Genomic DNA, 72,089 nt, shown 5'->3' with positions numbered 1-72,089 from the left:
AGCCTATTCAACTATTCATTTATCCAAGCATTAACTTTTCCAATCAGCAAGTTATAGTAAATCAACATGCAAGCATGACACATAAGAAATCAACACATGACATAGTGATTTACGTGGAAACCCAATTTGAGAAAAACCACCACTAACATGCTACTCAATTTTCACTCTTTTGAAGTGATGCCCTGTGAAAGGCCTATCCTATTAAAGTCTTACAACACACTATTGAATGTGACCTTGTTAGAGGATTCAACCACCATGTTAGAAGTGGGCCTTGTTATAGGACTTAAGAGCATTCACTTAGAATGCCACCCTATTAAAGGATTTACAAATGGCTATTAGGCAAACCTATATCCATAGGATTTTCCCTTCTATCCTAACTGATACAATTGCTAAAGAGTAACAATTAGGGATTTTGACCTAATTACAGTAAACAACTTAACTTGTAGATCTTAGATCATGCTTCAGCTCTTCTCATTACCTAGCCTTCAATCTCTACAACTCTTGATAGCTTTCCCTCCTTTCAAGCTTAGTCTCCTTGAGTCTCCATGCTCAATGTACTAGTGCAATCATCTCTTATTGACCAATTGTAGAAGCAGAACCTCTGTGCTCTTCCTTCTCCTAGATGCCTTCATTTCTATCTACTTCTCCCTCTATCTTCATTTGATTAATTTCTACATTTTCTTGACATTTCTCCCCCATACTTTTGATCATCAACTTTTGATCAGTTTCTCACAACTTCTCCCTCTTTGACAACAATGCCAAAGACATATTAGCATTTTAAATATGCAAGTTTAGCTTTTGCAAGTTCATTCAATTTCTCCCTCTATCACCTTGCTTGTAACTAATTTGGAACTTCAACACTTTAATTACTTTAGGCATGAATCCTAAAGTGAACATCCTCTACATCAATGTGTAAAATCTTCAACATTTAGCTCATTTGATGTAGGGTAGTCTTTTTTATTCTTAAGTAGCCTTGGTTAGGGTTTTCACTCGTAACTTACCTCTAAGATACTCAAAAGCATCTTTAGGTAGTTCTTTTGTGAAGATGTCAACAATCTATTCTTTTGAGCTAACATATTCTATCCTTACTTGCTTATCTTCCACCAATTCTCTTACATAGTGATACTTGATTACAATATGATTAGTTTTAGCATGCATTATAGGGTTATTTGATATGTTGATGGCACTTGCATTATCACAATAAAGTATCAAAGGCTCATTTACTTCTTCCTCCATACCTTGTAGCAAATGTTTGATCCATATAATATTGGTGCAATTTATAGGAGCTACAACATATTCAGCTTTAGCAATGGACTACGAGGTATACCTTTGCTTTTTGTTGGTCCATGTAATCAATCTTTTTCCGAAGAAAAGTGCTCCTCCACTAGTGCTTTTTCTGTCATCAATCTTACCTCCCCAATCTACTTCAATGTAGGCTCTCAGCTCAAACTTTTCACTCCTCTTGTAGTACAGACCAAAGTTATTAGTTCCTTTAAGATACCTCAGTATTATCTTCATTTCCATTAAATGATTTTCTCTTGAATTTGCAAAAAATTTTGCCACTATTCCAACGGCTAATACAATGTCTGGTCTACTGTGTACAATATATTGCAACTTTCCAATCATTAATCTATACAATGTCTTATTTACTTCAGCAGACTCATCATTATTGGATAGCTTATGTCCTATTGCCATTGGAGTACTGACTAGTTTTGAATCTTCTAATCCAAATTTCTAGAGTATCTCCTTGATGTATTTGTATTGGGTCAAAAATATGCCATGCTTCAATTGATACACTTGTAATCCAACAAAGAATTTGATTTCTCCAAACATTGACATCTCAAACTCATGCTTCATTTGATTATCAAAATCTTTGCATAGAGCATCTTTTCCTCCAAATATTATATCATCAACAAAGATTTCTAATATCAAAATGTATTTACCTTTTTTAGCTTTGATGTACAAGTTGTTTTTGTCATATATTCTGTCAAATCCTATCTTCACAAGATATCTGTGTAATCTTTCATACCATTCTCTAGGTGCTTGCTTCAAACCATAAAGTGCCTTGTGCAGTTTGTAGACCATGTCCTTGTTCTTGTCATTAAAAAATCCCTTAGGTTGTTCTATGTAGACTTCCTCTTCTAGTATACCATACAGAAAAGAAGACTTCACATCCATTTGGTAGACTTTGAAACTTTTTTATGTAGCATATGCAAGCAATGTTCTTACTCCTTCGATTCTTGCAATAGGGGAAAATGTTTCCCATAATCCAATCCTTCTTCTTGTGCATAGCCTTTACAAACTATCTCGCTTTGTTTCTTGTTATCTCACCATTCTCATCAAGTTTGTTTCTAAACACCCATTTGGTACCAATTACATTCTCATCAACTGGTCTAGGAACTAGGGTCCAAGTTTTGTTCTTCTCAATCTGATCTATCTCCTCTTCAATAGCTTTATAGTAGTCATCATCTTGTACTGCATCCTTCACTATTTTGGGTTCAACCTTGCTCAGCAGAAATGATTCATTCCTAAGTCTATTCCTTTTCATTGGTGTAGCATCCTTGTCACCAATGATTTGATCAGCAGGGTGATGTCTTCTCACATATTTGGCTAATCTTGGTTTTGTCCTTCTTTCTATATTTGATCCTTCAGTTTTAGAGTTATTTTGATCTTCTCCATTTGGTACTTCATCATTTCTCTCATGTGTACTATCTTCAGAATCAGAATGTGCATTTTCTACATTTTCTAGCTTATCTTCTAAATGCAATTCGACATTCACTGGCTATGACTCAGCTAATACTAAAATTTGTTGCTAATTCCCAAATTGATTTGCATCATTTTCTTCAAAAATCATTCCTTTATAGAAGTATACAAAGGATCTCTAATCCTCTGATTGCTTGGACTCATCAACCTGAACTTCTGCATGCTCATCAAAATTTACATTTGCACTCTCCACAATCTTGTTAATGTTAGTGTTCAAACACTTATATGCCTTCATCACTCTTTGCATCAAACTTTCCATTTCTAGTATCTTTAAGAATATAGCATTTACAACCAAATAATTTGAAATAGTTTGCATTAGGCGAATGACCATACCATAGTTCAAAAGGTGTTGCATTTGTACCTTTCTTGACATGAACTCTATTTAGTGTGTAGACTACAGTGGTTACAACTTCTCTCCAGTACTTTAGTGCAAAATTTTTCTCCATCATCAAGGTTCTGGCATAGTCAATCACTAATCTATTTCTTCTTTCAACAATTCTATTCTATGGTGGAGTCCTTGGTGTTGATGTTTGCCATTTGATGGCTTTATCATTGCAGAACATTTCAAACTCCTTTGATGTAAACTCACCTCCTCTGTTTGACCTTAAGCATTTTAGATTCTTCCCTGTTTCCTACTCAACTCTAGCCAAATACCACTTGAATATTTGAAATGCATCAGATTTTATTTTTAAAAATATAGAAGTCATCATCATTGATCGTCATCTACAAATAGCATTATGTATCCATCTCCTAGGTAGCTTTGCACTTCTATCGGACCACCTAAGTTTGTATGGACTATCTCGAGTACTTCATTGGAAGTTTATTTTTTCTTTTGAAACTAAACTTAGTCATCTTCCCCAGTTGACATTGTTTTCACATTGTGTTTTTAGGTTTCTTCAATTTGGGCAACCCTCTGAACTTCTTCTTTTTGCTGATACTAATCAGATTATCAAAATTTACATGACACTATCTTTTATGCCACAACCACACATTATTAAGTCTAACAACAAGATAGCTTGCATCTTCCATATCTATGTAAATCAAATTACTCTTAGTTTTTTCACCTTTTCCTATAAAATTTCCATCAGTGTCATAGATCTTGGCAGTTTTGTTTCCAAATTCAACTTTGCAACCTACATTGCCTAACTGTGATACACTCAACAAGTTGTAGTTCAATTCTTCAACATAGTATGCATTATCACATGAAATTTTCTCTCTGATTTCAATGGAAACTTTTCTTTTGATTTGACATTGAGCATCATTACCAAATCTAACACTATTTCCATCATATTGAGTAAAGGTAATGAACTTACTTTTATCTACTATCATGTGATGTGAGCATCCACTATCTATGATCCACTTGTCATTCTTGTGCACATAGGTAACCAATGGTGTTGCTTCATCTTCATCTTTATTTGATTCATCCTTCATGGCCACATAGACTACTTCATCATCATTCTCATCAAAATCTTCTTCAACAATGTAACATCATTTGCCTTTTTCCTTGTAGTCCTTGCTATCATCTTCTCTATTGTTCTTGTACTTGTTTCCTTCTTTTTAGTTCTTCTTTATTGTACACCTTCTAATAATATGACCTAATTTATTACAATTGAAACATATGATAGGGAGCTTACCTATGAATTTACCTTTGCCTTTATGGAATCTCATAGCTAGTAGTGCTTCTAACTGTTCCACATCTTCCTCATTTGTGTTGCTATCACTGGATGCATGCTTTCATTTTCTTCTCTTCTTGCTTGATGTCTCCTCCTTAGTTTATTTTATTATCATCTTGGCCTTGAAAGTAGATTCAAGGTTCTCAGGTCTATAGTTATCAAAATTGGATAGCTCAAATGCAGTAAGTCTTCCCACAATTCCTTCAAAGGTTAGTGTATTTCCTTGTACACAGCTTAGCTCTTGGATGGTTGAAACTCTAATAGCATAAATAGATAGTAGAGTTCTTAAGTATTTTCTAATGATAGTTTCTCCTTCCAATTGACCACCTAGAATTCTTATTACACTTACCACTTCTTTTATTCTAGCAGCATATTGAGCAACATGTTGTCCTTCCTCCATTTTCATGTCATCAAACTTTCCTCTTAGGCTTTCTCTCTTTGCTTTCTATACATTTTGATCTCCTCCATAGATATTTGATAGGGATTTTCACATCTTGAATGTAGTATCACAATCTTTGATATCATCATATTCTACATAGTTCAGTGCAGAGGCAATCTCCAGCATTGCTTGATTATGCTCCTTCCTTTTGCTCAAATCATCGGTAGTAAGAGGTCCAGCTTGATTTACATGTTCTGTTCCAATTGAGGTTTGTGTAGAGTCATCTATTGATCCAAGATGTAATTTCATCAGACTCTACCATTTAGCAAAGTTGTCTTTGTTGAGCTTGGGAATTTTGCTCTTAGACATCTTGATCTTCCTTCTTCTAGTACCTTGAAACTAAATCAATAGATGGCTCTGATACCAATTGTTAGAAGTGCTTTAAAAATAACTGAGAGGGGGGGTGAATTAGTTATTCAATGTCCAAATGTCCTATTCAAACTTTTTCACTAAGTGTAGTGAGCCCATTCAACCATTCATTCATCCAAGAATTAACTTTTCTAATCAATAAGTTACTATAAATCAACATGCAAGCATAACACATAAGAAATCAACACATAAAACATTGATTTACATTGAAACTCAATTTGAGAAAAACCACTAGTAACATGCTACTCAATTCTCGCTCTTCTAAAGTGATGCCCTATTAAAGGCTTACAACACGCTATTAAATGTGACCTTGTTAGAGGATTTAACCACCCTATTAGAAGAAGGCCTTGTTAGAGTACTTAAGAATATTCACTTGGAATGCCACCCTATTAAAGGATTTACAATTGGTTGTTAGGCCAACCTAAATCTATAGGATTTTCCCTTCTATATTAACTAATACAATTGCTAGAGAGTAAAAAATAGGGATTTTCACCTGATTACAACATACAACTTAACTTGCAAATCTCATATCACTCTTCAGCTCTTCTCATTATCTAGCTTTCAATCTCTACAACTGTTGGCAGCTTGCCCTCCTTTTAAGCTTAGTCTCCTTGAGTCTCCATTCTTAATGTACTAGTGCAATCATCTCTTCTTGACCACTTGTAGAAGCAAAGCCTCTATGCCCTTCCTTGTCCTAGATGCCTTCTTCTTGACACCCTTCTAACCACTTCACAATTTGGCTCTTTAGCAACAACAGCATCAATAGCATTTGCTTCTTGGCCTATGACTCCTTAAATAGAAGTTTTGGAGCTCCTTTTGCTGCTCGATTCTTCCATTTTTTAATTTCAATTTGTATGGATTAGGTAGGATTCATTGTATCTAACCCATATGTTGTTTCCCCTAGAAACTTCTTGAATAATTATTTTTGAATTCACCCAAAAATGGTTTACATAGAATTCTATGCCACCAGCTCATCATCCTTATCCTCCAAATGGTTCACAAAATTCAAGGTAACCATTAAGTTGGTTCAGATTTGGTGAATCTTTGTCATTTAAAATAATGTAGCAGCTCGACACTATTGAAAGACTAGTGCTCAACACATACTATGTTACTCAACACCTATGATGCTCGGCACCTGAAGATCACTCAGCACCAACTAGGATTTTCTAATGCTCAGCAACTGAACTTCACTTGACACCTAAAGATCACTTGGCACACACTAGAATTTTATGTTGCTTGGCTCCAACTGAGAATTTTCTCAGCTTCAACTAGCCTACTTGACACCCACTAATGAACTTAGTTTAAGCTTTGTAGTCAACTTTGTTACAACTTCTTCCTCCAATGTTTCTAAGTGTGACCTACCTCTGTATCTTTAAGTATGTTATCAATACATCATTTAACCATTGTCTTAATTGATCCTTGCACTTCATTACAACATCATAACTCAACCTTTCCCTTAGGTACTCTTGTTACATCTTGTTGATCAAATCCTCTTCATCAATCAACTAAGTGATAGTACTTGGATCTTATAAGCAAATGTCATTCCTACAAATAGCATGTTTGACATCAATGATAACACAATGGTTGAAGACATTCTATTAACAACAATATCTCTCTTTGATCTTCAACAATGAGCTTTTCAATCAGACTTCAAGCAAAAACAACTATCTTAATAGGTCATAACATACTATCAACCCATCAACATAGTTTTCTAAGTTATAACATCTCGAGTCTTTATTCCATAGGGTCTTAGCTTACCAACCTAATAAAATTTTGGATACAATACGTATGACAATAATGACTTCAATGTATATCAATTTTAATAAGATCTTAGGTCCAATATTAATAAGAAGGATCCCAATCATGACATACCTAAGTCTTAGAACCTACTTATCATCATTCTATCTATAATGCACATACCTTGCATGAGAGACAAAGACATGACATCTCACCTTGTTATGCTCCCTAGTTCTGACCATATATGTGTTATCTAAGGTTTATAATAAGGTACTAGGGAAGGGACCTTACAGTATAGATAAAACCTTTGAAGTAATAGAAAAATAAAAATTTACAACCATAGTCCTCTTTCATGCCCATGATCTGCATATTAATGGATTGAATGGGATCTTAGTTTCTCATGTATATCTATGGCATTTTCAGTAGATTGTTGAATAGAAATTTTGTTTCTTGATCACAAGGTTAGATAGGAGTTTCTAAATTTTTTTTGAACTTTCTTGTACACTGCCATAACTAGAGTAGTGAGCAAAGAAATGGCCCTCTCTTGATTTCTACTAGACAAACTCTCATGGCACTTCAAAATAAAGGACAAAAATGCATATACCTTATCCCTATTCAATTTGGAATCATGTTGTAGAGATTTTCTATTTTTAATATGAGAATGCAATTAGTTTTTCTAAATTAGATTTGAGTTTAGTAATTTTATTCAAAAGTGTGTGCGATACTTTTTTTAAATGATTATTTAAATCTATAAAATTTGATTTATGTTCTTTATTTATGTGGAAATATTGCATCCCAAATACAAATTCAAGAACTGGTTCATATTAATGAAGTTTAAGAAACTCTTAGAATTAGATAAGATAAAGTATCAAACATGCTTATGGAGATCAATTCGTGTCTCCAAGAATTGTTTTGTGATTACAATTATATATCATTTAATTTATGACTAGAATTTCCAATTCTAAAAGACATGTTTATCATGTTTATGATAGACATTTTTGAATTCAAACCAATTTAATATCATCTTATACTTGGTAATTCAAACACCAATTCAAAAAGGAAAGACCCAAGATTGGTTAATCAAATTATGTTAATCGAATCTTTTTTGAAAATTAATGAAGTTTGGAGACCAATGGATTATTCATTTGAATGACTAAAATACTTGAATGTAGATGAATAAATATATGATAAAATGCAAAATGAAAGAACTTATTATAGGAACAAGCAAATCAATAGTGTTAGACTATGTTTCTATTGTTGTACTCATATTTGCAAAGGATCTTGAATTTAGAGTTGTCCAATTTTGATGGTAATATAATTTAATAATGAGAAATCTATTTGATGAGAGTGAAGTCAAAATTATAACATATTTGGTTTTTGAGTATAGTGGATAGCAGCTAGTTGGTGTGAAACTTTGAGTGCACAAATTTAGTAAATTTTAAGTTACTCTTCTTCAAAAAGTTCGATAAACAGAAATAAAACCATCCCAAAGGCAATTTTGTGGTCATGTGATATTGCACATGCAAATTTCTAGTGAGGATTTTTGGAATGTGAATTGCTTTTCACATCACTATCTCTGTGCCATTTAGAGGGCTTCCACTTTATGTCCACTCTAAAGAAATTTATCCTTCTATTTATCTAGATAGACAAAGATTCCTCCTCCAAATCTTTATCTTTAAAGCTCATATTTTTCATTACAAAAGCTTTCATGTCATTCCAACACCTCTATAGAACCCAAACATCTAGCACTATATTTTGATAAATCTCTATAAAAAATATTACAATAGATTCTTTCCTTCTCATTTCCTCTAGGAAAGTTGATTTGACTACTTGATCCTATAAATAGAGAACATATTGAACCATGCTTTTTGAATATTGGGACAATAGAAGTTGGGAGATCTCTTCCTTAGTGCCCCCCCACCCCCTCCTTCTAGGAAGATGATGAAAAAATGGGTCAACTATATTTTCCACCATCACCACATTAATTGACTTCGACAAAGAAGAATTATCTTGATTTTTTTTCTCTATATTTGTCACAAAAGCCTTATTAACTTCATCTACAAGTTTATATTGTTCCATTGGAGAATCATAGATATGGGCTTCTAAATCCTCCTTAACTTGCTTCTGTTCATCTCCTTGAGGTTGGATTGTCTTCTAAGGAGCTTCCCATATTGAGTTCTTACAGTCCTTTGGAACCTTCTTAGGGTTTCAAATGTTAATCTTCCTAGAATAAGGATTTTGTGGTTTGTTGGATTTAATGGGATAATTTTTGTCCTAGTTCTCTAATTTCTTTGAATTAAAATATTAAAAAATGGTCTAGGTTCTTATTCAATAGAATGCATCCATTTGTTGAAAATTCAAAGATAGCTTAGTCAAGGTAGGTCTATTAATAGATTGAACTACAACCACATAGAGCTTAGCATGACATTTTTTCTTGTTTTTGTTGAGGGATCAATAGAACAAAGTTCCCCAAAAGAGCTCACAATTCCTCCAAAGACATCTTCATTCCACTCTTTTAAATATTTCTCTAAGAGCCAAAATTAAACACAATTAACACTAGAGAAATGACCATAGAAATCTAGTGTAGAAGTCCATTTTTTAGGGCAATGAATATTTTTTTATATCCTAGGGACCTCCATATACCACATGGGACATATAGTCTCTTTGAAAAAAAGGAAAAGGAAAAACATCCTCTAGGAAGAGCATAAACTTCCAAGTGACCCTTACACTTTTCCACTTTTTCACCATAAAATCCCTAACAATCTTAATTTTGTGTCTAGTTGTCACCAATTTCCGTACTAGGGAAAGAGCAATAACATAAATATTATAGTCAATGATTTAATCAAGGATCTTGGTAATAATGTTTTCTTCATATTTCTCATAGATTATATTAATGGGAGGGAATGTAGATTTTTTGGTGCACTTGACTCTAAAAAAGATAAACCTAGTCGATATTCTTAATCCTTTCAGCTGACCTAAACCTAGATTGACCTAAAGATAGGATCTTCAATTTAGGGGTAGTAGTCAAACTTTTGAGAGAATTAGTGTCATCTTTTTTACCTTCAATGTGATGTGAGGAAGCATTATCTCCAAGAAAAATTTAACATAAATCTTACCTCGCAAGCTCATATGGCCCCCCTCTTAGAATAAGGAATCATAATATCTTTGTCTAATAAATCCATATTCAAGTGTACATGACCATAGTTCTTGTCTTGATGTCCCTTTTTATAATTTGTAACCACGCCCATTGCTAGAGAACCATAGAAAGCCTAACATGTTGATTCCTATTCTCCATATTGAACCATCACTAAGAACACTTCCCACTCTTCTCCATTCAAAAATACATTACTTTAAATTTCTAAATTTGTGTAACAGGTTACTAAGACTTTAACAATCAATAAGTATTACACAATTTCTTAATTATAACAAGACACAAACACATCACTAGGTCACTTTAATAATTCTATAATATGATAAAAATGTTGAAAATAACACAACCAAGTCATTAAGATAAATTTTTTTAATAACTCTTAATAATTAAGCTAATAGGCTTCACTCAGTGGGAATCCTTGACCGGTTTATCCAAATTTCCTAGTAGTCTTATGCTGATAAAAAGAATTGTGTTGCCAGAATTTTCCAAGGAGGGATTCAAATAATTAGTTGATCCAATAGCAAATCCTTTACTGCCATTTTGTCACACCTCTGTAGATATGTTTTCGACTAGCTCTAAATCAATGGCTAAATTTTGTACAATGCATTTGGATTTTTTGGTAGTCTTATGCCTTTAAATACATAGAGGTTGTCATGACAGATAGGCTAGTTATGAATGGAAGAAAAATTGTGCTAGATTCTAGACTGTACATGACATGTCAAGTATTGACGTGGATTGTGTACTCTTATCCATTGTGATTTTATGTGCATGTGATTTTCAAAAAAAAATAAAGCCTTAAAACAATTGCAATCGCCTAGTAGACAACATGATTCCTTGTGAAAATGGAAGCAAACACCACCAAATAGATGCAATTTTATGCAATCGCAATGTTTGAAGAATGAGAAAAGAAATGATTTTATAAGGATGTGTCAAAATTTCTAAAATAAAAATGGGTGTTGGGCTGCATCATTCTTTTTTTTTTATGATTCCAAGATCAGTGACTGCTTTCAAATTTTATGTTGAATCTATAAGACTTATATTGATTTGAGTGTATGAATAATTTAGTGCATTTCTCAATTGACTATGTCATTGTCCATCTCGCTTTTGCAATTTTTGTCTTTGCATATGAAAGGGCTTCTACATTTGTTTGAGAATATAAATAGAAACCATTAAAACTTCAAATCTGTCATATATATTATTTTCCAAAATGATAAAGATTTGATTGCCCTTTTTTTGAAAAAGCTCATTTGCTTGTAGCTAGTTATTGTCTTGGGTGTATACATGCCAAAGACTTTACAATTTTTTGCCAATAGTGGCATGTTGTGATGGTTAAGTTGTTGTGTTGTTATCCTTGCCATCAAGGTTCAAATCTAATGGGGATGAGGTCCCTCGTTTTTGGCCTCACTGGTTCATAGCTCCAGGTCAAAACGTTTACCCCTCTTTTTTTTTAAAAAAAAAAAAAAGACTTTACAATTTTTTCTAAGTTTCCTAGAATAGTTAGAATGAGAATTTTATCATACATTTAAAACAATCTATATAGTTAGGTCACTAAACATTTTTCCATGGTTTGGAAACAATTAATAGCTCCTTCAAATTAGATAAATTGCCTAGGAAATCCAATAGATTTAATGTAGTATGATAGCTGGAAACCATTCACACTTTCATATTCTACATTTTATTTCATGATCTTCAATATGATACAAGTGTTCCATAAGTCAATCAACTTTCATGATTTAATTAGATAAGAGATGTCTTGATTTTAAATTTTATGTCATTGAAGAGACTTTTTCCACACTTTTTCCAGCCTCATGGGTCACATATTTGTAGGATCTTCTAATATGGCACTCATTTTATTAAGGTAATGAGAAAAGGTTAGATTTGCATATTGGAAAACATCATGGCATAAGGGTTTCTAAAGCAATGAATTTTGAATCACGATTTTAATGATTTTATACTAGAGATAAATTGATTAGGGGGTAAATAAAACATACCACTATTTCAAACAAAATCTTATAAAACTTTTTCAAAGATTTTTTAGCAAACAAATATATTGAAAAGAATGTTGGTGGAAAGAGTAGCATCTCTCACTGGTTGGTTATGAATTATATTGTGTAAACAATTTTATTCTAGAAATTCTCTTAATAATTCATCAACCTTTTATATTCTAATAATTTTTAAATTTGATTTTTAAACAATTTTATTTTATAGATTTTAAATCATACTTCATGATGTATAAATAGAATAAACTCAGCCTTCCAAAACAAATCCAATTTAGTATTCTTGCTTCAAAATTATAATAAATTCATATCATTCATGAAAAATGAATTTCATAATTATAATACAGTAAAAAAATCTTATACAAGTCTGCTTTCTTATTTGGTACTTAAAAAGCAATTTTTTTATGGATTGGACCCATTTTATAATCAACACATTTTAATTTACAAAATGGGATGAGCTCTGATCTAGTTAAAATAAAATGATTTTCCCGAGTGACTTTGCATTGATTTTGTCATATCATGCTCACTATATTATCATCCAAAAATTCCTCCAAAAACATGGTAGGCATCACATCAAGTTTGAGTTAATAAATATCTTAGAACCAACTCATATTTAATGTTAAGGTAAGAAATTTTTTTATAATTATGCTAAGTGTTAGAGTTTAATGTTAAGATATCAGACTATATTTAGGATTATTTCTAAGGAGAGGTTTTAAATTATGGATATCATTATAGTTAGGGTTTAGTTTTGGTTTAGCTTTATCATTAAATTAGTTTATATAGTAGAACTTTTATTCATTACCTTTAATAATATCAACCTTAGTAAACAAAATTTAATTCTTTATTTTGAATTATAAAGATTTAGATTTATCATAAAATAATATTGAGAATAAACTTGAGAATATTTAAAGTTCTCCAAAAGCTAATCAAGTTTAATAAAACTAAAAACTTATTCAAAACTTGGTTAGGTTGTGAAGAACTAATACATCTTTTGAAGGGTTGTGGGTTTGGCCATTTCCAACACCGAAATTTTCAGAGGAATAACTTTTCTACCCAATATCTTATAGTAGATTCATGTCAGATGAAATGAGATATGCATCCCAATAAGAATAGTAAAAGATTCCACACAGAGAAACACAAGTTTAAAGGCATCAAGTACATCAACATGGCACCATTTCACAATATGTTCACATGCACGAAAACATGATTGTCACTACGATGATGGAAGTGACCTTATATATATGTTCCAATTCATATTTCCCCACCACTTCTCCTTGGTTCCATTGTGAGAAACACATTGTTAGCAAATCTACTTTGTCCACCCAACCACATTTGCCACACCAATAAGTGCCACTTTCTTCTTACTAAGTCTATTGCAAGCCAATTTTCTTTGTTTCTAGACATATCATGTTTTTCGTACTAATTAGTTGTTTTAATTTGGAAGAGCTCGACATGTGCATTGTTTGTGACTATTCTTTTCTTGGTTTAGGGTTTAGGTGGTATAAATGTATATCATTTTTTTACTTCTAGCCATGAATATAGTGAGAGTTTGAAATAAAATTGTTTTGGAAGGTTCCATATTAAAGTTTTTGAGTGAATTTCATAATGTCATGAATTATATTTCTAATGTTTAACTAGTTTTTGGTTCAGTTGAAATGAATTTTCATTATGTTCAAAATGGGCCATGTAAAAGGAGAAGAATCATTTCCTACAATTATTTGAATGAAATTCTTTTGATATCAATTAAGCACTGATTTATGTTCAAATTGGATAGTTTGTTTGGGAAGTTTAAGACAATCAACCCTTATAGAATATTGGCATTTTCAAACAATGATTTGAAGCATTGGGTATGCAGCAAACTATTTAAGATTAAAGGATTTTTTTATAGAACCCCATGTCTATTGAAAAATTCCTAGTACAATTTCAATTACTTAAGACAAATTTGTACTTTGTAATTGGTTTAGAAGTTCTGGTTTGTAATCATTTTATCTTTTTGCAAATTCATCATATTGGTTACATTCTTGGTGGGTAGTGGAGTGGAATCTAAAACTGATTTTAATATCATTTCTTTTTTAAAAACAAATTATTATGTTGCTTTGTGGTTTCTTATTGGAACCAATTTGTTACTCCTTATTTCCACATGAATGCAAATTGTGTTTTGATCAAAGCTTAGTGCAGATTTGGAGCAGCAAATTTTTATTTTTGTATGATTTTGGGGGACCAAATATTATCAAAAAAAAAAAATTTTAAATTTAATTTTGTTGTCTGAAACTTACAAAATTTGACTATTGCTAGGCAACAGTAACGTTGGTAATGTCAAAGGCCAGGTTGATTTGACTCAACCACTACCAACTTTTTTGCCTTTGTTGCCCCTTGTAGTCTATTTGTTTCTGCAAAAGAAGGTTTACATTGGAATGCATGTAGATAAACTTCTCTAGCTTTTTGAGGTTAATATGTTGCATTTTACTAAGCGGTATAGAATTTAATCCATTTTTTAAAAAAAAATTTAAAAATTAGAATTTTTTTTTAATTACAAATTTAAATAATTCTAATAAAAAGTAAAGGAATTTATAATAAAATTTTAATGGGAATAAACTTTAAGAGATAATAATTATTTGTATGTAGAAGCATTTTTAAAAGAGATATGAGCTTCAAAAATAGAATTAAAGTAAATAGAGAATGATTCAATTTAACAATGTGAAAGAAAGACAAAATTACAAAATAAAAAGATTTAGTGTCATTTTTTTTATGTTAGATGATTTATCTTTAGTATTCACTCATACATTTGTTATGAAGATTTGATTCCAAAGTTTCAAAAGTTTATGATCATCTGAAATCAAAATGTAGTTTTAGATGACTTAAATGCTGATTTTTGTATCATTTTGGGAGACCAAATCTTATCAAAGTTTTTTTTTATTTTGGAATTTAACATTTGAGTTGTTTTAATAGTTTTATTTAATGGCTTGATGCACATCTACATGAGCTCGTGTTTATAGAAGCCTACTATAGGAGGAATACTAGGAAATTGAAGTAATACAATGTTTGTGATCATTTCAACATATAGTTTACCTTGATGTAATTCAATTTGAAGATTAATACAAATACTGCTATCTCTGTTAATTATCTTATATTTGCTAACAACTGATTTAAAATTATATCTTTCTTTAGACTCATATCAAATAGAAAAGTATGGATGTCCAAGTGGGAATGAAGGTAGAAGTAAGATGTGACGAAGAAGGGCTCGAGGGTGTGTGGCTTCCTAGAACTGTCATAAGAATAATTACTAATACAAAAAGAATTCAATATCACATATGCTATGATCACTTGATCATGGACAATGTGTACTACCAACCTCTTGTAGAGGATGTGTTTTAAAAGAATATAAGCCCTGATCCCCCTATTATCACACTCTCTCAAGAAATACATGTTATGTCTATTATTGAAGCATTTGATTCTATTGGTTGGTGGAAAGGTATCATATATGATAGATTTGTTTCACCTCTTAGTTGTAAGGAGTTCTATGAAGTATATTTTTCTAATAGTTGTACTCTAAAGCCATTTCTATATGCCCAGCTATGCCCACAAAGGCTTGGATGAGAGGAGAATGGTTAATTATAGAGTAAAACTTAGTCACTTGTTCATAGTTGTACACTTTTTATCTATGAACTATCGTATTCCTCACAAAACTGGAATTGTAGTTCACTCTTGATCATAATGTAGCCAAGATTGTATAAATGTCTACTTTTGTAAAAAACATTAGTACTTTTGTAAAAAAAATTAGTATTTTTGTGATCTTTTAACTTACTACATTGGATATTACTATCATTTTCAAACAAAAAAGTTATGACAATGTAGGCATCTTAGTTTTATAAATTGTAGTGCAAATAATTGGTTTTAATTCTCTAGCATTATTAAAACCCACTATCATAGATGATATGATATTGGAAAAATGTTTTAATATTCTAAGATTCACATGCTTAGTCTATAGGTTCACATGGAATCACTTGGAGATTTAGTTGAGATTTTGTGTTCTTCTGTTAGTACAACTTCAAACACACCATCAACTCCTACTTATTCTATCTCTAATAATTATTGAAGTCTTCAACATTAGTAACCTCAGCTAATAACATAGGTGCCAGTCTTGATTTTCTTATGGATGAGATGCTAGCCATATCTGAGGATATTGTACAACAACTTTGGGATGAAATTAACAAGCTTGAATGCATTGAAATAGAGAAGGTAGAACAATTCCAATATGTTAAACAGAGGTTTGGTATATCGGCTACTATAGTAGAAGAGTATTATAGTACACTTAAAGAATATCGATATGCAAAACACTATGGATATGAAAATACTCAATACCCAAAGGTTCTTTTCACCAATCATATAGAGTGACTCTGGTGACCACATGCAATGTAAAAAATGCAAATGTAATGGTGTAGTAACTAAGATGGTTTTCCCTAAGTCTCATTTCTAAAGACAAAAAATGTTGACTCTATAATGGTGTAGTACTGAAGATGGTTTTCCCTAATTCTTATTTGTAGAGACAAAACTGTCAACTCAATAATATCTTAATTCAATCTTCTCTCATACATTGTACATATTCTTCATAAGTAAGTATTCATCATAATTAGGGGCTTCAATAGTCAAAACTGCTTGTGCACATAAATACAACATTGTATTAAAGTAATATATGTTTTCATTGAAGTAATTATAGAGGTGAATGATGTTGTATCACCTACTATGCAGAGTCCCAACATTGAAATAATTCTATATTAGACCTACGATTTGTGACCTACTTCTTAAAGTTTGAAAAGGGTAGGTTCTAATTTGTATTGCTTAGCAAGTAATAATAGATTTCACACATTTTTTAGAGATATATACAAAAATATCCTCATGGAATCATTAATCATACACGTGGTGAAACTCCTTTATGACGGCAATGCATGCTTAGCTCCTCAAGTACAGGTATTCTCCATAGAAAGCTTTGGTGGTGGGACAAACCAAAATCAATGATGTAAGTTGGAGCTATCTGATGGTGTTCATAAACATATGGAAATACTAAGAATGAAGTATAACCATTATATCACAAACCATGATATCAAGATAGGGAAAATTGTATGCTTAACAAAATATAGCTGCTCTAAAACAAGTAAAGCAAGGTTAGTGACCATCTCTAAAATCATATTTTAATAAAATTCATACTTTGTGCTTCTGTGGCAGATTTTCTTGCTGACAAGTACTTATCCTATGCTAGTATGGATGGATTATCATAATGAATTTAGATATCATTCATACAAAGCACCTAATACTTGGAAATCCCAAATCTTTATGTCAAGAATGTGTAGATTTAAAATCATCAATTGTATAGAAGTTTGAATCTTTCAAAGAAGAGGTCAGAAGAAGCAATAAGATGAAAACTACACCATGTCATAAAATCATGTTTGGTTTACAAAAAATGACCAAGAAAAAACATCAACCACTATATTGATGTATATTAAAAGGTTGAACCCATATCAACCAAGATGGAATATAAAAGCACGTGTTACATCAGAAAAAGAGATGCACCATTTTCAAAAGCATAGTGGGAGTGCAAAAGTCTTTAGTTTTGATGTAATAGATGTTGAAGGGATGGAAACACATATCACTTGCTTTAATTACATTGCAAATATGCATTATAAGAATGTACAAGTTGGGGTTGTTTATTGCATATCTCATGGAGTGGTAAAAGGTGCCAATAAATTTTACAATAAACTTAATAGTGGTTTGGAAATAACCCTGACTAAGGCTTCTAGAGTCATATCATGTGAGGATGACTCCTATATTCCTAAGCATTTATTTAGTTTCACTCCAATTGATGAAGTAAAAAATAATCCAAACAAGACTAAAATTGATATTTTTGGTATTGTTGTTTATGTACAAGAAATAGAAGCAATAAAATGGAAAGATGGTACAAAGGTCTCAAGGTGTTCTATTAAGTTGGTGGATGCATTTTGCAGTACTATTGATGTCACTCTTTGGGGGGCACCTATGGAGCTTGAAGGGGTAGATCTCCAGCAAAAGTATTATCTCCAAGAAACAACCATACTTCTATCAAGGCTGTGCATGTCTTTGAATTACATGGAATGGTAATAACTACATCAAATACAAAAAATTTGATGATAGAACCCAATATAGAGGAAACCAACTAATTGAAGGATTGATATACAAAAATTAGTGGCAATCTAGAGGGTATAGCAATACAATAATTGGGTGTATTGTTTCCAACCACAAGGATGACAATCAATGATATATAGGAATGACCCTCCCACACATCCCAAGACTTTGATTGTGTTATGAAAGCAACAATGGTATACTTTAAATGTGAAAAATTATACTACACAGCTTGTACAAATACAATAAATGGGAAGCAATGCAAGAAAAGATTAGAGAAAGGTGATGGTGATAGCCAGTTTTACTCTAAATGTGACTTGATAGTTACTAAATACAATTGTCGATATATTATACAAATAAAATTATGGGACCACACAAGGACAATTTGGGCTATTGTATTCGATGAAGCTGCATTAGACTTTATAGGGATGCCCTTTCAAGCATTGTATAACTTGCAATTTGATGATGATTTTGAAAGGCCATATGAGTAGGTAATCAAAGATCTATAACACAAGAAATACCTATTTAGATTAACATGCAATAGTGAAATGTATAACAATGAAGAATTTGTGGAGGCAACTATTAGCAAGATATCACACATAGATTTTAGTTCGAAAAGTATTGTTTTGCTTGAGCATATTAAGGACGTGTAATGCTAAAAATTAAGTGCAATAGTGGGTATCAGTATACAATTTACATTCACATGCACTAGAGATCCAAATAGATGTCCACAATGAATAATGTAATGTGATGAAACAATATGAATGAATGTTTTAGTATGAGTAAAATGTTATCAAGCATTGATAAGTCTATTACTTTACTATGCACACATTATTTACTATACAATTCATGGACCCTTAAAAAATTCCACCTGTCTCAAATATCATCTAAAAATATCTTGTGGTCCTAATTAAACGTACTAAACATTTCAATTCAAAGTTAAAAACACAATATTGCAGCCATGGAGTTTCTATGACTATGCTTTGAATTTCCAAGACTTTATTTACTTTTCAACTATAAGTATTGGGGTTATTGCCTCTTTAGATGTTAAATGAGATTTTGACAAGTTCTTGTACACAATTTTTCTTTTAGTTTATGCGGGTGGTGTAGATAATGCAGTAAATCACTTGTTTTTTCTCTAATTCAAACGGATGAATGTTAATTCCTAAGCTAACTTAGAATGATCATACACAAAGTTACCCAATCTAACTCGAATCATTCTAAATAAAGGTGGCTTGCAAATGTCAATTTTTTTAATATGAAATGACATAACTATCAAACATAAGAATGTATTCATATTGTAAAAATAAATACATAGTTCTAACAATTATCAATAAGTGTGTTGACAATATATAAGACTTAAAACACCATTCAATTAATGTGAAAAGAAGCTACTTCTTGTTTGGAATAGTACATTAACAAATGTTGTTTGATGCACTCATAGATGGAAGACACAAATGTTTCAAATAAGCATAAAGAGCCAACTTCTTAAGAGATCACTACACAAAAAGCTCAAGATAGAAATTGAGCCTATTATGCTCAACATAAGGATGCAATAGTAGCTCCCAGAAAGCAAACAAGAGAAGAGAAAAACTAGATACATGGGAAACTAGAAAAAGGTACATGTGTTGAAATCCATCATACCCAACAATCATGATATTGTGAATCCAACCATGATTCCTACATACATCATAGAGAGAAAGAGTAAAGAAAATGAGTTGTACACGATATTGAGAGAAATAGGGATCCCAATATGAGAAGCAAGAAAGAGATGACCATTTGGAATCATGTACAACATTAAAGATTGATTAAAAAATATTATGATGTAGTAATGAAGAATTTTTGGCAGCAATTGGATGCACTTCCTTGTGAGCAAACATGTACTATATGTAGAAAATGTTACCCAAGCATACACCTCCATCAAACAAGGTGTACTATAATCTGTAAAATATGTATCAATGAAAAGGGCATACATAGGTTTTCAACACTCAATAATATGGATCCTAGAGAACAACCAAGCATACTCAAAATATTGTCACAAATAGAAGAAATGCTTATTGCTAGGGTGGATCCAATGTTACAAGTATCTCATGCACTTGGAGGACAATACAAATATGGAGGACTTACAATAAGTTTTCCACAAGATATACAAACTATTGCAAATGTGTTACCATGATGAATTGAAGATGTAGACATATTAATCATATGTAGAGTGAGCATAGAAGAAAGCTCCTACGATTTTTATGTGAAAAGAAGTCATGTTAGAGATGCATTACAATATAAAATTGATAATCATCTGTATTACCATGATGTCATTTTTAGTATGGAGAACTTGGCTCGACTTCCTAAGGAAACAACCAATATTTTAAGTATGTTACACATTGTTAACATTGAGGAAGACACATCTATGGTTGTTTCCCAAATTCAAGGTGATGAAGATAGTGATGATACAATTCCTATACAAACTTCTTCATTGGTGCCTAAAGCTTCAAGGTAGAAAACGTGAATTGGACATAATGAAAGGGGTATTAGACATTGATGATTCCACAAATGATATTTTGGATTGGCCTCCAATAGATCCATCCCCTCTAAATGAGCATACCACAAAAGGATTGTTTGACATAGCATTTCTAGCTCTATTTCTGAACAGAGTTGCACTACCAATGCAAACACAAATGTGAGAGGTACATATACATGAGTATGTCCTCCACTTAATCAAATACTATGATCAGAGATTTGGGAGACATCCTAGGTTTTATTATTTTTTTTATAATATGATGATGTGCTATCGTAGTCATAGAATTGCAATAATATTTGTTAAAAAAAATGTTGATGAGAACATACCAACAACAATTGAAAATATTTGCATATGCTTAACTTAGCTTCCAGGCACATAGCTTGCTAAAGAACTCGTGCATTTTGGCTCCACAATGTGAGGCACGAGGCCATACTGAAATAAACACCATACTGAATTGACAGATATGATCAACCAACTCGGAACGCCTACCCTCTTCTTCACATTGAGTGTTGTAGATATGAAATGGCTAGATCCACAAAAATTATTGATTGATACTCTTACAATTGAATTTAAAAAAAATAAACATCATTTGGATAATGTGGTAAATAATCATCATATGACATCATTATATCTTCACCAATGGTTCACAATATTTCATCAAGAAGTAATTGACAAGCTCCTTAGAACAATAGATTGGTGGTATAGAATTAAATGATAACATCGGGGAATTTTACATGTATAGGGATTTATTTGGCTCCCAAATGCACCAAACATGGACAAAATTGATTGGAATAATGATATAGCAATCAAGCATGCAAGGCAATCATTTGATAAATATTCCAGTGCAAGGAATCCTCTAGATGCATCTCATAGAGGTAATACCATATATCAATCACCATCGGATGACCCCTATTTTCTAGACACACACATGATATTTTTATTGCAAACCTTACCCATGATTATGAAGATTTGGTCAATCAATTCCAAATACATACAAAATGTAGCAAATGAATATGTCTACACAAAAAGGGTAATAAGATGATATTTTGTTATAAAGCTCTATAGGAAGAACAACAAATTTCTACATTATCCTATGATGGTAATGGACTAAATATTCACAACCCACAAATTCTTTCAATTTGGAGGACGAATATTGATTGCCAACCAATTGTTTCTCACGAACTTGTGCTGAAATACATTGCCAAGTATGCAGAAAAAGTAGAGAGACGGTCAAAGACATGTTTTGAAGTTCCTAAATGCATATCTTTGACACAAAAGTTAGATGATGCAGCCCTCATGGCATATCTTAAATTTTTTTCAAAGGTTATTGTTGAGGGAGATATAGGTGCACAAGAAAATGTCATATGTTGCATAAACTCCCCCTCATTGTTTGTTGTAGGCCTTTCATCTCTGTGAATATTAGACAAAAAGTGTTGCATTGCATCACTAAAACATCAAAAAGTTGTAGTATACAACCTAGGTACAGACATTCCTATATGGATTTTTCACCAAAGTTAGAAAATATAATGCTACATGAATCTGCAAGGACATATTCATATACTACGAATTGCAAGGGATGCAAGTGGAAAAAAAGAACAGAGGCCATTGTTAATGTGTATCCAATGTTTTACAAAATCCTAGAATGTACTTCAAAACACTTTGAAACATTCTATTGGAGCAAACTACTATTAGATAAGCAGTTTCGTAATATAGAAAGAGATATAGGCCTTGCAAGAGACATATTAATCACAAATTGGATATAGTTATACATCGAGGGATATAATGTATGGAATATTAATCACATCATTGAAGGAAAAAGTAGTTCAAAAGAAGAAGATGATATTACAGAGCAATAGGTAGTAGATAATAATGCAGATGGAATTATGGACATAAATGAATGGGAAGCTTTCTCTGAAATAGGTCCAACAAGTATTGTATCACTAAATGACCTTGATATGCTTCGACGACATGAATTTGATAGCAAGTATCAATGGGACCATAGTACAATAGCACAAGATTTACATGAAATTGCTACACATTTCATACATGTTAAAAAAAAAATGGGTATAGTGAACCTACACTGGCAATAACTAGGCATGATATGTCAATGTTATCACCAGAACAAAGACTAACACTCCAAATTATTGAGGAGCATAAAAAATGTCAATCTAATAAACCATTGCACATGATTAAAAAAGGCACTACAAGTATAGGGAAATCATACATAATTTCATGTATAAGAGAGGTTTTGACCAACTCTACATCACAAAGTAAGAGTGAATTACTCACACTAGCACCAATAGGAGTGGCTGCATTTAATATACATTTTTTGACAAATACATGCAAGGCTTAAAATACCTATTAAAGAGATGCAACCATTATAAAACCAAGCATTAAGCACATTCCAAGAAGAAATGAAATATATTAATTATTTCCTTATAGATGAGATGAGCTTCATAGGACCAAAGTTGCTTCTCAAAGTTGATAGGAGACTATGCGAAGCCTTCCCCCATCGACAACATGAATATTTTTGTGGTGTTTCAATGATACTATTTTTTGACTTAGCCCAATTACTACCTATAATGGACAAACCTATTTATACATCACACTCTACTGCTAAGTTATTGTGGGATCTATTCACAATAGTCATCACTTTGCACATAATTTTTTGACAAGCAGGAGATGACAACATCCAAGAATGATTTTGTCAATGTTATATAATATCTGAGATACAAATCCATTAGAGGATGATTGGAAGCTATTAATGACACGTACAGACATACACCTAACTGCATCTAAAAATACAACATTTAATGGTGGTACACACTTATTTGCAACTAATGAGGTCATAAACCTATGTAATAAGAAGATGTTAAAATCAATGAATTCTCCAGTTGTACTGAGTACACCAATGTATTGACTAAGTGGTAACAATAATCTTGTGGACGAAGAACAAATTGAAAAACATATGCTCCTTTATAAGGGGCAATGCATCATTCTTACAAAAAATATATGGATAGGTGCAAGATCGGTGAATGGAGCCCTTGGTGAGGTTGTTGACATTATTTATGAGCCAAGCTGTAAACCATTAAGTCTTTCCTTGTATGTTACCGTGTGTTTTAATAATTATAGTGGGCCATCATGGGATGAACATGATTCAAAGGCCATACCAATTGTTCCTATCACATTAGGAAGTCGGAGACAACTCCCACTCACCATGTCATGGGCTATTACCATACATAAATCACAAGGGTTGACACTCCACAAAGTAACAATTGACATAGGCAGAATAGAAAGACAAGGGATGACATTTACAACTATGTCAAGAGTAAAAACCTTAACTAATCTTCGTATTCAGCCACTTTTACCTTGGAAAGGTATGTTGTACACAATTAAACAGAAGAAAGAGGAATCTCACCTTGACCAACTAGTAGTAGAAACAAGATGTAACTATTTTGCATCCATGAAGCAGAACTAAATAGATAAATCACCATCAACATAACCTTGTCGGGGTTAGTGAAAAATTACTTTACGGTCAAATAATATAACATCATCTCATATATCAAACTATCAGCATTATCTTTGCACCCTTCAAAAGTGCAAGTGCTAATAATAAGAACATCGGTAATCCACCAAACATACATAAAATATAAAGGAAATTAGATCAATAAAATATTCACAAAGTTCGATACTCTGAATCTAAAGCAATATGTTGAGACTATCTTCGTTATGTTTTGAACTCACACGAGTAATTCATTAAATTGCTAACCATATGAGGTTTTAAGACCTCAAATGCTATGTATTTTGTTGGATATTGCTACAAGTATTATACAAATTCTGCATATAACCAACCACCAACAACAAAAAAACATATTAAAAATGTAAACTGTAGAAGCTATCATGCTTAATTGACTGACCAAGCATTTAAACGAGCACAGTCTATCAACAGGTCCATAAGGATACTGCAACGATTGGGGTTGTTTTCCACCCAGTAATGAGGGCGTATCCGTTGGCCTCAAGACAAATACAGTCTCCATTAGGAAATTCTTTCAAAAATAATATTGCCTGATACCAAGCTTGATAACTGAATCTCATTTCCCTGAATCCCTTGTGTTTGAAAAAACATCTCCACGCATCAATTTTAACATGTCTAACTCTCCTTTCAATACCCTCACAAGCAATCATATTCCTTAGCTGGCTTCCGCAAATCATTTCCTCATAGTTGACCCTTCGAGGATCATGTCTATCTGGAATTATCAAATCCAAGGAATCAAAAGAAGCGCTACAAAAGAAAAGTACATCAACGAACCGGTTTTCAAAAGAAGGAGAATTGGTATATGCCTCAACGTCTATATTCACCATTATCCGGGGCCTCAAACTCTTTATAACATCAGCAACATTCTCCAGAAGGCTCCGGTTACACAAAAGCATATGGAAAACAGTAGGAGCAAACACTGCAACAGCCTCACCAGGTCTAACATTAAACATGCCTAGATGAATCTCCTCCATACTCTTGATCTGCACCATTCTGTACGAAAACGGGATTTCCAAGGACCCAGCGAGGTCGTGAAGTCTTCTTCCGCTGTCCTTCAAATCATCTTCATCCATTCCAAACGCCGTTATCCGTAAAAGCTTGATCGGATACGAAGAACGTCTTAGGGCAAGGCTCTGCATCAGCACTGACCATTGGCACCCATTCCGAATCTCCAGATCTATCACATGAATTCTGCTTGAGTTTCCCACGGTGTCTAAGATTGCCCGCACAGACGTTAACTGCACCAGTTTCACATAGGGCAGAAATCTACAGTAAAACGCCAGCACCTGACTGAATTCGCTCTGTTATAACCGCTATTGAAATTATTGGCGAAATTAAGGGGCGGCTTTAGCGGATTCCTCAACTTCCCACAAGCCTAGCGTTCGATTCTTTCCTGCAGCGCTCCGCTGAAATAATAACAGAATCTCTGAATTGGGTTTCCCCACTGCGAAGTAAAGTTACGACATTGTGTCAGAAGCCTCGCCGCCTGATCATATTGTTTGTTATTTATACACTCTGCAGAAGTGTAAAGAAGACGAACCAATTGAAGGCCATGCTGATCTTCCTTTCCAAGAGAAGGGCTGGCAAAGCAAGACTCGATTCCGCGTCGTACGTACCGCGCACCCGCGAGTCTCACCATTTCTTCACACGACAGAAATTTGACATTTGTGGGTGTTTTGACGTTTGATTTTGAGGGCAGCCCTCACATTGTTCTCAGCACTTTCTGATCGTCAGGATAATATTGAGTGCTTTTATAACCAGATGGATGGTATCTCTCTGCCATTTCTGCCTTCACCTTGTGCTCAATTAGAGAAAAGACAGGAATCTAGCGTTTGCTGTCAAGGTATGAATTCAACATATATTTAACAATGTTTTTGTCGCAGCAGGATTCCGAGAATGGCCGGTCTTCGACTCCATACAAATGGTAAAATACAATGATCCTTGAAAAGAACAATACAATGGATTGGATCTCTCGCTGAAATGTAAAGTAATGGAACAGATTCGACCGCCTTCGTGTCGTATAAAGCACAAACTTCAATACCGAGAGGCTTTCCTAGCGAAATGAAAACCTCGTTCTATCTTCATCTTTGAAGGATAAAATATTAATTTTATCTTTAAAATATTTAATATTAAATTCCATTGATATATTAATAATAGCTTTTTGTTCTATTGAGGAAGTAGAATATTGTTCAAACTTTTCAGATAATAGGTTTTTGTGCTCTTGAGGAAATAGATTTTAAAAGGTTTTTGTTCTCTTGAGGAAGTAGGAATATTGTTAAAATATTTTTAAAGAATTGCAAAATGGATACTTTTGTAAGAAGTTAAGCTTAAATTTTATTTTCATGAAAGATATTTATTTCATTGAAAGATATTTAGGTAAGGAAAATAAAAGATAATTAAATTTTTTAGTTTTGTTTTTTATAGGCAAGGGGTTGTAATTAATTATTATTTATTTAGTTCAAGTAAACTCAAACTTAGACTTTTAAGATAAGAGGCTCACAATTTTACTATTGTGGTGTAACCTCTTGTCTAATCTTATGTTTTAGTTGTAATTTCAAATAAAATTGCTTGCAATATTTATTTATAATGTAAGATAAATAATTTAATAATTTAATTATATAAATTATTTTATTTTATTCATTAATATTTATAAGAAAATGTTTATAACAATTTTTATTAAAATATCTTTTTTATTATTATATGTTCTTCCTATAATGCCTAATTCAAATGTTCCTGATCTAAATCGAGGTGGTATGTAAGTTAAATTGGATCGCTTGGAATTGGATGCTATTGTTACTAAAAGTAGTGGTCTCTAGAAAGTTGTTGTAATGAATTATGAGCCTACATGAATAATTACATAAATAATTGGGCTTTTTCACCTGTATCTGGTTATCATCCATATTTGGTCATTCCTTCTCTTCTCATTTCTAGAAGTTATTCCAGTTCAACTGTCTAGTCCCCCTCCTTTCTGAGGATAATTGCTTATGCAATATTTTATTAATAATAATATTTGTATAGACTCCTACATTTTGTTTTAAAAAAAAAAAAAAACAATCTAATAATTTGTTGCACTTCAAGATATTATTCTTCAATGAGCAATTATGTTCAACAATTCATATGGGATTTATATGTGCCTCTGTTTTTTACACATCTTTTAATTTTCTTTAATTTAAACCATAAAAATGAATAATAATTCTTATGAAATTCACAAATTTTACTAATTGTATAGTGACCATCTAAAAAAGTGGTAACTTTTCAATTCAAAACCTTGCCTAAAAATAAAATATAGAGGAAGCTCCATAAAAGGGGTCACAAAGACAAGATCAATTGAACCAATCATAATTGATATAAATAAATTGTATAATATATTATAGATTAAACAAATTTGGAAAATATTGAAATGAAAGGAAAATAGTTATTTATGATTGGTTGATTGGCTCAAAACTAATAACTAATTGAATGAACATTGATGCAATTTACTATAACAAGTACAATACATATAATTGATAATATAAGTCAAATATGTTTTACAAAACTAATATTATAAAATATAAAATCATAATAACACGGTAGTAGATGGAAGTAGCAAAGCATTCCATTTTAACATGTCTAGGTTATTTGAAATTCACAAAAACTAATCTTTAATTTTGAACTAAGATAATATTGATTTCTAATGTTGAATCCTTCATAACACTATTGATTCATTGTTTATAGTGGTTAAGGTGTCTAAGTGTATAAAATCCAATGTCATATGTAAACCGTATTAAATATTATATGAGTAACCCATCTCAAACATTGGTCGTATGTATAGATTGTAAAATTAATAATTTTTAAGAGTTAATTTTTATTAAGGGGAATATGATTCATTAATGTTTAATTATTTTTAATGTAAATGGGTTGATTTTTTTATAATATAATATTTGTCATTCAATTAATAATACTAAAAAGATATCTTTCGCATATTATAGAATAGTTTAAGAAATAATATTATATATTAATATTATAAAAATATTATTATTCTTGTATTATAATTTATTTATAATATACTAGTATCAGATGATATATATGTGATAGAACATATATATTAATAATTATATTTATAAATAAAATTATAATTATAATTATAGTTAATATCATTATAGAAAACTATAATTATCTAATTTTTTATTAATTAAAATATTTTATAAACAATAATAAATTTATAAAATTAAAACTATGTTTATATAAAAACTAAAGACAAGTACTAAGTCACTATGTGGCACTTGTTTATCTAGTTCATATTTAGAGACACAAAATAGAAATCTTCCTTTATTCAATTATGAATTCCAAAATAATATTGTCTTAAACTAATAATGACTAGTTGAAGTAACTCTATGGTTCAAGGTCACAAACCATCTCCCTAGAACCTGAATAAAATACAATTTTATTGCCATGTAGATTTTGTTTGTTTATCATAATGGTAAAAATAAATAATAATTTTTGTTAGGTAAATTGATTAATTGATATCTTTATTTCATTCATTAACAACATAATTAGTTGGAGATAAACTGTTGGCTCACTTTGATCGGATAAGAAATAAGAAGGAAAAATTGGGTGAGTTAAGAAATTTTGGGCCTTTCTTTATTAAAAACCATTATGGCTCTGCAAGAAGGGGCGGAGAACTGGAGGCTGAGAAGGGGTAGAACTAGAAGGGCTTGTGCAAACAATGTTGACAATGAATGGACAACCAAATTTCCCCTTTTTCCTTGTACGAAATTCTGAGCTTTATGTTCTTCCAAAACTTAAGAAGTAGGAATAAAATTTGGTTGATTTAGAAATTGTTACGTTGGACCTTTATTGGATGTATATGTCGACTAGCTCTATTAGCTAAATGAGTTACCCTATGTTTGAATATATCTGCAAGCATGAGGAATTCTGCCTTTAGAAAGACCTGTGTGCGTTGATGGTGAAAACTTACCTTGTTAATCATGTCCCTAGAAGAAAATCCGTACGCATAGTTGGTAATATGCTTAGGGTCACTCGATGGGTGATTGCATGGGTCTTACTACCATTTGATTGTATCCAACTGTGATCCATTATTTACAGTGAGGGAAATGAAAGAATATTATACTTCATTCTCGGGTGAACAAGGGATATCGATTTATTCTTCTTGGTATCGGTCACTTGTTGGTGGATAAAAATTCCAAGAATCAGTGATATGATATCAATTGCGTGAAAAAATAATTGAGTAACATGCCAATGGGTTCACTATATTTTGGACTATGATTTCAATGAATTGGATTGTAATATTTATTCTCACTTGTTAGATCAAATTCAAAATGTGAAGCAAGGATTTAAAGATTTTTCCCCTTGCATATATCGACTTATGGACTCTATTGTCCTCTTGAGGAGATCGGTTGTAAACTGGTCTTAATGTTTTGAGATGATGATAGATGTTGGGTTGAATCCCATTATAGATTGAAATATGAATTGATAAAAATCCAAGCTAAGACGGCAACTATTTTCCTGTTGAAAGGGATAGACTTTGTAATCTTATTGGCGATGCTTGCAAGTTAATTTAAGTCAGTTCTGCATTATTTTCTCATAGAGCCAATCCATAATGTTATTCTAAAGATGAGATTCTGTGGTTGTATCATGTTTGAAGGGCCTATAATATTTACACATTGTTTCAAATTCATAATTCAGATTTTCTAAATGATCTCAGGTATTAATTGATCGATTGTTCTAGTGGCAATCACTGTGATCATGTTAATGGGTAGTTTTTGATGTAATTGATAGCAGCCAATAAGACAAGGTGCTGATCTCGAAGTACAAAAAGGCTGAATAAACAGCCGGAGGTAACCTCCCAATCAGCTGACCAATACCAACTTTAAACATCAAAAAATAATATATGTTCATAGTCAACTTAACAGTACTAGTAGTCTTTAACCTAATATGCATAATAGAATGTAAAATAATATAGCAGCCCATACAAAAATTGCTGCTATGAGTTCTCCTAAACAACATAAACATAAAGACCTTGTGGGGTACCAAGTTCATAGGCATAATCATAAACAAGAAAAAAAGAAATAGACACAGGGCTAGCTACCATTTTCAAGCCCATGGCTATCGTCCTTCTCAAGCACATCCTTGTCCCCATCCTCACCTTCCACTTTAATCGATTTGTCAAGGATGGTTTTTAACCAATCCTCAACTAGGAATCCATAGATGGATTGACTGGTCTTGGTGAGTTTTCCTAGGTTCTTCTCCTCTTTGTTAGCCTACAGAAAATAAATGGTGGTGGCCGCCTAGTGCATGACCTTGGTGGAAAACTCCACTAAGGTTTCAAACCTTTGGCAGATAGCAGTTTAGTTGTCAGCCAAGTCCCTCATGGAATTCTCCATCCTTTCTAGTCTCACCTTGCTATGTTTATGCTTTCCCTTCCTGATATCTCCCCCCCCCCCCCCCCCCCCCCACTCCTAGCCAAGGTAGCCTCAGGAGTGTAAGATACATGGGAGGGACTTATATGGCTTGGGGTAGGTTTTTTTGTCCTGAGGCATTTTCTTCTTTTTAGCAAGTTTGACATCACTTCCGGAGGAATCAGAGCTAGAATCATGCATGGAGGAATTTAATTTTTTCATCTAGAGGCATTTGTTGGACCTCCCAGCACTTTGCTTACCCTACCTTGTGTCCGAATTTGACTCAATCAAGCATATTTTAACCTCTAGGTTAATTTTGATATCAGGGGTAAGGGTTTTCTTGAACTTCATTTGGCTAGGGCTAGGGCCAAGGTCAAAGGAGGCTTGGGGGGTGACAAAGGAAAGGGGGTTAATCAAAAGTGTTGGATATAGGGAAAGATGTTGGGTATAAAGTTTATTCATCAGCCCCTAGTAGATGAAGTAGAAGGTTTTACCCTCCTCATGTTTCCTCCTTGCCTTAAGAATACCATCCTATACTGAATGTAATAATAGAAATGGGAAGCAGATGTGGCCCAGATTCCAAAAATGATTTATGATGGGGAAATTGTAGTAGTATAATACCTAGAAATGGTCCTCTAAGGTGATTTACCACATGATTGTATAGAGGATGACGTCCCAAGGCTTAGAAAGGGCAGCCCGAGAAAACCCACCACACATTCTCTCTGGTTCCTCCTTACCTTTAAAAAAAATTTGCAGGCTAGCTTCCTCATTGGCCTTTTCTTGTCTCTGCTAGTTCTTCCAATCCATCAAAAACCCACTAGCCCTCACAATGGTTTCATCTGAAATATCGAAGCTCATGTCATTAGCAGTCACCTTCCTATCCTTCCAAGTCTGGAAGAATTGCATCAGTATAACCTCATCATGCTTCACCATACCCTCCATATACTATAAAAGGCTACCTTCCTACAAGTACACCATCATTGCCTCACTACTACAAATGTTATCTTCCACATCCATTGGTTCAATTCAATCTCTATTTCCCATACTATCACCCAAATCAACCACTAATTCATCAGACAACATAGGCAAGTTCTAACGTTGCTAGATATGAATTGAAGAACCTCAACAAATAAAATGAAAATGCATTGCATGACAATCATAAGACCATAATGTTTCCCAGAAAATAAAAAACTACTCTTCATAGCATGCATGAGTGTTCTCTTTCCTTCCATAAATGGTTGTTGCCAGCTATATCCTGTGTGGAAATTCATTAACCTAACATTTTGATCATTACTAGATCTTTCATTGCATCTTGTCAAATCTTCCTTCCATATCCTTTTAAGGTAGTACACTGCAACAAAAATCATAATGCAAATCAGTAAACAATCATGCCAAAAACTCTCTTTATGAAACGTCTTGTTCATACGCCCATGTGGAGAAAAGGAGGCCTGCCACCCATTTTTGTTATTCATATGGTATTCATGAAGGTATGCTCTCTTTCCATCACAGCATGAGTTGGTGATGGCAACATTCTAACATCATCCCATTCCACAAGGCATGTGACATCATGGCTAAATTTAGCTACCCCATCCACCATGCCATTTCCCTTGTGATATATATGAGCAACATGGATCTCTTGGAATTCTTCCATCAACCTTTGGGTTTCCTCTATTATAATTTTAATGGACTGGTTGCTTTTGTCTTCTCCCTTAGCAACCTTAATGACTAACATTGAGTCTCCCTCAATAGCCATCTATTTGACCCCTCAAGCTCTCACAATTCTCAGCCCCCAAAGAAGCACCAGTACTTCAGCTTCATTATAAGATCCCCCTCCACAGTTATCTATGCAAGAAAAAACCATATTTCCCATACTATTGTGAAGGATACCTCCCATAGTAGTACTACCCAGAATAGCCAAACCATCAAAATTTAGATTGAACCAGTAGTCAGAGGGGATGCCACATCGTCTTCTTTCTAGCCAAAACTTTGGAATTGTACAAATTTAGCCACAACTAGGCCAACATTCCAAGTTAAATCCCATTTCATATCAAGCTCTCCTAGTGGGTTCATGGGGCTTCCACTACTAGACCCTACTGCATTCTTTTAGAAGCCTGGTAGTGATATGGGCCAGCCCCCAGCTAGTAGTGGAATGGTCCCTAAAAATCCTATTGTTCCTCTCCTTCCAAATATTCCATGAGATGTATGGGGCATGAATTGTCCATAAGTTTTTGAGGTATGGGTGGTCAACCGAGTCATCCCAATGAACAAATTGTTTCAGATCTCTATCCATGCACCACTGAACCTCCCATAAAGAAAGATTCTCCCTCCAAACCTCCATGGCAAAGGGGCAGTCAATAAGAAAGTGAGTAACAGATTCAACTTCATGGAGATATAAAATGTAGCAATTAGCGAGTTGGCAGCCTCCATGCTGGAGGTTTTCAATAGTGAGAATCAAACCATTCGAGGTCGTCCACCAAAAGAAGTTTATCTTGAGTAGGATCTAAGGGTGCTAGACTTTGTGCCAATCAGCTTGTACTACTTCCCCCCAGGTCATAGAGGTAAGAAAACTTAATTGTGAACTCCCTTGAGGGTATGAGTTTCCAAACTAAGGAGTCCTCCACAGGGCCAAAAGGAATCTTGTAGTTGTGTGGGAGGTCCTGTAGCTCACGAGCAAGGCCCAACTCCTTGGGTCCAAGGTTCTAAAAGGTAATCCATTGTCTATCAGTGGTAATAAAGTTTCAAGTCCAAGGGCCATACAATCTAGTACAACCCTCCCATAGAGGTAAAAACTTAGTTTGCACGAGGGGGTTCTCATGAAGTCATTGATCCTCCCAGAAGCCAATAGAATTACCATTCCCTAAAATCTAGTGACACCCTATTCTTAGTATCTTTTGGGTATTAACAACATTTTTTCAAGGAACTATTAATGGGTATTAATGGGTAGTTGTCTACATTATAGAAATGTATTCATTTTGATTGGAACTAATATTTAAGGAAAAATATTAAGATCAAATTTTAAATGACAAATAATTTTAGATAATTTTAAGGATATGATGCTTGAGGCATTGATTGGTAAAGATACACAACCCTTCCTCCTGATAATGTATGATGAACAATCTATTTCCAAGACTCGTAAGTGATTAGAGACTAGCAAGAAGGAAATATCAAGGATTAGATCTAAGATTTTATAACTAAATAAAACCATTATGAGGTACAATCAAGCTATGTATTAAAATCTATTGATATGGTTTTTTAATGCTACTAGTTATGTCCTATCTATCACCTAGGAAACATTTCAACTCTTGTAGTGATCGTACTAGCATTTTGATTACCTTCAGGTAGTATAGTCTAGCTGAAAATTCCCATATAAAGTAGTAGTAATAGAGGTTGAGTAGTGATTGAGTAATCTTCTAAATAATAATTACTTAGGAAATATAACCTTTAAATAAAATGCTACTAAACTCCATTAAATTCCTTGTAAAATGTAATATCTTTTCTTGTTTCATATGCATGCTGAGATGTTCATTAGGATTCATGGTTAAGTCTTAATGATGGGATTCATGTTGCTTGGAATGTTAGTGATTAGCTAGTAGTTGATAATGTTCTATGAGATTTCACAATCAATAGATTTAGTATTCTACATAAAAACACATATAGTGGACTTTTTTGTTGGGGGAAAGAGAGATGTAATGTGTAGCATTGTATTATTATTATTCCATCATACAAAATAAGATATATATACCAACGCAACATACACATTTAGATTCATCAAAGGAGTGATGGAGGTGGAGAGATTGGATCCACAAATATGATTAAACACAAAATACACTGTACAAGTACTTATAGAAATTATAAAATGATTTCAATTGATCCTTGATGCAAAAAACATTACATTGTACCTCTTTTATAGAGGTCTTTGATTGTTTTCGGAAACATCTAAATTACCAAACATAGAACAAATAGACTTTTCTAGAGCTATCTACACAATGACTTCTAGAACTTTACAAAATAAAATATTAATTTTACCTAACTCTATTTGGTAATCCAACAATTTATAGAATCCTCTATTATGCCTTTACATTTCATTTGAGGGGAAATTACACATTCCAACACTCCCCCCTAATTTCAACCTCAAATGTTGTTGCATACAAATCCAAATCCTTTCTTCTTCCTAAAAAAAGTTATTTTCCAATAATCCTCATATCCATCAATGCATGAATAGTGTCCTTCAAGGCTACAACCTTTAATTTCTACAAACATTTTGTCAGAAATTGGCTGCCAACAATTTCCTCTTTTTACAAGATCCACTAATAATCTTGCCTTGTCTGTCACAAATGCTAGTGACAAAATTCACTAATAACCTTTTTCCTCTTGATGCCTTGCTCTAATATATTTCCCAATGACGTTGCATTCCTTCTTACACTTGAACATTTGTACATAAACAAACTTTTGATCATACCTGTAATCATCTGCCAACTCAATCCATAGCTCCATCCACAATCCATTTTTATACAACCTGCCATAAAATCTTTATTGCATTCTCTATTCCAACATGTCTTATCACAATGATTTTTCAATCCACAAATATTACAAGGATTTATATCCCACCATATATCCTTTGTATGCCCTTTCTTGTTACAGTGTGAACATTGCATAATCTTTATGCTTTCAATTGATTCTCTTGAACCCTTATTCATCTTTCCACTGCCTACATCATATCCAAGACCTACATATTTAGGCCTAAGTGTAGTCTCAATCAGATTCCTTAATCTTTGTTCATCCTTTCCTAGACCTTTAGCTTTAAAGCCCATTCTTTCCATAATCTTCAAACCAATAATTTCATAGCTAGAAGTTCCATCAATACAATTTTCATGTTCATCATTACACTCCTTGCAAACAACTTTAGAAAAATCACATTTCTCAATCCCATAATCACTCAAATTATTTTTGTCACATGATACATTGCATACAAATGGTTTCACATTCAAACATTCTTTCTCTTGTTTAAGAGTAGATAATTCCTTCTTTAAAATACTATTTTCTTCTTCCAATTTCTTCAAAGTTTCTTCTAAAACTTTGTTATTTTTCTCAGCATCATCAAATAACTTTAACTTTTCTTCCAGTTCTTTGTTTTTCTCTCTAAGCTTGCATGTTTTCTTCACTTGCCAATTATGTACTTCTTCCACAAATTTTTACCTATCTTCTAGCTCTTCCATTCTCTCTTTATATTCACTAATTTCATTTGAAAGTCTACATTATTCTTCTAACTTCTCTCTAATCATTGCAAAATTTTCTATCTCTAGTTTCAATAATGTTTCTTTTAAACAATTCATCTCAAGATTCAAATTCATATTTTCCTTTAACACTCTTTTACATTGTTTTACCATTTTAATAAACTCAAATCTATCAAACAAAAATCCAAGTCCGTTCTTAAAACACAAATCTGAAAACCTTTGTCAACATCAACTATTCTAATCAAATTTCATGCTTACCATGATTCATATCACCACTCATCAATAACAATGATTGTGATCTCTTTTCATGGACTCAATGCACTCTTCAAACACTTCAATGCCTTCTTCACAACAATAGTCTCTTTCATGAAAACAATACAAATCCTCCTCAAATAGGTGCCTCCAATAAAATGCTTGCTTTTTAATTAGGAATTTTGTCCTTCTGACTCTAATACCAAATTGATGGAGGTGGAGGGATTTCATCCACAACAATAATTAAAAACAAAATCCACTGTACAAGAACTTATAGAAATTATGAAATAATTTCATTTCCTAATCCTTGATACAAAAAACATTATATTGTGCCTCTTTTATAGGGGTCTTTGATTGTTTCCAGAAACATCTAAATTAATGGACATAGAACAAGTAGACTTTCTAGAGTTGTCTACACAAATGAATTCTAGAACTTTACAAAATAAAATATTAATTTTACCTAACCCTATTTCTTAATCCAAAAATTGCATATTCCAACAAGGAGAAATAAGAGATTGTAAAAGTAATTTATAGAGAAAGATGGACAATAACTTGGGAGTCCACATCACTACGGAGGAAGACTAATCACACCAAAGAAGAATGTATTAGAATAAAGAATAAATGCAAACCACTCAATGTCATTCTTAAACATCACATATTAAGATAGAAATTAAATCTAGAAAAATAAGTTAATTTTCACCATTCAACACTTTTACTATAGAAATCAAGCATGTGATGGACAGAGAATGAGAAGTAGATAATCTTCACTATCACATAAGATAGAACAATATGAAAGAGGTTGTTTGAATCAATAAAAGTGATGATAATTTAGTTACCAAATTATGTGTCATCACTAGGATCACACGAGGACATAAATGGACATTGATTTAGTATCTAATATATTATCATCTCTATTACAGGAGTGATTATTTGAGTTGGGAGGTAGCAAGAAGAGGAAATTCAAACTACACCAATGAAGGAAGAATCTAGTCAACATTCATTCATCTAATTATGAGATCAATAAAGATAATCATATTAAATAGAAACAATCAACACCATATGTGTGATAAAATTAATACAACCATCACCAATAACAGTTCCTAGCTATAATTGTAGCTAATAGGCCAATGCTCATTTTACAAAGATAGTGGAGAGGGTATGTCTCATAGAAATCCACCATTTTTAGTTTGTAAGAAAATGTTAATATACATTGGAATAAGGGGGATCAAGAGAAAATAACATGGAAACTAGATCTAGCAGATGATTGTTCTAAATAGTTCATTATGTGATCATAGAAGTGGGGACCAACATCCATATAAGGAATGGACCTTACTCCACAAATTTATTATCCTAAAAAAGCATCACTATGATTTCAAAAGATAAGATGAGTACTAAGTGCAGTACAAAAGGATTAAATTAGAGAGGTGTTTGAAGTATTAGATACCAGCCAAAAGAGATGGGGAGCTGACCCAAGTAACAAAAGGGCTGAAGAATCAGCTAGAGGTAACCTCCCAATTATCTACCCTATGCCATCTTTAAACTTCGTAAATTAAAAAATATGCCCATAGCATAATTAACTATACTATCAATCCTTAATCTAATGTCCATAAGAGACTATAAAATAAGCCAACATCTCCTCAACAAAACACTTCTTTTAATCAACATAAAAATAAAAACTAAACCCTCAAGGGGTACCAAGTTCATAGTATTGAGCATAAAATCCTCAAATAAAAAGCTAGAACAAGGGCTAGTTTCTCTCTTCTCACCCTTTCTTATCCTCAGGAGCATCCTTGTCTACATCCTCCCCTTCTAGCTTAACTGGTTTATCTAGGATGGTCTTTAGCCAATCCTCTGCCAGAAACCAATAGATCCATGAAATTAGATCTAATTAGAGAAGTTACTTGGGGTCAACCCCCCATCTCTTTTGGCTATCTTTAGCTTCATCCTCCACCAAGATGAAATTAGAGAAGCTACCAAAGAGAGAAGGGGTGGATCCATGAAAAGTATAATAGATTTATATTGAGAAATATATACTGAACATTTATTAAAGATATATGCATGATAAAAACAAAGAGAGACTTTAAGTTTCTTGTAAAGGACAATTATGCATGAGGACATTTAGACTTACATGAAGAGATAGTTTTCTAATTGTACCAACATCCCAACCCTAAAACAATGGGGATATTGCATAGCTGACCAAACCCTAGATGGGCCTAGAGAGAGAATCTCCATTTTAGGGGTACAGGCTAAACATTTGAGAGGATTAAAGCATCATTCTAACCCAATGTGATGTGAAGAAGCTTTATTTCCTCCAAGAAAAAGGTCAATATAAAGCATACCTCCATCCACATAGTCACTCACTTTGGAGAAGGAATCCCAATATTTTTGTCCTCTAAATTGCACCCACACCTATGACTAGTGAACTATAAAGAGCCAAACATGTTATTTCCTACTTTTCAAATGGAACCATTGCTTAAAACACTTCCCACTCTTTCCATTTGCAAATACATTTTTTTTGAAATTGTACATTTTTGTAGTAAGCTATTAAGCCTTTAACAATTAATAAGTGTTAGACTATGTTTTAATTATAAAAAATGAACAAATGATTAAGTCACTTTGATAACTTTATCCTATGATGCAAATAGTAAAAATGATTTAATCATTTTTAATAAAATTGATTATTTACATGATAGGATAGAAAGTAAAAATGGTCAATTGACGCAACCAATTGATTAAAATGAATTCATTTAATAACTATTATTAATAATAATAGTACCAGTGATCCAACAAAAAATAAAAATATAATAAGGAAGTTATTTCAATAAAAATTTCCAAGATTAATGCTCTTGAAGCTAAAGCAATATCTTGAAACTAGCTTTGTTATGTTTTAAAGTCACATGAATAATAATTTAAATTGCTACACATATGAGATTTTAAAACCTTGAATTATATATATATATATATATATATATATATATATATATTGCAAACCATTACAATTATTGTATCACCATTGGGAGATAGCAAAAGAATATATATATATATATATTGCAAACCATTACAATTATTGTATCACCATTGGGAGATAGCAAAAGAATAAAACATAGGAGAAATGTAAAATGTATAAGCTTTCATCTAGAATGAATTGACTAAGCATTTACACCAACCATTCATCTATAGGTCCATAAGGATATTGCAACTATTGGGATTTTTTTCCACCCAGTTATGAGGGCATCCCCATTGACCGTGTTAGTGGATAGTTTTTCCTCCTAGTTACTTTGAAGTTATATACACAAGAAAAACAATTTTCACCACAAATGAGTCTGAAAGACTTGCACATACTCTCTATGTTTTAAGGCATAGCTCCTTTCCACAATAATATATCAATGCAGTTCTTATAGTAAAAGAATTATAACACTCATTCTTTTAACCTAAAAAAACTTAGGGGAAAAAAAACATCCTCTCATAGCCATAAAAGAATGTTGTAGATTTCAATACTAACATTCAATATGTATGCCATACGACACATAGCTTAGAAGTATACAATTATGATCAAGCTCACCAAACCAATAAAAAGGAAAAGAAGAACAAGACTGCTAATGGAACAATATCCATATGGAAATTAATTTCACATGAATTTCACCACCAACAAGATAACCACATGATTATCAAATAGATACACTAGAAATAACCATATGATGACTTCTAAATTATCATTAACTTTACTATTCAACAACAACAAAAGGACATGACTAAAACTTACTAGCAAAAGAAAAACAATTTTAAGTCTAGAGAGCCAACCCTTTAGATCAATTAAAACATTACAATATAGCTATGTAGGGCTTTCTAAATTCCTTCAAAAAGTAATTCCATTAAGGAAGTTCACACATCTTTTAAAAATAGCAGAGTTTTTTAAAAAGGATAACTAAAAATAAGGAAAATGATGCAGGTGATTCTTTGATTCTCTTTTAGACTCCAGATGTATCATCGATATTGGCACAAGGCTCTTGAACATAGAGTAACTGCCACTATTTTCTTTCCACACTCTATGTGATGTTAGGAAACTGACCAAATCCCTCTATTGTGGGAAACCTAACTACTCTAGGTGAAGTTTCCACATCCTCATGATTTAGAAGATATGATCTAGCTTTTTGTCTTGTACCTCTAGGTTATTAGTACAAATAATCATCATGGAATCTGCCCTAGTGACTATGGTTAGATCTTGGATAGAGACTTTACTCATTTCTTTTAGCAGCTCAATTTTGGAGAAAAGGGTTATCTCCACTTCCCTCAGGGGATTTTCACCTCGATCCTCATTTTCCATAATCTTAACATCAATACATTCTTCTAACCTCTATTCCATCACTATGCATACACTACAATTTCCATGGCTCTTTATTTCCCTTTTCAATCTCTTCTTTTTTGCTTGAGCCCTAAATAATGCATTCTTATTTTTGTCAATAGCAGATTTCAAAGTGATGTGAACATTTTATCTATTTTATGTAAAAAAGGTCAAAATTTCTATTCATCCATTTCTAGTTTTAGTTTTTTAAGATCTATGCTTAGGAGGATGGATTGCATATATTTATAGTAAAATAATTATGAAAGTAACATTAATTTAAATCAAGTTAATTAAAAAGTATTAAAATGTCTACCCAAATGCTTGGGTTATATGATTTTTGTGAAATTTACACAAAAAATGTTAGGCTGACAAAAAAAATAAAACTACAAATAGAGTTTTATTTGCTTCACATGTTTAAGAAAAAATGAAGCTTCCAAAATCTAATAATCAAAATTGGCAATGTTGCTTTTCTAACGTGGTCCTCCCTAATTTTTGGCCTTTACCTTGGTGGATTTCATGGCCTTTTGGGGATTTCTAAATATTTTTATATCAAATTTCTTATTCAGAATAAGAGAAGAACATCCAAGCAAAATCCCAACAAATAGACAGCCATGACCAAGAACACCAACCTGTAGTATTCTCATTCCCCAAATCTTGTAAATATCATCTCGTTGCTCATTTCTCAGCTTTCCTAGCCTCAATGTCATATAAAATCCCTGCCAAAGACCTAAGAAAAGGAAGGAGCCAATGGACATATTCAAGATGAGGATGTTGTACAGACACAATATTTTAATTCAAAAAGCTTAGATGTAGTCAGAGCTTAAAGAGATCCCTACATGCCCACCTCCTCTCTCATCACCCAAATGAATGACTCCAAGCTTGCCTCCAATCTGCTATAACCACTTCATTCTTCCTCTCCAACAAATTTGTCAGGATATTGATGTTGAAGTAGACATAACCCACCAATCTCTCTTTGTGCCCATCTAGCCACTCCAAAAAACAATTTGAAAATAGTTTTTCTCTTTCTACTTAATAGTACCTACTTGTTCATAGAATTTATATTAGAGAACAAGAAATTGGAAATGGAAAAATATGTGGTTAATATTTTTATTATCATTATAAAAAATCATAATGCATCACAAGAGATAACACATCACAAGAAAGTACAATGAAACCCCAAAGGTCGCTAGAAAATTTAAGAATTTGTTTATGGATCACACTATCAAATTTATTGTAACTTATATTGTAATCTACCAATCTACCAACTCATCAAACGAACATCAATTTTCTTTTAAATGTCCAAATGTTTACATTAACAAATGATATCCTCTCGCCTTAATTAAAAATAATATAACATAAAAATAACCAACTTATATATACCTATATATATTATGCCAAGAGTAATCATTCTTAAGGCGCCTATTTTCATAAATCCCATCTACAATTAAAATAACCAGTCGTGGTGCAATAGGAAAATCATTTACTTTCTATATTTATTTTGATAAGTTTATTATAAAATTTTTAATTAATTTTTAATTAGAGTTGTATAAAGTTACTATAAAATTATGCTTCAAAACATTTTTTTAATTTAATATATGCAGTTAAAGAATAATTAATTTTATTTCTAGGATATTGTAATGTAAAATATTATAGTCAAACATAGATATATGGTTAGGGACAAAGTTATCATTATAGTTAATATTAACCTTAGAGATAGAATTAGGGTTAGGGTTAGCATTAGGGTTAGAGTTGGCATTAAGGTTAGAGTTTGAGTTATAGTTAAGGTTAGGGTAAGAGTTATGGTTATGGTTATTGTTAGAGTTATGGTTAAGGTTTGGATTAGAGTTATGTTTATGGTTAAGCTTAGGATTAGACTTAGGGTTAGGGTCACGGTTAGGGTTATAGTAAGGCTAGGGTTAGGGTTAGGATTAGGGTTAGGGTTTGAGTTAGGGTTAGGTTTTGAATCAGGATCAAAGTTAGGGTTAGGGTTAGAGTCCAATTATGGTAGAGTTAGATTTAGGGTTAGAGTTAGGGGTCGAGTTATGTTTATGATTAAGGTTAGGGTTAGAGTTATGCTCATGGTTAAGGTTAGGGTTAGAGTAATGGTTATAGTTAGGGTTAGGGTTAGGATTATTGTAGGGCTGGGGTTAGGGTTTGAATCAGGCTTAAGGTTAGAGTTAGGATTAGGGTTAGGGTTTGAGTCAAGATTAAAGTTAGGGGTATGGTTAGGGTTAGAGTTAGAGGTAGAGTTATGTTTATGGTTAAGGTTAGTGTTATGCTTATGGTTAAGGTTAGGGTTAGAGTTATGGTTATGATTAGGGTTAGGGTTATAGTAGGGCTAGGGTTAGGGTTAGGGTTAGGGTTAGGGTTTGAGTTAGGGTTAAGGTTATAGTTATAGTTAGGGTTAGGGTTTGATTTAGGATTAAAGTTAGGGTTAGGGTTATGGTTAGAGTCCAATTATGGAGGAGTTAGATTTAGGGGTAGATTTAGGGGTAGAGTTATGTTTTTGGTTAAGGTTGGTGTTAAGGTTAGGGTTAGGGTTAGAGTTAAAGTTAGAGTTAAGGTCAAGATTAAGGTTAGAATTAGGGTTAGGGTTAGGTTTTAAGGTTAGAGTTAGGGATGGAGTTAGAGTTAGGGTTAGCATTAGGATTAAAATTAGGGTGAGGGATAAGGTTTGAATTAGAGTTAGGATTAGATTTAGGGTTATTGTAAGGGTTCGGGTTACAATTAGAGCTAGAGTTAGGATCAAGGTTAGAGATATAGTTAGGGTTAGAGTTAGGGTTAGGGTTAGGGTTAGGTTTAGAATTAGAGTTAGAGTTAGGACTAGGGTTAGGGTTAGAATTAGGGTTACAAATCTAGTTAGGACTAGTGTTAGAGTTAAGGTTGGGGTAAGGGCAAGAATTAGGGCAAGGGTTAGAATTAGGGTTACAAATACAGTTAGGGTTAGGGTTAGAATAAGAGTTAGGGTTTGAGTTAGAGTTAGAATTAGAGTTAGAGCTAGAGTTAGAGTTAGAGTTAGAGTTAGAATTAAACTTAGAATAAGGGTTAGAGTTATAGTTATAGTTAGGGTTATATTTAGGGTTAGAATTAAGGTTAGGATTAGAATTAGGGTTAGATTTAGGGTTAGTGTTAGTGTTAGGGTTAAAGTTAGGGTTAGGGTTAGGGATACAATTAGAGTTAGAGTTAAAATTAGAGGTAGTGTTAGCATTAGTGTTAGTATAAGAGTTAGAGTAAGAGCTAAAGTTAGAGCTAGAGTTGGGGTTAGAATTGGGGATAGGGTTAGGGTTATGGTTACGGTTTAGGTTAGGGTTAGAATTAGAGTTAGAATTAGGGTTCAAATTAGAGTTAGAGTTAAAGTTAGAGATAGAGTTGGGGTTAGGGTTAGAGTAACTTGGTTAGATTTAGGATTAGGGTTAGAGTTAGGGTTGGGATTAGGGTTAGAATTAGGGTTAGAGTTAGAGTTAGAGTTGTATATAGTGTTAGGGTTATGATTAGGGTTAGGTTTAGAGTTAGAGTTAGGGTTAGGGCTAATGTTAGGGTTAGGGTTACAATTAGAGGTAGAGTTAGAGTTAGGGTTAGAATTAGAGATAAAGTTAGAGCTAGAGTTAGAGTTATGGTTAGAGTTAGAGTTACATTTAGGGTTAGAATTAGGGTTAGGATTAGAATTAGCATTAGAGTTAGAGTTAGGTTTAGAATTATTGTTAGTGTCAAGGTTAGGGTTAGGGTGAGAATTAGAATTGGAGTTAGAGTCAAGGTTAGAGTTAGGATTAGATGTATAGTTAGGGTTAGAATTAGGTTAGGGTTAGGGCTAGAATTGGGGTTGGCGTTAGAATTAGAATTAGAGTTAGGGTTATATAGGTTAGGGTTAGGGTTAGGGTTAGGGGTAGAATTAGAGTTACAGTTAGAGTTAGAATTAGGCTTAGGATTAGGGTTAGAATTAGGGTTAGGGTAAGGGTACGAATTAGGGTGAGGGCTAGAATTAGGGTTACAAATACAGTTTTAAAGGTTTAGAATTAGGGTTAGGGTTAGGGTTAGATTTAGAGTTAAGGTTTGAGCTAGAGTTAAAGTTAGAATTAGAATTAGAGTTAGAACAAGGGTTAGAGTTAGTGTTAGGATAGAATTAGGGTTGGGATTAGGGTTACAATAAGGGTTACAATTTAAGTTAGGATAAGAATTAGGGTTAGGGTTACAATTAGTGTGGGTGTTGGTGTTGGTGTTGGTGTTGGTGTTAGTGTTGGTGTTAGTGTTAGTGTTAGTGTTATTGTTAGTGTTAGTGTTAGAGTTATAGGGAAGGTTAGAGTTAGGGCTAGAATTGGGGCTAGAATTGAGACTAGGGATAGGGTTAGGGCTAGGGTTAGGGTTATGATTAGGGTTAAGGTTAGAGTTAGAGTTAGGGTTAAAGTTAGAGTTAGAGTTAAAGTTGGAGATAGAATTGGGGTTAGGGTTAGATTAAGAGTTAGCATTGGAGTTAGAGTTAGATTTTATGTTAGAGCTAGGGTTAGATTTAGGGTTAGAGTTAGGGTTAGAGTTAGGGTTAGAGTTAGGGTTGGGATTAGGATTAGAATTAGGGTTAGGGTTAGAGTTAGAGTTAAATATAGTGTTAGGTTTAGGATTAGCATTATATATAGTATTAGGGTTAGGATTAGGGGTAGGGTTAGGGTTAGAGTTAGGGTTAGGGTTAGGGTTGGTGTTAGGGTTAGGGTTACAAATAGAGTTAGAGTTATAGTTAGAGTTAGGGTTAGAGTTGGAGTTAGAGTTAAGGTTAGAATTAGGGGTAGGGTTAGCATTAGGGTTAGAGATAGAGTTAGAATTAAGAGTTAGGGTTAGAGTTGGAATATGTGTTAAAATTAGGGTTAGATTTAGGGTTAGAATTAGTGTTAGAGTTAGAAAAGGAATTATGATTAGAGTTATAGTAAGACTTAGGGTTAAGGCTAGAATTAGGGTTAGGGTTAGAATTAGGATTAGAGTTAGGGTTATAAAGAGGTAACGTTAGTATTACGGGTAGAATTAGAATTAGAGTTAGAGTCAGAGTTAGGGTTAGGGTTAGGGTTATTGTTAGAATTAGGATTAAGGTTAGAGTTAGAATTAGAGTTAGAGTTAGAGTTAGAGTTAGAGTTAGAGTTATTATGGCATTTAAGGTTATTTTTGGGTTACTAATTGTATTATAGCTGATGTTAGTGCTATTCTTACACTTTACCTTAGTGTTATGGTAAATGTTAGGTTAAATTTTTATGTGGGTTAGTTTTATTATAGTGCCCATGATTAGTGCTATTGTGATACAGGTTATTAACCTTTTTAATAATGTAATCTCTATCTCTCTCCCCTTCTCTCCCCCCTCTCCCTACTCTCTAATTGCACCCAGTAATATCTCCCCCCATTGTCTAAATATACCCTCTAATCTCTCTCTCTCTCATCTCTAGATACACCCCTAATCCCTCTCTCTAATCTCTAGATACACCCCCTTATCTCTCTCACCCTTCTCTCTAGATACACCTCCTAATCTCTTTCTCCCTTTATGCTCTCTAGATACATGCCTAATCTCTCTCTCTCTCTCTCTCTCTCTCTCTCTCTCTCTCTCTCTCTCTCTCTCTCTCTCTCTCTCTCTCTCTCTCTCTCTCTCTCTCTCTCTCTCTCTGAATACACCTCCGAATAAACCCCCTAATCTATCTATCTCTAGATAGACCATCATATGACTATCTCTTTCCTTATCTTTAATATCCCTCTCTCTGTTGAAAACATGTCTCTATAAGAAATATAATATGAGAATAAATTTTATGGAAATTATTTCTCCGTGATGATGTGAGAACATTATATATTGTTGAATTTTTAATAATGATAATATAATTTTTATTGCAATGATTAAGAATTTTAATTAGTAAATATGCATATCATTAAGGACATCTATTTAGACTTATAATTTTTTTTCTTAATTAACATATGTAGTTGCCACATCCATTGAAGTAAAGTTTTGTACAGCAATATATTTATTATTTCTTGTTCCCTTCTTTATGAAAGTTACATAGAACAATGGGAAAACAAAACTGCTACTACAACTAATTACAAGTAAAATTCTGAAACCAAAGACAAGAATGAACTATATACAAAAAAAATATCTCTGTAATGGTGTAAATACATGTCACATTCTTCAATGATTATGATTCTTTTGCTACTCTTATTTGAAAAATGATTGTGAAAGACTTCTTTCATCATTGAGGGAAACTCACCCACTTTTGCAAATGTGTCATGCAGGAATTTTTATGCATCTTTCATATGCATTACTTTCATTTCTTCAACATAGCCAATTGGAAATATTGTGTTCTTCACAACTTTAATTATATTTTTGCACGTCTCTTTAATTATTTGTACGAATTTGTTACATTCAGTCTCAAAGAAATCATTTGAGGTCATTGCAGTAGTTGGGCTAGTATCAATTAATGTTTGATTCTTTATTTGAGGCATCCATAACTCAAATACTAACCTACAAACTTATAAACAAACATCAAAATATAGAAACAATCTGAATTAAAAAAGTATTAATAGTTACCATAAATTCTTTCAAATGAATAATGTTTGAAATAGCATAAATAAAAATCATAACTATTTGAAATGAAATAGTTAGATCCTTCCACTTTTCAAACATTACAAACATAAATATTAATAAATATATATATATACTACAAAAAATATTTAAGCAAAACACATACATAATCTAATTAAATAATGACAAAATATAAACTAAATATATTATTCATTTATTTTAAATTAATCATTAAATTTAATAAAATACAAATTTTATTGATAAGGCAACCTTGCCATCCACATTAATGATAAAATTTAACTATGAAACATGAAAAATATAATTTTTTTGAAACATGCAAATATAAAACTATTATGAAACATACAAATCTAAAACATGCAAACCAAAAGCATTTTTAAATATGCAAATCTAAAACTAATATGAAACATGCAAATGTAAAACTAAATTGAAACATGCATATTAAAAATGTGCAAATGAAATGTATTATCAAATATCTAAATGAAATAGATTTTGAATCAATTTGAATTCTAAATCTAAATCAAACATGCAAGGCTAAGCTATATGAAACTTATTGAAATTGGAATCTAAATCAAAGGAGAATATTATAACTAATTTTGAAACTAAATCTAAATCTAAATGCAAAACTAAATTAAAAATAAAAATAGAAATAGAAACCTCACATGCAAAAAATTACTCCAAAACTTTAATCTACTCCTCTTCATTTAAAACTCTAATCTGCTCCAATAATCTCCAGCTCTTCCTCCCTGTAAAATCACAAAATGAAAATGAAATGAAGATCATTTGTTTTATAGCCTATGAGAGACTCCTCATATCCCCTAATAGATGTCTTTTGACATTCCACAAATTTGTTTCAAATTCTCTCACTACCCACAAAAAATAAGCATGAATGTGCATGCAAAAATATATTTAACAAAAAAAAATATATATGTAAAATTTTAATGAAATTAGTTCTGCCCTATTTTTTGGGTTCTATTTTTTTGGCCTTGTTTATTTGGGTCCTACTTTTTGGCCCTATTTTTTGGGTCTTATTTTTTGGCCCTTTTTCTAGGCCCTATTATTTTGGCATCCATTTAGCTTCATATTATTTTGGCCAGCTATTATTTTGATAATATCATTTTTTATATAATTTAATAATGATAAAATATATGCTAAATATATGATTTATCTACTTTAAATAAATTATTAATTTTAATAAAATACAAATTGGATTGATATGGTGGCATTGTCATCCACATTAATTATAAAATTATACTTTGAAACATGCAAATGTAAAACTATTATGAAACATATAGATCTAAACCATACAAACCAAAACTATTTTGAAATATGCAAATCTAAAACTAATATGAAACATGCGAATCTAAAAATAATTTGAAACATGCACTTTTAAAACATGCAAATGAAAAGTATTATAAAATAAATAAATCAAATGTATTTTGAATGCAAATCTAAATCTAAATCAAACATGCAAGAATAAACTATTAAATGCAAGCCTAAACAATTTTGAATAGAATTCTAAATCTAAATGAAACTAATTAAAATTGAAATCTAAATCAAAGTATAATATTATAACTTATTTTGAATCTCAATCTACATTTACATCTAAATCTAAATGAAAATCTTTATAAAAAAATAGAAATCTCACTTGCAAAAAAATTACTCCAAAACTTCAATCTACTCTTGTTCAAAAGCTCTAACCTAATCCTCCAATAATCTCCACCTCTTCCTTCCTACAAAAACATAAAATAAAAATGAAATGAGGAGCATTTGTTTTATAACTTGTGAGAGGCTCCTCATATCCCCCAATGGACATCTCTTCACATTCCATGAATTTTTTTTTAAATTCCCCTAATCCTCACAAAAAATATGCATGAATGTGCATACAAAATTATATCTAACAAAAAAAAAATCATATTAAAATTATTTCAGCCTATTTTTTCTGGCCCTATTTTTTAAGGGCATATTTATTGGGCCCTATATTTTTGGGACCTACTTTTTTGGCCTCTTTTTCTTCGGGCTTATTATTTCAGCCTCCATTTGGCTTCCTATTATTTTGTCTAGCTATTATTTTGGAAATATAGTTTTATTTTATGATTTAATAAATTTAATATATAATTTAGAAGTTTGTAACTACTCCCTTTTCTTTTTTATTGACAAGTAATCTTGGCATATTCACATACTGGACATTTGTGCTACTATTGTATAGAACGCCTCTAGGTGTAAATATAAATATTTATACATAATCTTTTTTAAATAACAATCAAAGGGTAAAATTTAGTACTTTATGAAAGATATAGCTTGAGCTTAACTTCTTTTTTAACTTCTTCCAAAAGTGTCCATTTGACAAGTCTTTAAAAATCTTTTAAACAATATTCTAACTTCCTCAATAGAACAAAACCCTATTATTAATAATATTAGTAAAAATTAATATTATATGTTTTTAATTTACAATTTATGTTTTAGAGATAAAGATAGAACTAGTCTTTGTTGGGTTCTTGGTATCGAAGCTTGTAGTTTAAACAGCATGAAGGCAGTCGAATCTCTTCCATTATTTCACATCATTTTATTATTTTTGAAGATCATTGTAATTTAGGATTTGTACAGAGTCAAAGAATGACCATCCGTAGAATCCTGTTGTGATAGAAACAATGTTAAATATATGTTGCAGGATTCAGTTATCAAGCTTGGTATCAGGCAATATTATTGTTGAAAGAATTTTCTAATGCAGAGTGTTTTTGTCTTGAGGCCAACAGATATGCCCTCATAACTAGGTGAAAATAACCCCAATAGTTGCAATATTCGTATGGACCTGTTGATGAATGTGTTTATGCAAATGTTCTGTTATCATTTTTTTAGTTGGTTATCTCCCAGTGTCATATAATAATTTTAGCATCTTGTAACAAATTATATAGCATTCAAGGTTTGAAAACCTCATTGTGTAGAAATCAAATTTATTATTTGTGTGACTTTAAATCATCACAAAGCTAGTTTCAAGATATTACTTTAGTTTTAAGAGCATTAACCTTGGAATATCTTTTGAATTAATTTTTTTAATATTTTCTTTTAGCTTTCATGGATTATTGATGTTATTATTGTTATTAATAGTTATTGATTAAAATTATCTTAATGACTTGGTTGTGTGTTAATTTAATTATTAGTATGATAGTATAAAGTTATTAAAGTGACTTAATTATTTGGTTATCTTGTTATAATTAAAAATAGTTTAACACTTATTGATTGTTAAAGTCTTAATAACTCAATATAAAAATTTACAATGTTAAAGTAATGTATTTTCGAATGGAGAAGAGTGACAAGTGTTTTAAGCCATGGTTCACTTTGGAGAATAGGAGCCAACCTAATGGGATTTATATAGCTTTCCAGCCATGGGTGCGTATGCAAATCCTCATGAGGGACATCAAGAAGAGTACTATGGTCATGTATAGTGGGATGCAAATTTAGAGGACAAAAATATTTGCATTCCTTATCCCGAGTGGGGAGGCATGTGTACCCAACTATATTAAATTACACGGACCTATCATTGTAGCAATGTATGCATGTGGAATATGTTGACGTTGTGACCTTGTTATGCATCTGTCAATAGGATTACCCATATCTAAACCTATCAAATCACTAGCACTATTAGCACTATCAGTTTCCATAGTGTACGAAGTATGGAGAGGATTAGAGGATAAGCTAGGTGAACTTTCCTCAAAGTAAACATTCATCTCTATGAATATCTCATGAGTCTCAGGATCCATTAGTCTATATGCCTTAACACTTTCATCATATCCAATGAAAGTACAAGGCCTTGGTGGTGGTTCCTTACATTCCCTTGAAGATATGTGTGCCCATCCTAGACAACCAAAAACTTTGAAGTGTTTCACAATTGGTTTTCTTCTGCACCATGCCTCAAAAGGAGTCATTCCATCTAAGACATTATGAGGAGACCTACTAAGGATGTGACTAGAACTACTTATAGCTTCGACTTAAAGTGATGGATCAAGAGACTTAGCTTGAATCATACAACTTGCCATTGACTTAAGAGTTCTAATCCTTATTGCTACAACACTTGTCTTTTGTGCACTAAATGCTACAAAATTCTGAAGATCAACACCCTCAAGTTTACAAAAGTCTTTAAGTCTTGAGTTCACATATCTATTTTCATTTTCCATACAAAGAACCTTGATGGCTTTACTTGATTGCTTCTCAACATGACTCTTGAAGGCTAGAAACTCATCAAACACTTCATTCTTGTTATTAAGAAAGTAGACCCATGTGTAGCATAAAAATTCATCAATGAAAGTGAGGACATAGAAACCCTTGCTAACTGATGTCATTAAAAAAGGTCCTGCTAGTATAGTGCGAACCAACTCAAGAACAACTAATGCTTTCCAAGACTTCCCTTTGTATAGTTTTCTTCTAGATGCATATCCATTGAACAAGTTAAACATTCACCTGTAGAAAAGTTGATTGTAGGTAGACCTTTGACCATATTTTTTGAGCTAAGTTTATGAAGATAGCAGAAGGCAAGATGTCCATACTACTCATGCCATAATTTACTTTGTGATTGGGAATGTGTCAACAATGCATGTGAATGAGACTTAGGCACAAAGTGGGAGAAAGAATAAAGTCATGTGTCATGATAAACTTTACCCACTGCAACCAATGAATAATCATTAAGATTTCACACCAAATTACTAAATCAGGAAGGAACTCAACTTTATTTCCACCCCCATAGTGAGTGATTTCATAAATTGAAAGGAGATTAGTGCTAAGATTAGGAATATAGAGAACATCTTTGAACTCTCCATTTTCCATCTCAACTTGTCCTTTCCCTTCAACTTCTACTTGTGTATCATTCCCTACAAAGATGTGAGGTACCTTAGACTACTTCAATGAAGAAAATTGTCCTTTTGAAGAACCCATATGATGTGAGGCACCTGAGTCAAGAATCCATTCCCTTGAAGAACTTTAACTTTCCATAAATGATTGCCCTTTTCCCTTTGAAGTGGATGGATTTGATTCCTTGGAAGAATTTGGCACATTAATTTTGCTCTTCCTAAGTAAGTTTTCCAACCCATCTATTCTCTTAGTCTTGCAATGATGCTCATCATGATTTGGTTTCTTGCAATATGCAAAAAATAGTTTATCCTTCTTGTTGTTGTTTCCCTTCTTGCTAGAAGAAGAATTGCCTTGTTGTGAGAAGCAAGATTGTTGTGCCTTTGATTGTGATCTTTGCTTTCACTATTTTTTCTTGCTATTGGTGAAAATTTTTTTTCCTTGATTTGATTGGTTCTTATTACTAGCCACCAATGTCATAGACTTGGATGACATGACAATTCCCATATCTATCAACTCAGTTTGTTCCAACATCAACATTTATGCAAATGCATCAAATGAAGGCTTAGTGAAGGCACTTCCTGTGGCCAACCTATGAGTGTTGTAACTCAGAATAAAAGATTCATACTCTGAAGGTAGCCTCTTCAAGATGTGATGAATCAATCTATCATCCTTCATGGGATTACCATAATCCTTAAGTAGTGCTCTAAATTCATTGGCTTTGTTGACATAGTCTTGAATTGTGTCAAAATTCTTAGGATCCAATAGAAGTAGATCATCCTCAATTTGGAATCCCTTTTCCTCATACACCTTACCATACAAGCCTTCAAGTTTCTCCCAAGAACCCTTGGCATCCTTAAATCTAGAAATGTGGAAGAAGAGATCTCTATGAACACAACTCCTAATAATTCTTAAAGCCTAGTTGTCTTTAACTTGCCAATCAACTTGTGCAGCAACATCAGTGGGTTTTACAATTGTAACATCAACATATAGATTTAAACCTTTTTCCATTAGTCTACTCCATACAATATCTTTCCATTTAGTATAATTGTGTGAAGTTAAAAGTGGAGTTTTAGGTGAACCCATGATGCAAAAAATTAAAAGAGCACAAGAGAGAAAGAGAGACACAAGAACACAAGACACACCCCCCTATTCACTCAATCAAAGAACACCGCCGCCCAAAATGATGCTTTTGGCACTTTATATGTAGTGCTTTTACAATAGGCCACTTGACAAAATGGAAAAAAGTGGGCTTTTGGTTTTGCTATTTACAAGCTCCTTTTATAGTTCAAATTTGGTACTTAGCAATATAGCTCAGATGTACAACATTTTTAAAGTTTTATCAAAGCAATACAATGCAAAAAAGGACTTATTTCTGAAAGTGGTATTTCTATCCACACAAGCCTATAATCTAATTGTAGATCTAGAAAATAGACCAAAAAAATTCACTTTCAAAAAAAATGGAATGTAAAAATATGTCTAGATGAGCCTGTACAGAATGTTTGAAGTTGCAAAATGTAAGATTGGATAGGTACAGTCACCAAAAACTAAAATTTTTGACAAATCCATGCACCAAAACTAGAAAAAAAATAGCACCACTGAAAAATTTAGAAAATTTTAGCCAAAAAAAAAAAAGAAATTACACCTGATTTGGAGTCTAAATGATTGAGATATGGCCTCCCAAAGTTAGACTGTCAAATCAAAACTAAATATGGAGAGGGGTCTGATTAGCAAAAAATTATGTTAAATTTGACATCCAAATAGCCATCACAGCAACACAATCTAGCCTACTAGTGATGGTCAAATGGCTATCAAATTTAATGTCATGTTCAGATGACATTAACAAAAAAAATGCCCTCAGATGACGTGGTAGTATGCTCTATTGATGTCAGCAGATGACTAGTCATATGGAAGGCTATGATGTGGTAGTTCCACCTATCTTCATTAACTATTGCACAATTGACTGTGGATGTGGTAGGAGATTAATGGTCTAACATGGCACACATGGCCAGAAAATGTTGGCAGCAGGGTTGTTAAAAATTGGCAAGAGTAGGAGGGCTAACGGCAAAGGTCAATGGTAAGAAGGATGTGGCACCAATGGGAGGGCTAGTGTTTGTCACCAAAAGTCAAGATGCCAGTGTTGATAGATCACCAATGGGAGGGTCTTCACTAGGACTTTAGTCCCACATGCACATGGAATGTGTTTATCATGGTGTATAAAAAGAAAGAGTTGTAGAAAGTTAAAATGGCTTTGAAGCCATGGTGATATTATGTATCAATTTGTGTTGATGCATGTCATGATGCACAGTCCACCAAATTTTTTATGTTATTGTCAATCGCTAGTGGAATATTCTATGGCCATGGGAGCTAGGATTTGATCACCCAATTCCTGCAAAAAAGTTTGCCTTTACAAAAAAAAAATTTGAAAAAATATCCAAAAATTGCAGAGAAATAGAGACGAAAATAAAATAAATATAGATCTGAAAATCAAATGAATACATCTGAAAGATCATACAAAATTCACAAATCGAGCCTTTGGGTGCTGGTTTGCAAAAAAAATTGCCTCAAATTTGGCTATAGCCTAGGGTAGGCAAAATTATAGTCAAAATTCACTGAATTGACACTTTAGACACAATGGTCAGGTCGACTTTGGCTCTAGACACTCCCAATGAGTATGATACTCTAGATCTAAATCGAGGTCATCTAAGAGGTGAAGCAAAAGTGGTCTCCAATAGCTATGTGAAGAGAAGCTCCCTCAGCTCTGATACCATCTAAGAATTTGCCTTAGGAAAAAATCACTCAAGATCAAGAAGCTTAAGCACTAGCACAATATGGACCAATAAAGTATGATTAGAATAACAATATGAAATTGAATTGATGTATATACACACTAGGAGTGCCTATATATAAAGGCCTCTAGACTAACTAGGAGTCAGAAAAGTGATAAGACTCACAACTAAGCACATGTCCACCAAGAGTGGATTATCCTCCACTGAGCATAGAAGTTAGTGTGATGAAGAGAGGATAATCTTATACAGGTGTGTCACATAAAATGATGTTGTAGACACCATGTGATAAAATGAGATGCTAACTCCTATGTTGTCAACAAGGCAACTCGTATGAGTACGCATACTCCTAGGCATCTAATCTAATAAACAATAAAATAATGCATTAAACTAATTAACGTTAAGTAAAGTGTAATAATAAATAATTATTTACACTAACAATGAGCATCTCTATTTAGAACCAAAGAGATCCCCAAATGACTAAATAGTTTATTCTTGATTTGAACATATTTGGAGCAATAAATTAGGATGTGGGAAATAGCCTCTTCATCCCTACTACATAATACACGTAGTTTACATATTTGAAATAGTTTACATATTTAAAAGACACTTTTTTGAGGTTATCAACTGTGAGAATTCTATTATGCATAATAGACCACCAGAATATATAAATCTTGGGGGGAAAGAGAGATTTCCAAATAATCCTTCACTCTATGGCCCTAGCCTCCTATATTATACTATTGTATGTCGATTTGACATTGAATTCCATAGTTTGGTTTTTGTCCCATATTAGTTTATCTCTATCTTAGAAGGAGGAAATATGGGTTTCTTTTAGGAGGGATCCCAACTTTGCATATATAGCCTTTTCTGCAAAATAGGAATTACATGTGTTAAAAACCATCCACTCCTTAATTTTCAATATGATTGGAAACCTTGAGAGTAAATCCATTCACCTCCTTCTCCTTTATACCAAAAAACTTCATGAATGTCAGAGGGGAATGACCTATCCATCTATCTTCCAAAAATATAACCAAATTCTCATCTCCAATATTTCACCTAATGCTCTCCCTTGAGTATATTTCCTAATCTTAACAATATTAGTCCATATGATTGATCTAGAAAGAAGACCTTCATTATAAAATGCTTGATTAAAAGGCTAGTCTCAAACTAATCTTTTTCAAGAGGGCATTGTTCAAATCCCCTATTCTTATCATATTCAAACCTCCTTTAGAGATAGGTCCACTAACTTTCTCCCAACTAATAAGACTTGATTTCATCTTCTCTTCCATTCTTGACCATAGAAAGATCCTCTAAATTTTTCTAGGATGTCAATAAATTAGTTGAATAGTTTGAATAGAACCAAAAAATAGACATGGATTCCATAGAGAGACGGAGCAATGAGTTTTAATTTCCTAGCATTTCTCATAACCTTACCTTTAGAACCGATTAGTTTCCTCTGCATTCTTTCCACCACTATGTAGGCCATAATTTAGTGGTGGCTTCATTGACTACAAGGGGGGTCCCAAATTGGTGTCAAGGAAACTCACAACTAGGAAATTCATCTCAATAGTATTTCTTTTTGTAGAGATAATTTAATGTTGAATAATTAGAGCTTACTTTTCTAATAATTAATGTGATGTCTTGATACTTGAGAATACCTGTTCGAAACTTTCTTCTAGACCTTGTCTTCTCTAACATAGGATAATCCATATAAAAAGGTGTGACCCACAAATTGTTGTAGAGCCTTAGGTGGGAGAGTCATAGCCAATTTGACCCCCACAATCTCTCTCTTAGAAGCCATAGCCAAAATATTTTTTCCCAAAATTTCAGCCACCGTAATGAAGAGATAAGGTGACAAAAGGTCTCCTTAATGAGTCCCCCTCCCAGCCATGAAGAATTCCCCAAGAGAACCATTGGCCAAGACTATGAATTGGACTATATTAGTCATTATTCTTATTAATAAGATGAACTTCTCTCCAAAACCATATTTTCGTACAATTTTGAATAGAAATTTTCTCCTCACCTTATCATAGGCCTTTGAAATACCATGTTTTATTTCCATACCTAGGTTCCCACTCCTTTCCATAAATTGTAGAACCTCATGAGAAGCTATCACCTAATCTATAATTTAATGCCCAAGGACAAAATAATGTTGAGTGGGGCTAATTTCCTTGTTTATAATAGGCTTCATGCAATTAACCAAAACCTTGGATAGAATCTTATAGATGGTATTACAAAGACTTATAGGTCTAAATTCCTCCAAATAAGTAGGATCAGCAACCTTTGACATATTTGATTTAACTCTTTAGGGATCATACCTATTCTAAAGAAGTCCCTAGTTGCATGAACTAGCTCTTTTTTCATTATCTCCCAAAACTCTTGAAAGAAGGTTAGGGATCGTCTACCTCACAATAGGTGTGTGATAATCATGCCCAAGGCCTTACTTAGGAATAGCTTATTCAATCTAAGGATTAATTCTCCCACCATAAGGTGCATTTAATTTTTCAACCCAATGACATATACTTGAAATGGTTGACACAGTATGTGCACTGGGTTTCTTAAGGAGTTATTATGCTTATGTTGTAGGAAATTAAAATGCATACAAAGAACCTACACAAGTGTTGTAGAAAAGTAACACACTTAACTCTTTACTGAAATGAATGTTGCAAGAAAAAACTTATAACTTCTACTTGAAATACTAGAAATGTTGAACGTAAATCTACACTACTCTAATTTAATCCACCTCCCAAGTGGGGACCCCTTGGTTGGCTTCTGCTAGTCTACTAACACAGAATGTAAACTAAGACTTACTTCATTATATTCCAAAACTCCTTAGATAAGAACAATACATAAAACTATAAAGACTCACTACAAGAGTCAACAATATTTTTCCATAAACTTTTCTTTGACACAAAAACTATTGATCCAATCCCTATAAATAGAGGATTGACACTTATTCCAAAACAAGAAAGAAAACAAGTTGACTATGAATATGCCAGAGAAGAAGGAGGAAATATAACAGCTCACGATCTAAGAAATAAAGTTTGGGTAACCAATTTAACACAATAGTAAACATAGAGGGAATATAGCAACACCTCATTCCTACTTTACTAGAACAATAGCTCCTCCTTTGTAATAGTCGTGTCTCCTGGTACCATTATGATTCTTCCACTATAGCTAGCCTTAACGCTCCTTCTTAAATGCCATTGACCATTCTCCAGCTTCTTCCCTAACAAGTTAGTTGCGATGCAGAAATATTTATGCAAATAAGAATAATCAAACTAAATCCAAATATAGAACACACATTTCGATAGTTAAATGAAATACTGCATTAGATGTATAATATTGGCAAAATATAACATAACTATCCCATGGGTTAACTATTCTATATGGACTTTATCATAAGTTCAACTAAGCACGAGTTCACAAATGTCTTGGCAATATTAAAATAGAGTTTTAAAATTAACATAAAATAGAGGTAATAATTAGCCTCACCATCTACTTCCTGCTAAATTTGATGCTTTTCCTCAAGCATTACATCTTCTGGCCATGGATTAGAAGTCTCCAACCTCAGTCCTTCCTCACCTGTTACTCTTGAAGATGTAGTAGAATCCTCTTATTCTTTACCAAACTTCCTTTCTATGATCCTCGCACAATCTGTCAATTCATTTAGAGTTGATGTCATACAAGGGCCAAAGGAGCATAGGTGGCTGCGTCATTAATGGACACCAAAGTTTTGGTCTAGTTTTCCTTCCCAACTGTATGTATTTTGGTGCATGGTGAAGGGTTGCCTCTAGGTTGATAGGGATGTGTAGCTCTAACCTTCTTAATCCCTCATGTAGTCTACCCCATCTGCTTTTAACACCAACCATGGCTCTTTGAAAGAAAAAGTAAGGTATGTTATCATATTTTGCATATACCTTTTTTTTGGTGTCAAAGATTTTCTTTCTTGTCTCCTTGTGAACATCTCCATAGGTCAGCCTGAACCAATCCCAAAGGATTTCTTCTAGTTTATTGCTCTCTACTCTTAATGATAGGGGTGTTGTTCTCTCCTTATCTCTATAATTGTTCAATTGTCTATCATAATTGGCCTCATTGTGCATCTATGAAATTAGGGCCCTAAGGTGCATATCCCCTAAGTAAAGTAAAGGATTCCACTAAGTTTCTATAGGGATAATGAAATTATGCACATACAATTCATAGAGTAAATTTTTTTGCCATTATAGAAGAGTTCGGTACAAACTATAGAATTCCTTAGTTGACCTGAATTCTGTGTTTATATCTTTAAGGGTCATCATTAGCTAGAATAAAAGGAATTTTTCTTTTAAATAGATGGCATAGATCCTAAGTGGTGGCCTACAATAATTATTTGGTCAGCCTATTTAAAAGCATGATCCATCTTTTTCTTTTGTTTTGCTAATTGCTCTTTAAAGTCTACAATTCCTTCATCTTGGTCTGTTATTACCTTCTTCATCTTCTTTTTCTCCTCTTTCCATAGGGATATTGTCAACACATTTTTATGATATAACTAGAAAAGAAGCATTGGTAAGGTAATCTGGCCACTTTCCTCTTTCCAATTATTTTTCTTCCTCTGTTCCCTCCATGACCATTCCAAGAAGCTTGTAAACCATGTTTTCTTATAGGGAACTAGGGCAATTTTTGAATAGGCTAATTGGTGTGTTATGGAGTCTTCTTCTTCTTTACAGCCTAGGGTGTCCTGTTGGCTTGCTTGGGAATCATTTTGGCCCTCATTCTTCTCAACCTCGCATTTCTCATTAGGATTCTAATGAATATCTAGAATTTTAGGCTGATTTGGGGAATCATCCAGGACAACTTGTGTTGGAGATTCTTCATGAGATTGTTTGGGTGAAGTGGACTGGGTTTTTGCAGACACTTTAGGAATTTTCCTTCTCATTCTAGGGCTTCTTCACATAGGGGTTTCTTCAAGCACCACAGTCTTTTTCTTGATAACCCTTTTTGGTTTCTTTGTTGTAGGAGTAGCTATTGTAGGAACCAACTTTGTTTTATTTTTCCTTGAGACTATAGGGTTTTGTATTTCTGCTACTAGAGCTGAGGTTTCTTCTTATAACTTCCATTTTCTCTTTGCTTAGGCAGAAGCAGGTACATTGCTCATTTGAGCAGGTAAAGGCACATTGTCTTGCACATTTTTAGTTTTTGCACCTTGGGTGCTTTGCTCAGTAGTTGTGTCAGTGGGGACTAGATTATCTTGGCTAGGTTGTACATTAGGGGCAGTTTAAGGCTGAAGGGTTTTATGTTGGACAAATTCTACCCATGACATGGGAGAGACATCCCTAAGAGATCTTTCCATGAGTAATTTTATTAGGGCATGGTGAGTAAAAGAATTTTCCTTTCCTTTCTAGGTTTCCTTAGCACTAATCCATAACATATTGAATAAGAAATTGGGGACATTTAGTAGAAAATTATGCCTTACATAACTGAGTAACTTAAAATGATGTACATGCAAATTAGTAAATCTTCCTTCATAGGTAAAATACCTAATAATATGTATGACCAACTCATTGTACAGTGGTAGAAGAGACATTCTTGTACATCCTTGCTTAGTAATATCTAATGGAGGGTCACTTGGAATGAAAAATTGGGCCCTAGCTAACCTAGCATCCTGTGCATTGGGGTAGTGTTCTCCTACTACTGGTATCCTGGTTACTTCTGCTATTCGTTCCTCTGTGGCAACAATTTTCAATCCCCATACTATTGCTTCACCTTCCTCAAATGTATATATAAACTCAGGAGCTGCTTCTTCATCAAACTCTATTAGTTTCCAGAAATATCCTAGCCAACCACATGCATTAAATCTTCTTACTACTTCTACATCAAAAAGTAAAACACTATGTTCTACTAGTTCACGTCACTACAACTATCCTCCCATTTTTTCTTACTAATTTCAACCTCTATTCTTGTTTGCAACAATTACCTTCTTCCCTTCTATGAATTTTAGACTCTCTTTTTTTAAATTCAAGTACCCTTTTCTCATTCTTTTCTATGAATTCCCATCATGAACAATAATAATGTGGTTTAAATGAGAATAAATTATAGATATGTGAGAATCACTTCAAAATTTAATTTGGGTCACATCTTAGTCTAACAATGAGGAATTATTCAGGAATAATGGTACAACACTTGACACTTTTTTACAATGGCAACTGGATTTTAATCAAACAAAGAGAGAGTATAGATTTGAGGATCTTCAATGAATAAATAGAAATTTCAATGGGAATTAGTAACCTTCCATGTCCCCTATGAAACACAGACAAGTGTCTACACTTGTCATACTTGGCATGAGGTACAGAATTGGCATAGTGCATTAGGGTGAACCCACAATAATGGGTTCCACTTTAGTGGGAGGAAGAAACTTGAAAAAGTTGACAAATTTTTGCATCCCTATTCGACACATGTTTGTGCGAACACATTAGACATGTTCGCACGAACATTTACCTAGCGCATGTTCGCACGAACATGTCATGGTATGTTCGCGTGAACATGTGCTAGGTACATGTTCGCGTGAACGTGTAGCAAGCCAATTTTTGGCGCTTAAAAACATTTTTTCCACTTTTCCAACCTCAGTTTTACGGCGACTACTGTTGATTGAGCGTTCGGGCAAATGTGTGGCTTGAGGAACTTCCATCAACGTCATCTTCTTGTTTTCGTTCTCCTCTTCATTATCGGGTATGTCAAAATAATATTAATTTAATATTTTCAACGTTTTTAAAGTATTTTTTAATATTATCAAAGTATATTTTAATGTTTTGAATGCATTTTTTTTTGTGTTTTTAAAACAGATTTGAATGTTATTTTCGTTTTTAATAGTTTTGAAAACATATCTAAATGTTAATTTAATATTTTTATTGTTTATTTATATTAATGTAGAAAATAGAAAAATATTATATAGAAAACATTAGAAAAAATAGTAAAAAACATATAATATAAAATTTAAGAAAAACATTAGAAAAAAATTTAGAAAAAACATTACGAAAACATTAGAGAATTTATAATTTAATATAAAATTTAGAAAAAATTTATAAAAAACATTACAAAAAAATTAGAAAATTTATAATTTAATATAAAATTTAGAAAATAAATTTATGAAAAATAGTTTAAAAAATTAGAAAATTTTAAAAAAACATTGAAATAAATTAGAAAATTTAGAAAAAACATTTTTAAAAATTAGAAAATTTAGAAAAAAAATATTGCAAAAACATTACAAAATTTAGAAAACAAATTTAGAAAAAAATATTACAAAAATATTAGAGAATTTATAATTTAATATAAAATTTAAAAAATATATTAAAAATATATTAAAAAATAAATTTAAAAAAAATAAGAAAAAATATTAGAAAATTTATAATTTAATATAAAATGTAGAAAACAATTTGAAAAAAAAATTGCGAAAACATTAGAAAATTTAGAATTTAATATAAAATTTAGAAAATAAATTTAGAAAAAATATTAGAAATTTTATAATTTAATAGAAATTTTAAAAAACAAATTTAGAAAAAATATTAGAAAAACGTTTTTAGAAAACAAATTTAAAAACATATTAGAAAAATATTAGAAAATTTATAGTAATATAAAATTTAGAAAAATATTAGAAAAAATATTTTTAAAAAAATTAGAAAAACATTACAAAATTTTAGAAAACAAATTTTTAAAAATATTAAAATGTGTGTGTGTGTGTGTGTGTGTGTGTGTGTGTGTGTGTGTGTGTGTGTGTGTGTGTGTGTGTGTGTGTGTGTGTGTGTGTGTGTGTGTGTGTGTGTGTGTGTGTGTGTGTGTGTGTGTGTGTGTGTGTGTGTTAATGTTAAAGGTATATATGTCAAATTCACTTTAATGTCTTAATCTTAGAAGTTTAATTAAATGACATATCTTAAGGGTCTAGATCCTGAATTGTACATGTAAAAATATAGATTAAAATATATAATTTTTTATTTTGAACATAGATGTACATGTATATTTGTTCATGGTTAAAAGTAGATGTATGTACATATTTTTAATAAATTCACATTTTTATATGTATAATTTGTGTATATGTTAACTATTGATCTTAATTTATCTTATAACTAACTGTAATTAACTATATTTAATAACACGTCTTAAGGGGAGATCCTAAATTATACATAAGAATGTAGATTAAAATGTATATTTTATTTCATAAATGTACATGTAAATATGTTCATGTGGTAGATATAGCTGTACATACATATGTTTTCAATATTCATGTTTAAATGTACATATGTTATTATTTTTAATGTCTTAATAATTAGAAGTATATAATTCACTATATAATTCAATGACATGTCTTAAGGGGAGATCCTAAATTATACATATATAAGAATGTAGATTAATTTGCATATCTAGGTATGAATATAACATACATGTACATCCAAACCCTAACCCTAACCTTGATCTTAAAATTTAATTTATAAACCCAATATTATAAATGATAATAAATACCCTAAGTCATAATCTTGAACCAAATTATAAACTTCATATGCTAAGTTCCCTTATCCTAAATTCTTAACCATGGACTTTAATATTAACCCCTAAATTTCATGCTAGAAATTATTTAAGTTCGTGTAAACCCTGACAGTGTCATAAGGTCTTAAATCTTACCCTAAAATTGAGCCTAATTACACTAAAACCTTATTTGAAAACCTAATTGAAGCCTAACTTACATAAAATTAAAACAAGTTGACCCTAATCCTAAATTGTTAAAAATTACATTTGAGATACATGCACATACATTCAAACACATGTACATACATGAAGTATGACCCTTGTTTTAAATGATATATATGTAACCCAACTTGAAACCTAAACTTCAAAACATTATCATTTAAGAGTAATATAAATAATTTATTAGGTACCCTTTAATTGAATTCTCTAATAATACCCCCCAAAGTATAATAAAATCTTAGAACAACAAATTAACTCTAACCATAACCAAACTCTCAACTTTAAAGTCATCTTATACTTATATGCAAATTAATCTAGGTCTGGATGTGTTACAAATTATCTAGGTCCATGATGTGTGATGTATGTTTAATTACATGTGTATAATTTTTAATGTTAAAATAAAAAATTTATGTGCAACAGGAAATTTAGCTCCTCATACATTTCTACAAATATGGCTTCACACAATATGCTTGATGTGGCTTCTGGTGCGACACCTAATGTAGTTCCTACTGCAGCTCCTACTATAGCACAAGTTGATGAGGTTCCTATTGTAGCACTTGATGCAGTTCCTGATATGGATCCTTGTGTAGCTCGTGGTGGGGCTCGTGCTGCAGCTTCTGGTGGGGCTCCTCATGTACCTCGACGTAGGGCTCCTCGTGCAGCTCATGTTCCAGCTCCTGGTGCGGCTCATGTTCCAGGTTAGGCTGCACCTGTAGCTCCTGCTAGAGGTCCTACTACACCACCTCCATGCATCAATATCAATGCATTATTTACATTTTCAGAGCATGAGGTTGCTAGACTGCAGCATTCTATATTGACCTCTGATGATGGTCTTTATAGAGACATATGTGTACTATGATATGTAGGAGTTTACAGGATTTGACAGCTAGGTTTAGAGGTCACCATTCATTTACTCTTGCCATATTAGCTTCCATATCTAGGGAGCTTAGGGCTAAGGTTTCAGGAGATGCATCATTCGATGACGTCAAGAGGGTAGCCCCAAAAGACGTCATCCAGAGAGAATTATTTCTAGCTTATGAGGGGACACAGGGTAGGGTGAGAGGCTATAGAGTCACACAATGCAGAGACCCTATTATTGCTAGCATAATCTATCCATGATTTTTAGCTCCATATGGTCGTTATCCTAATAACGACCAAATACCCCTTTATTTTGCATAGTAGTTGTATGCTGAGTTCCGTATAGGGCTCAATGTCAACTACTTGGATATTCCTAATTATTGCGGACAGGGGCGTGGTCGGATCGCAGATCATGACCAGTACTGCAATGTAGATCGTCTACCACCTGCAAATCTTAGATAGTTTGTTGGACTGAGGATGCCTCCTGTGATTCCTACACATGCGCCTATTGCAGATAGAGTCGTCATTGCTTCCTAGAGGGAAGCAATTGACACTATTGGGCACATTGCATCTACGGCAGCTAGTATCACATCAGATTCTATTGGTTGTTATCTTCATAATCGACATCCTCATCCACTTGGTCGACCATCTTCATAGGCATCTAGTAGCACTTCAGGTGCCTCCTCCAATGATGCATATAGAGCTATTGGGCTACCACTGCCAAGCGATATTCATGGTCTTTCAGGACAGCAGACACATATGGATATGGCACTATATTTTTTGGAGGATATGTTGCACTTTATTAGCTATATTTCTAATACACAGAGAATTCCAGTACACGAGGTGATGGATGTTGTTAGACAGCATCAAAGCCCCGACACAGTTCCATAGACATAGGTCGCCACACCAGTGACAGATGATACACCTATGTGTAGCCCATAGCATTTAGCACCAGACTCACAACACTCTATAGATGACTTGAGCATACGAGTTGGAGATGTCCATATCACAGCTAAGGGCCTTGATGATTTTGGTGAGCAGTTGCAAGGCCTATCTGAGATTGATACTAATTTGACCCTAGGTATTTCATCATACATGGACCTGTTATTTGGACCTGGCAGCACTGATTCTACACCAAATGTACTCAACCAGTTACATAGTCCACTTCACTCAGATTTACTAGTAGTTGGACATGGAGCTTTGGGCTCAAGTGCATCAGTAGATGATATGATGGAGTTTGCTGATCATCCTCCACCTCCAGAGACCCAGGTACATATATAATTTATTTTTAATTTTAAATATATATGAAACTAAAAAATATGTTCATTTATTGAAAAATTTAGTTCAAATATATATGTAGATATTTAATTTAATCTTTAACTCATAATAAATCATGTAGGCACAAGTCGTTGAGCACATGGTTACACATACTGTTGGTTCAGGGCATCATATACATGAGAGAGATGATTCTATTGAGGCACCTGGTAGTGCTCAAGTACTTGAGTTTTAAATAGTTTGTTTAAAGTTATTTAAATATTTTGAAAACTAGATATATATCTATATATATGCAAATTTGTATTTAATTTAAATGTATATGTACACGATGCACGTATGTGTGTATATATATATATATATATGTTTTAAAGATAGAACTATAACACATGTATGTATATATGTATATATATTTGTAGGGCTTGGTTGATGTGTCTCGGTGAGAGGATGTACAGGAGACTCGATCAGAGGGTCATTCTGTTCATATGCGTCTCGAGGGGTCCTTCTAGTAGTAGATCATATTTATATATTTTTTGATGCATATATATTGGAGGTCCAGTTTACATGTACACGTGTATTTCAGTTCCTTGATGACATGCATGTACTTTCACTATTTGTTTAATTATTGAGTATTTCAGTGTTAGATACCATCACATGTACGTATATATGACTTTTTATATTTTGTTACATACGTATATTTATTCGAGATTTATAGTTTGCATTTCAGATACATAGAGATATATTAGATCTGTAGATGTTTATTCTTGAGACGTGTATATGTGTACATATGTGTATTTTTTTGTGTTATAGCTATAGAACATAATCTTGAGACACGTGTGTACATGTATATCAATTATCAATTAGTAAGAAGTTAGAAAGATACATATTTCTTAAATTATCAATTACTAATATGCTAAAGATAAATATTAGTTTTATGTGGATAAAAATATGTTAATTAGGTAAGCCAATACATTATTTTAGAGAAATTTTACAAAATATAATATTAATAAAATATATTAATTTAAACTAATTTAAAATTTAAGATTACATGACCGTAGATGTAATAAAGTAACATTAAAATATATAATTTTTTAATAAATTGACCTAAATGATAACTATGAACTTATAATCTTGCAATTTTAAAAACACATACTTTAATTTTCACTTATGAAATTCAATCTAGTATGAAAACAAGTTGATAAATGAATTTAAATTATTAAAGTCATCCATGGTACAATTAATTTAAATTATAAAATTATATAATTTTTTAATAAACTAAATTTGATAATCAATTACTAACCTACTAAAGATAAATATTAGTTTTATGTGGATAAAAATATGTTAATTAGGTAAGCCAATACATTATTTTAGAGAACTTTTACAAAATATAATATTAAAAAAAATATTAATTTAAACTAATTTAAACTTTAAGAGTACATGACCGTAGATGTAATAAAGTAACATTAAAATATATAGTTTTTTAATAAAGTGACCTAAATGATAACTATAAACTTATAATCTTACAATTTTAAAAACACATACTTTAATTTTCACTTATGAAATTCAATCTAGTTTGAAAACAAGTTGATAAATGAATTTAAATTATTAAATTCATCCATGGTACAATTAATTTAAATTATTAAATTATATAATTTTTTAATAAACTAAATTTGATAATTAAGAACTTATGATCGTACAATTAAAAATACATTTAATTCAAGATGAAATTCAATAGTTTGAAAAAAAGTTGATATTTAAGAATTGTAACATAGATAATGAAATTGTGTAAGTTTGAAATTGTAACATAGATAATGAAAGTGTTGAAGTATGAAAAATACATAGAGGGTATGCAAGACAAGAAAGCAATGTTTGAAGTATGTGATGCAATCCCTAATTTGTGTCTCAAGGAACTATTTGGTTTTGGAGTTCCTAGGAAACCTATTGGTCAGCATTCAAAGGAAATCAATGTGTTCATGCAAGGGCCACATTTCTTCTACTATGAGAATGATGCTTTTGCATCGAAGGATATTTGGAAGAAAATATCCGAACAATTTAATAGTGTTGAACTAGAGTTGGTGGACTCAATGTTCTTTTTAGCTTCCAGAAGAGCAAGAGGGTATGTGCATAACCTTCTAATAGAAGAGAAATTTCAAGAAAAACCCTTCCCCCCATGACTATTTAGGAAGCACTTCTGCAAATAAAAAAGTATTGGCCTTCATGGGATCAGACGACAAAAAAAAATTCCATAGACTCAAGATGATGTGGCACTGTCCTTATTGATCAATTGAGAGTTATGATTCAGAATGCACCAGGGCAACTGCAAGATAGTGCACGGAAATATATACTTCAAAAGTGTGAAGAGTGGAATTTGGTATGAGTGTGGCCAGGTGACCTCATCCCTCTAGAGCTCCATGAGATAGAGCTTATATTAAAATTTGATAGAGATCACACTTGTGGAACTTCTTGTCTGACTGACCGCTTGTGTTGTTTGGGTAATTCATTCCAAACAGATACAGTTGCATATCATTTATCAGTCTTGAAAGCATTATATCCTGATGGCATCAGAGTACTTTTTCTATTTTCTGGTATTGGTGGAGCAGAAATTTCTCTTCATCGACTTGGAATACATTTAAGTTGTGTTGTATCTATTTTAAATCATGAGTTTCCTCACATTGTGATGGAAGTGAGAGAAATAATGCACTCAAAAGCCTCAGCTAATAATTTTTTCTGATCAATGTGTAGGCTCAAATAACTCAACGTTAATAGACTACTTGAAAAATGGAAAAGGATTTTAATTAGAACAGAATGTTCTCTACTAATTTTAAATTGTCAAATCAAAAGATTACATACCCTAACTAAGAATACTAATTTTTTTTCGTTTCCAAATTAATTTTATAAAGGTCTACAATCAAAAAATACTTTTTTTTTAACGAGAGTTCAATTTTAAGTCGTCCAACGAATTTCTTTGAATTGACTTTAAAGTGGTTTGTCATGGAAGCTTATTGTAATAATAATATTTCTGATCTTCTTTAACGGATGGATTTTAATTATAACTTTTGGAGGACCTCCGTGGGCTTAGAAAGTATGCGTTTTGTTTTACAATGATACAAAATCACCATATTTATTGTTTGCAACTACTTGAATTTCCTTGGAACTTTTTAAGGTGGAGTATTATTAAATTCATCCATGGTAAAATTAATTTAAATTATTAAATTATATAAATTTTTAATAAATTAATGAAAATTAAGAACTTATGATCGTACAATTAATTTAAACACATTTAATTCAAGATGAAATTCAATAGTTTGAAAAGAAGTTGATATTTAAGAATTGTAACATAGATAATTCAATAGTTTAAATTCATCCATAGTACAATTAATATTATAGTTTTTAAATAAACTAATGATAACTAAAACTTAGATATTCGGATTAAAAACACAATTTCAGCAAAGTTGATATTCACAATTTCACCATAGTACAATTAAAAACACATTTCACCAAAGTTGATATTCAGATTATTATAAAATAAATCTCAAAGGTCTAATCAACCATGATGTACACTTATAACATGCAATATTTTTTCATGATCTTCACTGTCTAGTCTCCACTTGCGACATACATGCTTAAGTTTGACTAGATGCAGACAAAGCCCTATAGCAACAACCAGGTGGTTGTATTGTAAAACTTTGTTGTTAGGTTGATAATCAACAAAGTGTATTCCATGTTGGACTATTTTCTCTTGCTTCAAATATGTTCCCTCTATCACAACAGAACCTGTACCACAAATTTAAGTGTTTTAAAATTTTACAGATATGAAGTTACCTAGATATATTTATTTATTTAAATATATATGTGCATGTACATGTATACGTATAATTTACCTATGGGGAACAACATTCCATCACTTTCTTCAAGGTCATATAACTTTGTCCTCTCTGCAGTACATCGCAATAAATAATAACTGACACATTCATGATTTCCAGGCTTAGCAATCATTGCAAAGACATCTCCTGCATAACAAGTATACATGAATGCATGTGTACAATATATATAAGACAGTTGAAATCGATAATTAAATAAAAAGTTGAGATTAATTTTTATGATACTCACCCACTTTTACCAATCTAGAGATATGATTATAATCATCAGAAATAAATGGAATATCATCAAAATTTTCATCTTCTTTATCAAATGTATCGGTAACATCAAGTGGTACCGAAATCCATGCACTTGTATATCCATGTGTCTGATTGATGCATTCTTCATAGTTTTCATCAATGCAACTGTCACAAAAACATGAGTATTCTCTTATCTTCAATGTCCAATTGCAATTATCTTTACTCATGACTGAATGTAAGGAATGTGTCTTTTCTATCCTCTTGCAACCATGCATTTTTTTTCTATTGACACCTGATAGTCCGTTAAATTGAAAATATAGAAAAATTAAATTTAAACTTCAATGAATTCAAAAATAAAACTTAACAATAAAATTTTATAATTTAATTGTGCATAAAAGTTAAACAGACGTACACATCCATACTTGTTATCTCCCAGAAGACTTTATATGGTGTCTTTCGACTCATTTTTGATGATGTCCTGACCTCATCTAATGCAAAATGAGTCTTACACCATTCAACAACATCATGTGCATCATTTACACAAACTCCCTGATAATTCATTTGATACTTTCGCAAAGCACATTTGATGCAAGCTCCAGCACCATCATGTTCACCTTTTCCATGGCCACTCTCAAAGAAATTCCATATGTGTTTTATATTCTCATTACGATGATATCTACACAATGCATAAAATGGTCTAGATGATTTAAACTGGGCAGAACATCTATCAGACCAAACATAATGTTTATCAACATTTATTTTTCTTTCTTTCAAATAAGAAAAGAACATATTGAAGCAATGTTCTACATAGTGAATGTCATGTTCTTTATCATCACTTATATAAAAATGATATTCCTTTCTAATTACTCGTGCTTGAATTGTACTCTGAACACCATCCAAATCTAACTGTGCATGTCTATAAAAAACATGTACCATAATAGTGACCTGCTTATTAAAGTAATAATCTGATTGAATTGCTTTTTGATGAACAAATGAATAGTTCTCTACAAAATCAACAACTGATACAATTGTTCCAAGTGGAAAATTATCTCTCTGAGTTTGAAACTGTTGTGCTTGCCACTTTGCAAAAAATGCATGACAAATATAAGGTTGAATCAATTTCTTAAATTTGTCCATAAATGTTAGAACAGGCAACTTCTCTTCAACATATTCCAACCTTTTTGTTTCTTTCCCCAACTTTGTTTCATTCTTGACATACTTGTAACTTTTGCAATTCAATATTTTTGTTACATCAATATTTTCAATTTTCAAAGGAAATAGAGCCAATTCACCACATGTTTTAGATAATCCTTTGATGCAATTTATTTTACCAGTTGGATCATCTATGTTGTCACACAAAATGGATGATATAAACTCACTTCTCCTACTAGGAGGAGTAGCATGAAAACCATATGTGTCTTCTATAAACTTTCAAAATACCTGATAGTGGAAATCAAACTCAATATGATGATGACAACAACAAGTTTCAAACACTTTGTTTGACCTCACAAAGTATGGCTTCAATTTTTCAAACAATTTTTGCCCAACTTTTACATGAGGATGTTCATTACAAAACGACACATATAACTCATGATGTGTTGTGTCCAACCAATGTTTTGTATGATGTTCATATTGACTGGGTGCAATCTTATGCCTGATAACATCTCTACTATTTGATGAAGGATGAGTGTTATCAATCCAAAATGATATGACTAAATTTTTTAATAACTCTTCAATTCTATCAGAACGAGGTGCTCTACACATGATTGCCCAGTTGCCCTCCATAGTACTATCATCCACAATTAATCTTCTCTTAAAATATTGTCTCATTGTTTTCCTACTAAAACCCATTTTAGATGAAATTGAAGATATTTGTCTATTTTGAGACATATTTTTACTTACAATAGACATCAACATCACTTTTCTTGCCAGAGACTTATCTTTAGTTCAAGAGTGTTTTCCTATGTTTCTCAAACCTTGTTTAACATTTTCAATCAAATCAGTTTGCATGCTAGAAAATCTTCTCTTCTTTGATGTTGTGTTTACACCTAACAATTTCAATGCCTCTTGCAACTTTTTTTGTGTAAGAAAAAGTGAAAGCAACTGAGCTTGTTCAAGTGTTTCAGTATTATCAAATTGAGTCATAATTTCTCTTATCTTCTTCTTCATTGACCTTCTCTTAGACAAACTTAATGGTTGAACACTAGTTGCAAGTTTTCTCAATTTATCTACATCCATTTTAAGTAAATGATCTAAATTCTTATGAGAAATACCATACTTTATAGATTGGACAATATTTAAGAGCTCATCCATACCAGTTCCTACACCTAATCTCAACCCTTCTCTAATTTCTATTACTAGAATTTCTATAGGGACCGATCTTG

The 72,089-nt window shown here is 32.3% G+C and overlaps 1 pseudogene; it reads right to left on the bottom strand.

The window, feature by feature from the left end:
- Positions 1-24,742: 24,742 nt before the first annotated feature.
- Positions 24,743-61,418, bottom strand: LOC149561418 (DELLA protein RGL1-like; annotated as a pseudogene).
- Between the last annotated feature and the right edge of the window lie 10,671 nt (positions 61,419-72,089).

Source organism: Cupressus sempervirens, chromosome 4 (assembly GCF_028749045.1).
Source record: "Cupressus sempervirens isolate cs-2001-9-10 chromosome 4, ASM2874904v1, whole genome shotgun sequence".
Taxonomy (NCBI): Eukaryota; Viridiplantae; Streptophyta; class Pinopsida; order Cupressales; family Cupressaceae; genus Cupressus; species Cupressus sempervirens.
The sequence above is the reverse complement of the archived record's forward strand: the minus strand, read 5'-3'. Positions and strand labels throughout refer to the sequence as shown.